This window comes from Chenopodium album, chromosome 17 (genome assembly GCF_948465745.1).
Source record: "Chenopodium album chromosome 17, dcCheAlbu1.1, whole genome shotgun sequence".
NCBI lineage: Eukaryota > Viridiplantae > Streptophyta > Magnoliopsida > Caryophyllales > Amaranthaceae > Chenopodium > Chenopodium album.
In genome coordinates, this window is record NC_137850.1 from 13,793,389 (window position 1) to 13,865,477 (window position 72,089).

Sequence of the window (72,089 nt, forward strand, 5' to 3'; positions counted from 1 at the left end):
AGTAGTTTGACGACGCGATTATTACCTTGTCAAATTGGCGCCGTTGCCGGGGAACGGCTTCCATTACCATTGTGTTATCTTATTGAGACTAGTCCATTGTGTATATTTATCTTTCTATTTGTTGGTTTTTATTTATGTTTCTTTATTTGAAAAAAAAATGGCTTGTATTTCTATTCCTCAATTTGATAATGAACCGTTTTGGGTGTATTTTAATAGACTTGAGGATTTCTTGGATGGTGTTAAGGGTTTTACCAAGGGTGATTATTGTGAAATCATTAATTTGGGATTAAATGAGCATTTTAGAGGAGTGGTTGATAATATGTTAAATGGTGATCTTGAAACTATGTCTTCGGATGAAGCTTGGGATTTCTATTCATGGTTAGCTAGGGATAATTATGATTGGGAGAGGGCCAATCATGAGACTTATGTTCGGGATTCTCATGCTTTTAATGTTGATGCTAATTGTCATGATTTGTCTAATATGAATTCCCATGATGTGCTTGATGCTCCCCATAGTGACCATGTAATGCATGATTTCAACTCCCCTCCCTCTATAGCTCAATGTAATGAGGTACATTCTAATGATGATGAAGTGCATGTTCTTTCTCATATTGCATCCGATTTTTGCATGAATTCTAAAGGTGTGTCCCATAGTTCCCTAGATGATTCCAATGAGCAAGCTTTTGACTCGTCTATCCATGATGATTTGGACTCATTTAAGATTATGGCCCAAATATTTCTTGCATTCCAAACGAAAGCCCATAACCTTTTGAGTGAGTTCATTGATAATGCTTCATTAGAAAGAGATGAGTTTGAGAGGAATTTGCCCCCATTCACTCTTGGATTTGAGATGGTAGGACTTGAGAAATGTATGGGAGATTTTGTTCAAGATGATGAAGAGGAGGTTGAGGTTGAATCATTTGGAGTTTTTGAGCTTGAGGGAGATGTAGATCGTGAGGGTTCTTCATTTGAGGATTCCATGATTGATTTCCATGCCCTCATTAGTGATGTGAGACCTTGTGGTGAGGGAATAGCTACCCCTTTTCCCCTTTCTCATACACCTTTCTCCCAAAGGTTAAACCATATCCCCTACTATCCTATGTTCCTCCCTTCTTTTCTCAAAGAACCGCTTAGGAATCCTCTTCCTATCCATGCTTCCGAAGCCCCCAACTCTTTTATTGTTGATGAGGAAAAGAGTTATAATGCCAACCAAAAAGATTTTTGTGAGGATAGTTTGCCTCCCTATCTTTCTTTTTCTTCTTATTTTATTGATTTTTCTTTTGATTCTTTTACTTTTTCTTTTCCCCCTTCTCTCAAACATAAAGTCTCCTTGTACTTTATGTTTTCTTGTCATATAAGCATCGCGTATGTTCTATTTCTTGATATGTTTGCCGGTGCATATGACAAGCTTTTGCGTTCTTTGTCGGGTTATTTACTAGATTGGTCATGCTTGGACGTTAAGCAAGCCTTTGCGGGAAGTAACCCGTGTTTTATTGCTTTCATTTTCTTTTGTTTTTAGATTAGATTTTCTCTCATGGACGTGTTTGTGTTCCTTGCTAGGTACACAACTTGATATACTCTTGCGCATTGGTGATGATCAAGAATCAAGGAAATGTGCCTCAACTTACCTATCATGTGGAATTCAAGCCTTATTTGTAGAGATTGTGGCTCATATGAGGTTATTTCGGGTTTTTTTTTTTGTGTGATTTAGCATTTATCCCATATCCGGTAATATCCTTCTTTTCCCTCTCTCTCTCTTACTTATTGTGACTTGAAGATCATGTGTTGGTAATGTTGGATTAATTTTTCCTTGTTTTCCCCTCCTTGGTTTCATCGTTTATGATTTGAGAGCTTGGTTTCATTCAAGCTTGGGGGAGGGTATTCTATCATGTTTGGTGGGATGTTGATTCATATATGTCATGCACTTGAGTATATGCATTTCCATGTTTTTCATGCTTTTGGAAAATCCAAAAATATTTTTGTTTACTTCAAGGCAAGTTTAGCAAAATGTGTTTTGTTTGTACTTATTTTGGACATTATATCTTTTGGATTTGTTTACTCTTGAATGCCTCTCTTCCTAAGTGGTTAATGTGTGCACGGTTTGAGAGCGTCATTGGTTGACTCTAGGATATTACATGCTAAGGTAGCCGGGTTAAGAACTTTTAGGAATCCATGAAGCCCTAGTTCACGTGGTACGTGGTAAGATGGTGTTGCTCTCTATAGTGGATTTGGCACCCTTAGTTGGTATTTGCTTAGTTATAATCTCGTGTGAGGTACATTGTTCTAGCCTTCATCAGTTTGTTGTGTGGCACATTTGGATCCTTAGCTATGCATGTCTATAGCTCCCAAGATCGTGACCGAAGCACTCTAGGGGAGGAAAAGGGCACTTCTTTCTCTTTTTTTTTCTTTATCTTCTTTTTGTTTTGTTACAAATTTGATTTTCTATTTTACATAAACCTACATGCTAACCAATTTGAGCCTTATGTTTCCCGCTCTTGTTTAAACCACATTACAAACCTAATGGCCTATGTTTACCAACCTTTTAGTTAGTGAAGCATTGGCATGTGAGGTTTAAGTTTTGAGTTGTTGATTATAAACAAGAAGCACTTTGAGATTTGGTTAGAGTTGAGCTCGTAAAGAAATATGCAAATTTATGAAAATCAAGTGAAGTTTCAAGAAAAAGCCGTCCAAAATTAAAAAAGGCAAGGGCAATGAATAAAGTTAAAAAAAAAGATTTGAAAAAAAAAAACCAAAACAACAAAAATATTTTAGATGGATTCATTTTCTTCCTTAGTTTAAGCATTGAGGATAATGCTTTGAACAAGTTTGGGGGGAATATTGTGTGTTTGTGTTGAATAAGCTTGGGGGAATGGCATTAGTGGTATTTTTGCTTGATATTTAGAGACTTCTTGAGTTGTTTTTGAGTGTCGGCCGCACTTTTTGCTTCACTTAGGAATTATCACCAAATTTAAAATTTTTACCCCGCCTTAACCCTTAGCCTTACGTTACAACCAATAAAAAGACCCTTAGACTCTAGTGGGTTAGGTCAAAAGAACGGTGGAGGGAGATAGACTTCAAACCTATGGAAAGAGTATGCATAGTTGAGACGTCGGGATTACCTTCTCAAAGTTTTTCATTTCTTTATCTTTTTCCGGTTCCTTCGTGGAATCTTGAGAAGCTAGCTTAAGGGTTGATTTGAAGCTAGTGGAGAGAACGTGGCCCGATTGGTTGGGGCTAGGGTGGATTGAGTCCTAAGTAGTTCTCTATGCTTAGCATGTCTTATGTTTCAATCAACCATTGACATCTTGGAACGTGCATACATTTGTCTATTTAGAAAGGTTTGCATTCACTAGTACTTGTCCCTATCTCTTGTCCATATACGAACTTGTGTTTTGCTCTTTCTTTTCATGTTTCTTTTTCTTTTCCTTTTGTTGCCTTGCCTTGGTTTTGTCAAGAGTTGTGGGTTAAGCTCTTAGGAAACCCTCATGAGACCTCACTCGTCCTAATAGGCGACTTTGGGGTTTTAAGGGCTTGTTGTAGCTAAAAACAACCATGATTCCTACGTTAGTGAGTTAGTGTACATTCTTTCTCCTTGTTTCTATTTTGTTTCTTTTGCTTCCAATAATTTCGTCTTGTTCTCTTTTGCTCTAGCTTTGCTCGATGACGAGCAAAGGATTAGCTTGGGGGAATTTGATGAGTGACATTTTATGTCACTCCTAGGATAGTGTTTATGCCTTGTTTTAGCTTGTCTTAGGGTCATCTGCAGTTGTTTTGTTCAAATAATGCGTGCATACATGTCTCGATGTATTTTTAATGAAATCGCGTATATTGTTGAATGCTTGCCTTCATTGCGTGTTTGCACCGTTCCCTATACCTTATTGCTTCCCTTGATGTTTGTGCTTAGGTATTTGAAGTCTTGGATTGCAAAGAAGAAGCCAAGGAAGCATGAGAGAAGAATCGAAGAAAGCAAGGTGCAAGGGCGCGAATAATGTGCGGGCGCGCAGCCCTGTGAGAACCCGCGCAAAATTGGCGAAATTGCATAATCGAGGCAGAAAGTTTTGCGCGGCCTGTGCGCGACATGTGCGCGGGCGCACACCCACACCGTGCGGGCGCGCAGCTACGGTGCACGGGCACGCATCCAGCAGCACAGGCGCGCACACCCAAGCACAAGCCGCGCAACCCACAAATGCGCGAGCGCGCAGCTACATTACGCTGGCGCACAGGCCGCTGAGAGGGAGCGCAGGCCGCTGCGAGGGCGCACGCCCGGGCGCACAACTACCATGCGCGGGCGCACAAATCCTTGCGCGGGCGCACAGCGGGTCCTATTCAGCGTTTTTGCGCGATTCTTTATATATTGCGGGGCTTGTTTTGTACGGGAGAACTTCATTCTTTTAGATTTTTTTCCCTTGTTTTAGGAGAGATTCTCTCTCTAGGTTTAGCTTAGGATTAGGGTAGTTTAGAGAGAGAAAGTGAGGGTTTCACCATTGTTGAACTTGGATTTTGAAGAAGAAGATTGATCATCTTGTTTGTAGACTTTCATCTTCAATCAATGAGAATCTCTAACTCTCTCTCCTCTATTTTTATTGCTTTATTTTGATTATTATTTTTGTTGTTGGTATTGCTTGTTAATCATGTTGATTCTTGATTATTTGTTGATTAATCTTGTTGTTATCATGATTAGTGAGTAATTTCTCCATTAAGGGGATGGTTGTGGTGTAGTTGGATCTTGAGCATGTTCTAGGTTAGAATTGATTTATTTGTGATTAAATTCTTTATATGCTTGATATTCTTCAATCTTCTTGCAAGTGCACATTGTTGGTTGATTAAAGGTGAATCTTTGCTAACAAGGAACGGAAGTTGACTTAGCTAAGGTTCATTATTATCGATTGTTATTTAATAGTACCTCCTAGTATATGGTTCTAATGTGGAAGCATAGAGGCTATGTTAGGAGAAGCCAATTGACCCCGGAAGGCGGCTAGATTGGATCCTTTATTTCGATATTTGAGCATGTTTAGTTCATAATTAATTCAATTTCTATGCCTTTGTTTATGTTCAAGTGAATGCTATTCCTAAACCATTTCCCTTAATGTTTTATTTCTTGTTTTAGCATATTTAGACTTTAGTTTATTTATCTCCTATTCCGGACTAGCTTAATTGTCGATAACATTTGGTGGTGTTTATCCGTTCTCTGTGGTTCGACCCCTATGCTTGCCTTATACTCGTATTTGGTTTGTTTAGGTTGTATAAATTGTATTTGATCTAGGGATAGACAATTGACGACGCGTTTATTCCCTTGTCATAGGATCAACTCTAATTCAAGGTTCCCCAAACAGTCAAGAATTCAAATCCTAATACACCCTCAAAAGTGTAAAGTCCTAGGCTTTTAAAAGGCCATGGGCATAAAGGAGAAGGATCCCTACGATGGGCACACCCTCCTTACACTTTCCAAGAGGAAGGCTATTTGTATGTTATAGATGACACTATAAAGGTCTCATCAAGATTAATTTCATGTTGCCTAAAACTCCCTAAAATCCTTTGAACCTCATGTTATTGTTCCATGACTGCCCTATTATCAACAAACTTATAATTGTTAAATTTACTAACAAGGAATTTCTTGCTAGATGCATCCTCGCCCATATACTTAGATTCTAAGTCTTCCCAAAGCATTTTAGTGGAATCATGAAACAAATAAATATCAAACAACTCATTTGATGCACCGTTCAAGATGTGCCCACGACAAATGTATTCATCATTCTCCCACTTGTTGTGTTTCTTAGTGACTTCCAATGCCTCGTTTTCCTCCTCCGTTGGCTTCGGGGATGTGAGTACATACACCACTCCAAGTGAGGTCGTCAGAAAATGCATCTTTTTCTGCCATCTTCGAAAATCAACTCCTTCAAACTTGTCCAACTTTTGAAAGTTTGATGTCAATTCTTTCACCGTTGCCATCTTTGTAGGATTATTACTTTGGATTGTTGGGGAAATTGGATACCGGGTCACACAAATTGCAACGAACTTGGAAAAATTAACACTTTGAGGCCTGAACAAAATCAATTCCCCAAAGTAATAACGAGTCCACTCCTCAATTGCTCTATCTAGCCGCATGCATGTGTTGATGCAATAACCGGTGCGCAGACACTCTAGATAGGATTAGGCGGATTAGTTCTCAATTTTATTTAGATCCATTCACTATATAATTAAATTAATAATCAAAAATAGATTCCCTATTAAAATAAAAACCATTCTTGCTTTCCGAACTACCATAAGGTTAGTAATACTAAATCTAAAAGACAAAAGCTCTATTAAGAGAAAACTTATCAAGATGGCTGCCTGCGACCTTCACTACTCCACTCATAGAACCTTTTTTACTCAATTAACTTGCTTCCTACCGATACTGATGGCCTTAGCTTAGAAAAACGAATTAGAAAGCGGATTGACCTACTAACAACTCACTTGCACGAGGAAGAAGAAGGAGGTTCGCACACAGCGGGACTTCTTGTACTTCATATTCCTTTCTAGAAAGAGTTTTCGATAATAAAATACGTTATATGGACATTGATGGGAAAGAGAACGGTAGGTCGTTGGGCTACCACCCCACCCAATCAAACAAAATTTGTAACTTAACTAACCCCTATTTAGCGTAGTGGTAAGTCAAGGTCGAACCCAAGGGAATGGATATCAAATGCACGATGCCTAAATCAAGCTATTTCGGAGTCAAGAAGGGGTTGAGGTAGAACTTAGGCTAAACTAGGTAATGCAAAACTTATATGAAATCAATTTAAGACACTAGGGCAATGGATCCACATGCAATCATAATGGAAACGGTAATTTGGGAGGTTAAACCGACTAAGTCAAGCGATATGAAGGAAAATCATCATGTATCCAAAAGAGCATACTAAGATGGTACACCTAGAGGTCTAACTAGCGTCAACTACGCTAAACACTACCTAGGGGACGTCACAAAGCACCTCAATCGTGAAATTTCAAGTTTACTAATCAATGGTCCGTATCATAGCAAGCTTACAATGCAATCTAGTGTGAATAACAAGGGTGATCAAGCCTAATCAAGCACACACATGCACAAAATCAATCAACCAATTTAATCACATCATCAACTCAATCAATGTCCCCCAAATTAACCTCAATTCATCATCAATACATGCTTCACCACTACCTTAGCAAATAAACTACTCACAATCCATAAAGAACAACAAAATCAAAGCTAAACTAATCATCATTCCCAAATTCATCAATTGAAATCAAATTGAAACCAACAAAATCAATCAACTATCAATTAATCAAATCAAACAACAATACTAATGAAATCAAACTTTGAATTGCATTAAAGAGTAAAGAATCCTTACAAACTTGATAGAAATCAAATCAAATGAAGCAATCTTCAATCATCAATCATCAAACCCACACTTTCTCTCTCTAAAAATGCTAAGAACTAATGTTTTCTTTCTCTAAAATCTAATCTAATCTAATTCTCCCTTTGAAGATCCAAACTTCTCTCTATAAAAGGAATGAAATAACTAACAATCCCAAGAGGAAGTTGGGAAAGACGTCCAAAAATAGACCCACGTTGGTGCGGGCGCTCGAAGGAGTGTACCCAGGAATGTGCGCCCGCACACACCTGATGTGCGGCCGCACACGACAGATGTGCGGCCGCACACTCCTCAAGTGCGCCCGCACATAGCTGCAGCTTCCTCCTTTCTTCTTTGCCCTTGCTCACGAGGTGCACGCATCCTAGATGATGATGATGGAGGACAAGGTAGGCAGCAACTTCCTTGAATTTCTTGAAGAAAATGAGCCATGAGGAAGGCATAAACAAGACTTTGAAGCATGCTCCTTGAACCTCTCATTGACTTGAAACTTCTTGCACAAGCTTTAGGCATGAAAATCAATGGAAAACTATAGAAAGGAAGCCCGGGAATCCTTGGACAATCAATCACAACCTACAATCAAAGGATAAAAAGCAAGTAAAAGGGAAAAATAGCAAGTAAACAAGAAAAAGCACGAAATAGAGAAACTAACTACAAAAAGCACGAAATGAAGAAAACAAGAATAAAACTAAGGGAAACTAAAGAAAAGAAAGATAAAAAGAAATAAAAATCATCCAGAAAAAGAACCAAATGAGTGCCAAAAATGTCACTCATCAGACATACTCACTTTAGCCCTATCACTAACAGGGAGACTACTTCCCTAAAACCGTCTTATCGTTCCTTTGCTACGCTCACTCAATTACCTGTGGCGAGCAATCTAGATATCCTTAATTTAAAATAACTATCCTAATATTTCGAATTTGATTAAACACACCTGTAATCCCCCGTATTTTTAAATATTTTATAAATGAAAATTTATTTTATTTATAATATTTATTTGTTATTTTTCATAATTTAATTTCAAAAGTTTCAAATTATTAATCTGGGTCGAAAATTATTTGAACAAATTATTTTATGCACCTTTATTCTACAATTTATGTCCAATCATACAAGCCTAACCCATTTGTTTACTTAATCGACCCATTATTTTTATGAGGCCCAATCTTTCTTTTTACCCTACAATAATTCTCTCCTATAAATATCCCATGAATCTCCAAAAATTTCCCACACAAAAAGGTTAGTCTTATTTTCATCCTCCTTTGTTTCATTATTTTGCTTAATGTTAATTTAATTGTTTTGGGTTTTGATTTTAGTATAAAGATTATATTTTTAGTATCAAATTATATTTTAATGGTATAAAGATTATAAATTTCAGATTATATTTATGTTATAAATTTCATATTTTATGAATTATAAACCTAGGGTTTCAATTTATTGAAAATCATGATTTTAGGGTTTTTATGAACAATTGATTTAGGGCTTTTATATTAATGATGTTTTGAAATTTTGGTGATTATAACTACTAATTAGTTTTACTTAATTCCAGATTATTTTGAACACATAGATTCGTGTTTTAATTTTTAGATTTCCGTTCGTTAATATTAATCCCGTTTTAATCCCGACCAGGTTCTAAAATCATCCGATTTTGACAAAAAAGTAGTGTTTTCCATGTGGAAACCACGTTTTAAGAAAGACTCACTACCTTTGGTAGTGAGAACCACCCTCTCGAGGCCAAATTCAGCCTCTAAATATGATTTTCGGGCAGTTTTTGATTTTAACGAAGTTTTTACATACTTAAAATATTATCCTTGAGTTTGATTAATAAAATTAATTATGTTTAAAGTTAATTAAGCATAAATATATGTTTTTATTGAAGTTTCAAGTGTTGGAAATAGTTTCTAAGTACTACTTTTGATGTTTTATAAAGAGGGTTTAATCACCCATTAAAAAGAGAGATTTTAGGGGTTTTTATATAATTTTCAGATTTTTATTAGACTTTGAACTTGCTGTAATTTCATGTATAAGAGTGTATTTTAAGGTTTTTATGAAGAAAAATTTAAAGAACTATATATAAGCCTTTAATTTTAACAAAAGGGAAGGTTTTAAAGTGTTGTTTGATTTGGATTTTGAAGGTTTTAAAGTAAGTTAGTATTGCTGTAAATTTAATTGATTGGGTATTGATTGAGATGTTATTATTTGGCTTAGGAGAGGAGTTTATTGAAGGTGATTTCTAGTTAGTAAAGTGGCATACCAATTCGTTTGCTCAAGGTACGTACAAGTTACAAAACCTTGCTTTTAGGTGCATGTTTAAGGACGGATCGAGAACTTAGTATCATGTCTAGGGATGACTGGGTTAAATTGTTTGGTTATACATTGTGAATTTCCTTTGACGTGCACTATTCCTTATTGTAATTATTGGTTATGTTCTAATTATGCAAGGTGCGCTTAGAGGCAAAGGTATGTGATTGGTGAAATGACTTAATTATTACTCATTCATGATTTAATGAAATAGGATGAGTAAAGGAATGGTTCATGTCTTATAAGACAAGGTTAAGAGTTTGGGGTGCCTTATGCACTCAAGGTGTTTATACACCGAGGTAGTAAAGGAATAAATAATAAATGTTGCTTGCCACTAATAAATCAAGAATTGAAATTGAAAAGTTGCTTTACTTGATTGAATTGATATTGGATTGATTGTATTGTTATGCATATGAGTCATCACCAAGTCTAAACCTGTAAATCACGTAAAGTGCAAGATGGATGAGCAATAAAACTCTGGATTGGTGCACTTCTGGAGTAATGACAATCAGGGGTTGGGGTACATGGGGTATTAGCCGTGTACTTTTCTCGAGGCCGTCTGATCTACGAGTCTCTTATTTCAAATATTTTTCAAAACTAGGAGTTAGGTGAGATCTCATACTAACTACGGTCACGGAGTCGCGCCCGTGGTCGTTGGATGTTTATTGATGTTTCCGAAAGGAGGCATGGGGTTTTTCTTTTATTGATGTTCCAAATGGAGCATGGGTTGGACAACCTTGTCTATTGCGTAATCCAATGAATAAAAATAATGATTTACCTATTATTAATTAATGGAGTCTTAGTAATATAAATAGTTGAGTCGTGTGTTGAGTCTATAATTTAATGATGCATGATGATTGATTATTAGTAGCATGTTATGAAATTCTTAATTTATTTTGCAGCTTGTATGTACTCAGCTTTGCTGATTGCGTGCTTTGTGTGTCTTTCTTTGGTCATGGCCTTCGCCTTTCAATGACCCTGTGACGATCCAATTTTTACACTTGTAATATTGGGGAGCAGAATTACCACAGGTTCTTACACATGCATCATTCATCAGGGTTGTGGGATCTTGAGTAGAGAGTTGGTTGTTTCATTTTATTTCTTTTGCAAGTTTGAATTTATTTTAATTCGATTTTATTCGACACTATTTCTTTTGGGTTTGAATTTATTTGAACACTGAATTTAATCACTTACTACTTTTATTGGGTTTTGAATAAGGGCCTTAATGGTTCCAAGTTGTATGACTTAATTTGGTTTCATTCGTTGGTTTTGAAACTTATTTATAACTGATTTAGTTTTTCCGCTGCTATTTTCTGATAAAGCCTTAACGTTTGAACACGTGGCGGTAGCACGCCAGTAATTCTCTTGAATATTGTTCAGGGTCCTCAGAGGTTTAAAGAGAGAATTATTGGGGTGTTACAACACCGGGCATCACGAAATTACTAGAAGATACAACGAAGACAACCACAATAGTGTGTAGTACATTTGTGGTCAAATGTAAACAAAACTTTGATTATGATGATGATAATTTGGGTGTTTGCAATTGGTTTTCAAGAAGAAAACATATCATTGACTTTTTCCTTGAATCTACCTTTTTATCATATGTTATAAAACATATTTATATGAAGCAAAATCAAAGCCAAACATCATGAAGGAAACTGATGATAACTGTCAAATTAACCCAGACTTCACACGCACCTTGCCAGGCTGACGACCACTCGACCGGGCAGAGTTGAACGTTAGAAATCCAAAATTTCTTGCATCCGGTCGGGCGATGGTGGCCCTGTCGAGCGACGAAGCCATGAATTCCATATTCAGTCTCGCACCCTGTAGGGCGAAGACACTTAGAGCCTGTTCTCATTGACTGAAATGAGCTAAACTGAACTGAACTTATTAGAGCTGAACTAAACTGAACTAAAGTGAAATGAATATTTTATGAGAGAAGGAAATTAGGAGCTGAACTGAACTGAACTTATTAGAGTTGAACTGAACTGAACTGAAAATAATCTGATGAGAACAGGGCCTTAGATCAGGGTGAAAATTCTGCACTTTCCTTCTCTGTTCTCGCGCCCGGTAGGGCGGTGGCTAGCTACCTGGCCAGACGGCAAAGCAGTGTCCCAGAACCAGCCTCACGCCAGATCGGGCGAGCACCACCCAAACTAGGCGGCAAACCGGGCGGTAGAGGGTTGCATTGTTTGCTTCCTCTTTACAGAGTTTTCTTTCCTCTTAACCCAGGTTCTTTTCTCTAAACCGAGTTAATTGCTTCTAATTCATGTTTAATTAAAACACAACACCTTAACCTAAGTATTTTAATTAAACAACATATATAATGGCTACCATTCTCTAAATTATTCAACATGGACCAAGTCCAATCTTCAACCCACTTGTAAAGTCCATCCGAATGACTTATTATTTATTAGAATTTGTTATATGCACTCGAAACAGGGATTAAGGAATCAAAAGTGAATAAATACAATAATTTAGGGACTATATTTGTACTTAACTCAAAAAACGAACGAAGTACTACCTCCGTTACATATTATTTGCAACGATTAGACATTTTTCCTCTCTATTTTATGTCAAATCGTTGCAAATAATATGTAACGGAAGTAGTATTAATTTACGATACCAATTAAGTGAAACCCACGTGTACGTAGATCTTTTACAAACTTGATAAAAATAAAAAAAATGGGGTACCCTTTAAGCATTAATTCATCACACTAGGGGTTGGGTCCTAACTCCTAACCCTTTTATTTGTCGCATGAACCCAAGTAGGCCCCCTTTTTATTGCACTTTTTATCACTTTATGTCAGATATTCTTCCCCACCCATTTTTATTTTACATTTCTTTTTTTCTATTTGTTTTTTCTTTATTGGTCCACCTTTTTTTTATTATTTAATTCTTTTCCTTTTTCATTTATTTTAATATTATTATTAACTTGAGCTGCTCTCTGACGTCTGACCCACAACAACAGATAGAGAGGAGATATATAGCCTCTCGAGTCGTCTTTTTGGTATTTTTCGTTTTATTTAATTTTTTTTAAAAAATTTTATTTTTTGGAGATATTTTCAATCGAACAGATTTGTTGGTGCTTTAATGTTTCTTCCCAGATTCCTGGTAATTTCTTTCATTTTTTGATTTTTTGATAATTTGATGTTTTTTTTTATTTATTTATTTTTTTTTATAATTTTTTTTAAATTTGATTCTCTTGATAATGTTCTGAATTTTGCAAATTTCAGTGCTTGATTTTATTTTTTTCATTTTTATTTACAAATGATTTTATTGTTTGTTGTTCTTAATTTGTGGAAGTTTATTTTTATGTAGTAGTAAATTTTTTGTTTGATTTATGATGTTAATTAATCCGATCATTTCCTAAGTTAGAGATTAAATTGAGCTATTAATTGGAATATGTTGTACGATAAAGTTGTTTTTATTCAATTTTAGGAATTTGATATATGTTTGAGGAGGTTTTTCTAAGTTATAAAGCTGAGAAAGTATATTAGTTCATACTTTTTATGGCAAAATTAAGACAATTTTATTGCTCTAATTCAGAAGATGCTTAAATAGTGTTTTTTTTTATTAAAATTTGTTTTCTGTTGCTGTTTGTTGCTTGGATTTACTTTCTGACTACTTGTTGCCGGACTTTACTTTCGGAGTATGTGTTGTTGGGTACTTATTGCCGGACTTTACTTTCGGAGTACCTATTGTTGGGTACTTGTTGCCCAATTTTACTTTGTTAGTCTGTTACTGGTTGCTGGGCTGTATTTTCCATGTACCTGTTATTGGGTACTTGTAACCCGGCTTTACTTTCCGAGCACCTGTTGTTGGGTACTTGTTGCCGGACTTTACTTTCTTGAGTACCTGTTAGTCTGTTACTTGTTGCTGGGCTTACTTTCCATGTACCTGTTATTGGGTACTTGCAACCCGGCTTTACTTTCTGAGCACCTGTTGTTGGGTACTTGTTACTTTCCGATTACCTGTTGTTGGGTACTTGTTGCCTAACTTTAGTTTCCTGAGTACCTGTGCTGGGTACTTGTTGCCGGGCTTACTTTCCATGTACCTGTTATTGGGTACTTGTAATCTGGCTTTACATTCCGAGTATCAGTTGCTGGGTACTTGTTGCCTAGCTTTAATTTCCGAGTACCTGTTGTTGGGTATGTGTTGCCCATCTTTCTTTTATGAGTTTCCTGTTGCTGAATTTCTTACATAATTTCTGATTATCTGAGTACATGTTGCTGGATTCAAATTATAATTTCTGGAACTTGATGAATTTCTGTTGCTGATTTTTTAAAAATAATTTTCTGATTTCCTCAATATCTGTTGTTGGTTTGTTTTTATTTGGGTGGGGATTCTTGTTGTGGAGCCAAGTTGTTATTTTGGATGTAACAAAATTTAGGAAATTTTGCAAAATAACACCACAAAAAAAGCTGAAAAATTGATTATAACACCACAAAATAACACCGAAATTTGATTTCACCACCACTTAACGGATTCTTGGATGGAATCCATTAGTGGGACCCCTAATAGACACGTGTTAATAAGTTATTGGTTAAAAAAATTAACTAATTTAAAAAAAAAAACTAATAATAAAAACCCTAACAGGCTAACCCCAGCCGAGCCCCACCACCGACACCGTAACCCCCGCCGCTGGCATGTCCTGCCCCCACCTTGACCGCCGAAATCAGCCCAACCACCACCTCCTAAACCGGCGACTCCCCCGACCTTCCTCCTCCTCCCCGAAAACCATCCCAGCCCATTCAAACCACCTAACCCATTCTCCCCCTCCCCGAAAACAACCCTTGCCCTTCACCGAGAAGTTTCTCGAAGGCCGATTTCGGCCGTTTCGGCCGTTTTAAGGGCGGAGGGTAAGGCCGAAATCGACCTTCGAACCCCAAAGTGGTAGAATTCGTGGTGGTTTGTACGTTGGGGTGGTTTCCAGGGAGAGGGAATGGGGTTTCGGCGACAGCTCTGGTAGGGAAGAGGAGTTCGGCGACAGTTCTGGGCAAAGAAAAGGAGGGCAGCGACGGTGGTGATGTTGCTGTGGTTGGGCTTGCGGTAGTGAGGTTGGCCGGCAGTGGCGCGTAGGAAACCTGGTGGTGGGAGTGGTGGCTGGATTGGGTTTTAGGTTTTTTTTTTTCTTTTTCTTTTTTATTTATTTAATTTAAACCAATTGAGATGTGACACGTGTCTGTTTGGGGTCCCACTAACGGATTCCATCCAAGAATTCGTTAAGTGGTGGTGAAAGCAAATTTCGATGGTTTTTTGTGGTGTTACAATTGAAGTGTTTTTTTTTTTTTTTTTTTTTTTTTTCCAGCTTTTTTGTGGTGTTATTTTGCAAAATTTCCCAAAATTTATGTCAATTTTTGTTTTGTTTTTTTTTTTGAACAGGTGTTTAGTTTGTTCCTTTTGACCTTTTATAGTTTATATGGAACTTTGATGCATTGAAATACAATTTTGATTGCTGATGAATTTGTTCATTCTTTTTTTTTTTTTTGTGTGATTTTGTTAGGTTATAAACAAGTTTTCACTATCACAATTTCTCTGAGAGAATAAATCATAGCTCACAAATTTGGCTGAGAACTGGATTGATCAATTGAACTTCAGAGGAGATACCATGGGATACATATGTGATTATTGTGGGGAGCAAAGATCAATGGTGTATTGCCGGTCTGATGCTGCTTTTTTGTGCTTGTCCTGTGATCGGAATGTTCATTCTGCAAATGCCCTATCAAAGCGCCATTCTCGGACCCTTGTTTGTGAAAGATGTAATGTTCAACCTGCTTATATTAGATGTATTGATGAAGGAGCTTCTCTTTGCCAGAATTGTTTTATGGTTGGACATGATGGGTCTACAACCTCTTCATTACATAAACAACAAAGTATAAGTTATTATTCTGGTTGCCCATCAGCAGCAGAGCTCTCCAAAATATGGTCATTTATCTTGGATCCTCTCCCTTCATCAGATAATTCTACATGTCCAGAGGGAATAGGTTTATTGAGTATTTCTGAAAGTGGTGCAAAGAACAACGTGGATCCTGTGGGTGAAGACGATGGTCAAGATGCAATGGATGTCGTGGCTGGGAATGATCTGCAGAATATTAACAAATCTAGTGTTTGGTATGGACCTGCATCTATTACCGAATTTGTTTCACGTGAATGTCCTGACCAACATGGATGTGCAGGATCTTCTAAGGTAACCACAACTCCTGATTTTTTTATTAGAAATTTGGACTGGAAAAACATGCAGCAACAGCTTTATCTGATCCAAAATTTTCCAATAATCTTGTCAACAATAATGTAATGATGCCGATGAATCAAAATAAGATATTTTAGAATTCGGGTATCAAAGTCTTCTAGGAGAGTGATCTATTCAAACAAAACAGCACATTATACGCTGCTAGTATTATAATGAATTCATTGGCATTGGTATAGCACCATGCCCCCAGCAAGACCTGTCTATTAAGAAACTAATAGTATCTGATATTTAGGAAAATCTATACCATTATTGCTTGAACTTATCTTGATTGTTAAAATTCCCATTCTTTTCCCCTCAGAATGAACACATGTTTCACTAGTTACCGCTTTGAGAATCAAGATTAGAGTCATGAAGCTAATAATCACTCTTAAATTTCTGAAAGTGAGCTTTGCTAAATGCATAATAGATGCATGAAATATCACATTGGCACTTTGAAAATCTAAATAATGAAATAATCCAACTGTCATTGTCATTTGTAAAGCTTTTTTTGTTGATTACAATTCAAATTTCTGTCTCAACGTAGGGAGGTTAGTGTCCTTCAATTAAACTTCCCCTCCCCCCTTCATTTTTTTATTTTATTTTATATGGTAAGAGTCCTAAGGAGTTTTTTTGGATCAGATCTTACTAGTTGCATTTCAATCACTTTGTTGTTTTAAATTTTCAGGGTTGTTTAGTGTCTGGATTGCATGTGACTTTTTTTTTTCCTCTCAAACTTGTGTGCAGTTGTTTAACCCTACTAATAGAGTTCCAAGGTTTTGTGAAGACGATCCACTTGCAGACCTGGACATGGATGAGGTTGACTTAAATTTTGAAAACTATGATGAGCTCTTTGGTGTTACTCTTACTCACTCTGAACAACTTCTTGAGAATGGTGGAATTAACAGCTTGTTTCGAAGACAAGGCATGTCTACAACTGATTCTGAGGGCCAGGGTGGATTCAGTGTTGAGGTTTGCTTCATTTTGGACCTTTCAAATTTTTTATATTAGTATCTGTGTTGCAAATAGGATTGATGATTTTAGTTTTATTCCATTTCGTCTAGCCAGTTTACTCACTGAGCTATTGCGATTCTACTATTCTAGTCTGTTAGTGGGACTTTTCATTTCACCTCAAGTACTCGCGTCAGATTCCTACACCTCTGCCACTCCATTTTAGACCGAAATTATGGAATTTCTTGTTCAATACTTCAATTGCCGAGTTTGACTCATGTACATGTACATGTGTCCGACATGGGTATGCGAGTCTGAGTGAGAACAATACACAAGTATGAACTATGAAAATAATAAACTTCTGCCCAATTGGCTTGCTGCCTTGCTAATTCAATTTCAAATATCAGACCTATACATACATTTACTTTACATGTGAAGCCTGAGTGACACAACAATACATAAAAATGAACTATGAAAAGAATAAACTTCTGCTCAATTGGCTGGCTGCCTTGCTAATTCAATTTCAAATATCAGACCTATATATACGTCTACTTTACATGTAAACTAGTTATCAATCTAGACAAATGCTTTGTGCCTCCATTATGTTACCAGTCCTTTTTAGCCAAAATCACGTCAGTTTTTTTTTTTTTTTTTTTTTTTTTTTTAAAAAAAAAAAAAAATCAATTTAATAAAATATGTGCTAACCTCATAGAACATCATTACAAAAAGGAAACCTCATAGAGGGGGCATGCAATGGAAGCAAGATAATCACTTTATTCCATACTTCTATTAGCACATCCTATTATGCTGCTCAAGCTACAAAATCTGAACAAATTGCTATACTTTTTAACCTTCATAGGAAGTCTCTTCCCTTATAGGCTTATAACTTTCAAAAATGGCATTCTTAGCATGCAAATGGTTCAAAGTAAATGTTGAAGAAGTGCACTGAATCCTTTGACCTGCTATAAATTATTCCATAAATTAACAGTCACCTTCCAATGTATGAAAAGTGGTTTCTCATGTAATTACATCATAAGAAGAATACACCCACGTCAAAAAAAAAAAAAAAAAAGTCAATAAATTAGCAGTTGAATCAGTTTGTATAAAATGCAAGTCTGGAAATAAAACCATTTTTTAAAGGACTTATTTTCCTTCATTCTCACTCTCATGTTCCCATCTCCTGCTCCTTCGTTCGGTCTTCCTAGCTCAGTAGCTCCTATCTCCTAGTTACTCCTTACAACTGAATTAAAACCAAACTACTACTGAATTGAGGTATCCTTTGATCAATTAATTAATAATTGATGATAATGGTGATGATTGTGATTTATGGCCTATTATCTCCTGTTTTCGTAGCAACTAGTGTCCCATGTCCCTGTTCCCATACCACATATTGAGTCAAATCATGTACTATGTAAAATTGGTCAATAATTATTTTGATAAATTTTATTTTGTCAGAATTGTCACTTATTATTCCTTTTTATGTAAATTACTTTATGCAATGCATGTTCTTGACTAGGTATCTGCTCTTAATAATGATGATGGTTATGATATTTTGATACAACTCAGGGAGCATCTGCTGGAAACACAGGTCAAGTGCAGCCCGCATGCAGCAATGCAGCTTCTGCTGACTCAATGATGAGTGTCAAAACTGAACCAAACCCTGGTATTGCTGCAAAGCAAGCCCATTCCAATCTATCTTTTTCTGGCATTACTGGAGAAAGCAGTGGTGGGGATTATCAAGACTGTGGGGCTTCTTCAATGCTTCTACTTGGAGAGCCACCCTGGTGCCCTCCTTGTCCAGATAGTTCAATCCAGTCCACCAGTCGAACCGAAGCTGTTATGCGATACAAGGAGAAAAAGAAGGCCCGAAAGTAAGTATCTGGTGAAAGCTGTTTTTCGAATATTTTATTTCTAAAATTCCATTGTGTTCTAATGTTGTAGTTCAGATGATAGTAATTCCTTTGGACTGCCTGCTCATTGATTTTCTGGTTTATATGCCCTGTTTATCTGTTGCCATATGTTATGTTAGATAAAGAAAAAGGTCTTTATTCTTAAATCAAAAGGGTTTAGAAATGGACCAGGTGTCTTATTTCAAAGAAAAAGTAAATAGAAGAGCTCTATTAGATAGAGACAATGTAGAATGAACCCTGGAAGACTATGATAAAATATACTCTTTCTGTTCTTTTTAGTTCTGCTCAGTTTCCATTTTGGTCTGTTCTTCTTTGTTCAACTCACTTTGCATTATTCTATTTTTGGCATACTCCTTTTACCATCTTACTTCTTGAATCCCGCAATAATTACATATTTCCACACACTCACTTACTTTATTCACCTTTTTCTTACCTTTTTTCAATCTCTCTTACTTTATCCTATTTTATCTTACATTTACACCCACTCACATTCTTCAATATTTTCTTAACTTGCATATCCATAGTAACTGAGTAGAACATAAAAGGATAGAGGGAGTATATTAGTTGAAATCTCTACCCCAAGAGTAAACTAAGATACCTAGTCCCAAAGGATCATATCATTTCTTTCTTGCATAACAAACTCATGATCGAAAATCAAGCTTAATCCCACAATTTTTTTGTCTCCCCTTGCCTTAAGTTCTCCATTATGAAAGACACTTGATAGTTGACACAGACCTCAACTGATGGTTTCCTTGTCACTGAGCCTGCAGTTTATTGCTGTTGTTGAGTTCACTAAAAGCAGTTACCTGGGACCTTTTGATTTATATATTAACAGTTACAATTGTCCCTGTTTTTCCTCAAGCTTTTGCCATTGTATTTCTCTTCCATATTTAGAAGGTTTAGACGTGAGATAAATCTGGCAATGTCAAGTCCCTAAAGTTACTCGATTTTTAACAGTTATATAATAAAACTTTCATGCAAAGAGGAAAGAGCTTAGTGTGGGGTCAGATTTAGCAATTGATGAGTATTTTGATAATTTCTTTTCTGGTGCATATCATCAAAATCTCCATCTGTCTACTACAGAAGAATGATAGTCTAGTCAGTCGTATCTATGGTTCATGAACTTTCTACTTTTGTCATGGTTTCCTCTAGATTGAATTCTCCATCAGTCCACTACTACAAGTGAAAAATATTACAATAGTCTAGTGAGTCATATAATGTACATAACTCTTAGGTGTCAACATCGAGTTAAAATAAAGGCAATTTTCTTATGTCTAGACCATTCTTTTTGGATATTCAAATGCTGCCGCCACTGCTTCATCTGTTATACACTGCTCTGTAACTTCATCAGCCATTAGCATCCGTTATTAAGGATGTTTGTGCAATTATACTATTGAACTGAATACTTCATTACGATAGAATTGCAACAATCGTTTCTCATTGTCTGGTACTTTGACCAATTATATCTAATTATATCAGTAAAATCTATGATATGTTGACAATTTAAAACTTCACATGAGACAAATTTAATAAGAGCTCACATGATTGTACATTTGTACATTTTCTCATACATTGGTGTAAATTCTTGATCTAAGTTTATGAATTTTGACCTTTAAAAAGTGATGTTGAATTTATTCTGGAATGGAAGAAGTTTAAGATAACTCACACAGGTATATTAGTATATATGTTGTATTGATCATATCCATTCTTTCCAAATTATGGTTATATGGTTTTGTAAGGTGTATTTTCAATTATAAATGGTTTTGTAAGGTGTATTTTCAATTATTTAATGATAAAGTGGTGAATTTCTTATTGGTCAATTCATATTGCTATGGCTGCAAATTGCATGCAATAGCATGATGTCGCTTCTACAACTTTAAATCCTACAACTGTTACCATGATCCTGATTGCAATCTTATCATTGGAATTCACTAAAACATCCTTCATAAACCAAATCTTGTCATTAAAGCAAGAGAGAAGCAGACTTGTAATGCTTTATATTGGTTACTGGTAACATATCATTAGGTTAGTTTTTTTGTAAAGAAGTGAAGTCTGGAATCTTGCTGAATCTTGTTAATTTTGTAGAGAAAATGAGGATCAGGGATTTGGGAAAAGGGTTATGAAGGTTACTTTGTTACAGTGAAAGGAAATTGGTTTATTTTGTACAGCACTTGGAAATTTCTATCAAATCTATTATTAAAGAAACTTTTATTGGAAGGAAGAAGATTCTCTACAATGGTACTTCAAATTGATTCGTTCATATGTAGGCAGTTTTCCCTATAGCTGAGAGAATTGTTCATTTCCAATGGAGTCAAAGTTTCTTTGCCTTAAGATCCATGACATTCAGCTGCATGCAATAAGTTTTATTTATATCTCAGCATTTGAGCAAATTGTTGACTAGGAGCACCTGCATTATAAAGGTCTTGATAAGAAAGGGATTAAATTCTCATCTTTCTCATCTTTGTAGGTAAGCCATCTGCAAAAGAGAGAGGTGAACGAGAGAGAGAGAAAGAGAGAGAGAGAGAGAGAAAAGATGAGAAATAATAGGGGTTTATGCTAGAAGTTGGAGGAGGGCTGAGGAAGTATAATAAGTAGAGGGGAAGAAGTCAAAATAGAGGAGATTGAATGAAAACAAGTACAGAGAAACATTTAATAGCCAATTTAACATCAATCAATATTTATGATGTGGCGTAGGATGCCTTGAAAATATAATAGGTGGTATATGCTATTTATAACCCACAATGATTTCCAACTTGTGCACCAGCGAAGTAAAGATCGGGGTATCATAACACAGTCTATTTGAATCTTGTGGCGTACGACAATCTTAGTAACATATTCCCAAATGCCTATGTTGACTTTCCTAAAACATCCCTAAAATATCCTACAATAATAAGATATAAAAATCGCGTTAGTATCTTCCAATTTTCAAACTCTTGATTATGACCCTTTTCATCCTTGTTCTTGTTTTCAATAAACCTGTACTGACACAATACGCATGTCCTTTCGTCAACCTTTATTTCTTCCATAAAATGTACTTTCAACATTATATCTCATACTTTGTTTCACACATGGCCCCCTTGCTCCCTCTTTTCAACTCTCCTTGAAATCGGCTAATTGTAACTATAAATAACTTAAATAAATTTAGGTATTATAATTTTGTTAAAAGCTAAAAAATAGAAATTTCACTATTATAAGATGAAGTGACTTGGCTTCTAGCTATCTGCACTGTAATAGTTTTAAAGTATGGCTTGGGCACCCAGCAACCTGTACTTGCTTAGTGGCCAAAACACCACAAACTAGTGACTTGGATGCAAAGCGCACCATTAGTGAGTTTTCCGGCCACCATTCTCGCCGCCAAGCTGGTGAGTTTTTTCGATTGTAAAGGTTTCGGGGGTCATTTTGACTCTTAAGGGTCTAAATTGAGCTTGAAACAAGCAAGGGTCCAAATTGAGCTTGAAACAAGCAAAAAAATAGCGTAAATGACTCAATTCGGCTTAAAAAACAATGACACGCAAATCGAGATATTTCATTACACGCCAATCAAATCATGTACGCTATGTTTTTGCTTGTTTTGAGCTCAATTTAGGCCCTTAAGAATCAAAATGACCCCCGAAACCTTTATGAGACATTTTTCAACACACAAATCGAAAAATAAAAATTTAATTGGCTCCGGTGAGAATGGTGGTCGGAAAACTCACTAAAGGTGTGCTTTGTACCCAAGTTATTAGTTTGTGGTGTTTTGGCCACTAAGCAAAGTACAGGGTGCTGGGTGCACCCAAGTCATTTTTCAGAGTGTTGAGACCAATTTTGCCTTTTTTTTATTCAGCTACAATTTATTTTCATTGAAATTTGAAATTTTTTCTCTTATCTTGATATAAAATTGCTTCTTTTTGGAAAGGATTGAAGCTAATAGTATATTTATTACCCAGAGGAATTTGATTTGTTAGTGATTATGAGTTTCCCTTGTTCTGAATATTATTTAATATTCTACCCCCAAAAAAAATTGCCAAAAGAAATACATAGGAACAGTAATTTATCTTGACCAAAATTAAATTTTCTTATCATTGTTTTCTTAATATTCTACAATTCATGAACCAAATAAAAGCACTTGTAGTGTATGATGTTATGGCTTACTTGATTACCATATGTAGCTAAAATTATAATGAAAGTCCTGGATATAAAAATGACCCACACAAGCTTTAGAAAGTGGTGGTGGGATTGAAAAATGTTTGAGTGTAGGTGGAAGGGAGGGGGAAGAGTTTGTGATGGAGAGTAGTGTATGCCTTGATGTGGTGTTCATAGTACATCAGGCGAGTGGGGTGCACGGCCGCGGGGGTTGGGGGGGTATAATTGGTTGCTTCAAGGGGCATTGGGTTTTATCACTATTGTTGAGCTTCAGACCTTTGATTGTTGGCTACATTGTTGGTTACTGCCAATGGAATGAGTGATACCTATTTAAGCCCATAAAGGAGTTTTTAGATTCAATTGTTGATGCAAAATAGTAAACTGTAAATTATCTTTCTACCGTTAGCTACCTCCTAATTGCGCCGATTTTGAGCTGTTTCTTACACTGCTTGGTGGCTTTAAGTTGTGGATGGCTCTTGCAAAGTGAAGGGATTCTATATTTGGGGCGATCATAAGTTGTAAATGGTTACTAGTAAGTAGAGAGTCACTGGTAGTGAGTGGAGACTGGTAAGTGGGGAATTAAATCCTCACGAAAATAGGTATCATAGTGGATTAGTGGGAGTTCAGAGGGGTTATGGAAAGAATTGGACTCATGGAACTTCTAACGTCCTAATGTAGTAGAATTATTTAGATGTTTTTTCACTTTATTTTGTAGACACAAGTTGTAATCTAGGTGATTTATTAGTGAAAGAGGTGAAATGAATTTTGTGGGGAATATATCGCAATGGGGAAGTTTATGAAAAGAGTTACAGAGAACATCTGCCCCCTTTTAATGACAAATTTTGGAGTTGGATTGAGTGGAAAGGGGAATGGAGAAAGGGAGTATATAAAGGTTGACTAACCTTGAGTTTGAAGGGTTTGTTTAATCCTTGTCAGTGCTGAGTTGAAGGGTTGATTGCATGGAGGTTGTTAGATGAGCAGAGTATTAATTCCTGCAACCTGAGAGCCTCATAAGAGCTGAGTTGTTGGTTGAGTTTGGTTGCATGTGAGCCTTTGGATCCTGGGACTCACACGGGTCAGGTTTTGGTTTGGGGCAAGGAGTGTAAAAGTCAACAATTAATTTGTTTTGATTAGTGAAGAAGGGTTGCACTTGATTCAATTTGATTGACTATTTTAACTACTTTAGCTCTTGCTATACCAACTTTAAGTCTCAGTCATTGAATATTTATTAATTGGTATAATGTGATATCCATCAGCTGGAAGTTGCTTCCATGAAGTAACACTTTCTTGTATATATACACTCCCTTCATCTGCAATTAGTCTTCACATTTTCCAAGCTCTAATAATTATCAATGTAATAAGATGATTTTACTATATATACTCTTAGTAAGGGCGTATATAGTATAGATTAGTTGACAACTTATTTCTGGCATCTTAAATATGATAAATGACTATCAATTTTAGTATAAAGGAGTATTAAAATTCTGTCCAATGATTTCTGAGTTACGTTGTGCTATCACTGCTTTTATAATAAGAAAATGAAAAAAGTAAAGATCTAATAATGTTGTTTCTTTATTGACCAATTAGATTTGAGAAAAGAGTGAGATATGCATCCCGCAAAGCCAGAGCTGATGTGAGGAAGCGTGTAAAGGGCCGGTTTGTCAAAGCTGGTGATGCTTATGATTATGATCCTCTGAATACCAGGAGCTACTGAAGACTAAATTCTCATCTTTGTAAGGAAGGAAGTTTTGGATTATGCTATTGTTAGATATGGTCTAATATATCTTCTTGTTTCTTTTCTGTGATGACATTATGTGGCTGTATTGACATGCGGTTGTATTACAGGAGCATGTAAGCAACGAAATATTTGGTGTACAATGTGGTCCACAGAAGCTTTAGGGTTTTGGCCCGTTATTTGATTGTACATCTGGAACATATCAGATGATTATGAAATTGCCATCAACATGAAGGTTGGCTGTTTGCCTTAGCTTCAGATGGTTAGCACTCAGAGTAACTCTGTGGCTGACAATATGCTCCTGTCATTTTGAATAGTCTGTCCAGATTCTCCTGCTCGTGAATTCTGGCAACTGATACATGCCAGGCATAGATGTATTATTGTCTACAAGGATATGGCACCTTCATATGGCTTCTTATTCTCTCAGTATGTCTCCCGTAGCTTCCTGTGGAGTCTTATTACCATTGTATGTATAACCAAAGTCCTATAAGTTATAAAGGGAACTGGCGAGAGTTCCTTTATTTATTTTTGCAGGGGGGTGGTGGGTGTTTGGGGAATGTGCTTTGTAGATTTTATGTACATTGCTTGTGTTTTGCGGAATCAACCGTAGAGTTGTAAGTGTAAATTGTAATCTATCGTCAGAGAATCATAGGCTATATTTGGTTTTGCAATAACATCGTCTGGTATTTCAGGTGTCCATTTTTTAGGACTATTGGACAATTATTGTGGTACAAATACATGAACAAAACCAACATGACAGATGCAAGTAAAGCAATAAGTTAGAAATACTGCCCAGAAAATAATGATCAGTATAAAATGCAGTTGGTAAAAACCAAGAATTGATCAAGTTAAAGCTAGATATTGGGCTTGTTTGGTAAATGACTTTTTATTGGTTTTTTTATTGGCTTTTGGCTTTTTCGTTTGGTTAAACATCTAAAATTTGTGTTTGGTAAATGGCTTTTAAGCCAAAATGAAAAAGCTACTTGGAGTAGCTTTTGGCTACCTAAGTTACTAATAACATCCAACAGCCAATTTACCAAACATGTTTGTAGACTAATAAAAAGTCAAACAGCCAACAAAAAAGCCAATACAAACAGCCAGTCAAACCAGCCGACAGCCAACAGCCAGCAGCCAATTGCCAAACAAGGCCATTGTTTCCGGCATAAAAAAATCACCAAATTTTTGCTTTACAAGCAAATCAAGATAATTAAACTTACCCTAAGGGATGTTTGAGAATATCTGCTTTGGTAATTATATTAGTACTTGCATAATTATAAATTTTATGAGGAAATAGTATAAAAGTACCTTAAATGTTTTCCCTTATTTTGCTATATACAGTTTCATCTGACTTGCAGCCCTTAAAAGTGATTATCATCAGACCCAATATTATTTACAATTAAAGATTTGCATTGATACACATAAATGGGCCATCAAATCGAAACAAATGGTGCTTTGTCTGATTAATATTATTTTAAAGGAATCTCAACTCATCATTCCATTGATTATTACCACCATGGTAAAACACAAAATAGAATTCCATCAATTCAGTAATTAAATAGAAGTCGTACACTGCAGATATAGACAAACATTCATGCAGTTGGAAACCGATCTCGATCTTTAGCATTGGACAAACTGTGGGATGCCAGACAGACTTCAAGTACATCAATTTAACTTTTTCAATATTACAGACCTATGGCTAATGGCCAATAACAGATCTTTATATCCATTGTCAGAGTACTAATGAAGTCCAAAACTACACATATTACAAGAAAATCTCACCCTCCACAATTAATGGAGATGTAATATAGCCTACAACAAATATGACGACAGCAAGGAAGACAGCAACAAAAAGCAGCACGAAGCATATGCAGATCTACTGTCTTCTAAATATCACACACATCCAAAGAAATGTTCCAGGGATGTTGAATTAAACACATTTGATGCCAGTCGTTCTGGTCTGCTGGGAGAAATATGAAGCTGATATTTGATGAACCTCTGCAACCAGTAAATTGACATCATTAATCACAAAAAACAAAGTGAAGTATATAAAAACAAAATGTAAAATAAGTGATTACCGCTAATTGTGTAGTAATTTCAGAATTTGAGTCAATATGCCAATCAGGCTCTAGTTGCCGCACAAATGATGTACGCCCAATCTCTGTACTACAAAACAAAACCTGCAAATGGAGGATGTTCATAATGAGTAATAAAACATGCATAATTTTATTTAATTTATTTACAAAAATAAAGGAAACTCCACCAAAAAAAGCACCCTAAGGCAGGCTTTCTGATATAAACACCCCTAATTGCAAAATTATAAAAAAGCACTCCCCGTATTAACACTGACAAGCAGCTCAACCCATTTCCATTAGTATTTTCAGAAATTGACAGTATTTAGCCTCATTTATAAACCACACCTGAAATGCTACTGCTGCACAAATCCAAATATGATAAGACCAAAGTAATTAAAAAGAAATATTTCTTTATTGAAAAGAAAAATTAGGGGTAAATTTAATTAAGGATGATTTAAACTTGAAAGATACTCCCTCCGCTCCCTATTGCTATTTACATATTCTGTTTACATTTGGAAACTTTCTATTTTAAAACATTAATTTGGACACATTTACCCTTGCTTAGGTTTTTATTTCCCATTTTGTCCCAAAATTTCCATTTGATATTGTACCTTCTACAATTTTATATTGAACTAGGGTGGCTAACGCACGCGCCATAGCTAGCCTTGTTCGGGAACTTTTTCAGTTGTTGGTTACCTTAACAAGGAAAAATATGTAAACACATTTAAAGAGGCAATTAACATTAATAAAGCCAAATAAAACAGCAATTAACTATAATGAAGGCAAAATAACAAGATGTACCATATTAATGAGGATAAACATGTAAATGAACATTTTGAAGGGTATAATTGGCAGCACACTATACATAAGAGTAATCTCATGCTTTTATAAGGTAGGGATAGGGATAACTACGCTGATTTCAATGCTCATTATTACTTTCTCTCCTCTCTCTTCTTTAACCTTGTCTTCGTTCTCTTCTCTACTCGCTAAGTAATTCCCACCGCCACTTCTGTCAGATTGAATCTCCCCCACCGCCACTTCCTCTATCAGCGTCAAATTTGGCCATTGACAACCCCTCCTTCCTCTGCGCCCGCTTCCTCACCTCCCAAATCCACCAAAAGCCCTCAAATCTACCACCACTGGTAAATTCTAAGAACCACCTACCCAAAACCTACCTCAAAAATCACTGATCCATATATATATCTAATACTCCCTTTGTCAGCAAATGACACAACTTTTAAGAAGGGTGAAAAAGTAAAGAGAAAATCGGATTTTAAAAAAAAAAATAGAGATTGATATTTGTTATGTAAGGATGGAGAACGTAATCTGAGATGGAGGGAGAAAAAAAACAAATTTGTACAAGAATCCGGAATATATTAGTCTTACGAGCAAACATTAACAAATTGGAGTAGTTGCCTAGACCAATCAGACCTCAATACCGGAAATGAGCTAAAGTGGAGCATTTATAGTCTTGTCAACGTGGAAGAAGCCCATGCAAAGAACTATGCAAAACTCAACCATAAAGGCCACCATGCAATCTAGCTAATTGTTCCAATCTCTCAACTTGCCACTTACACTTGCCAAATGGCCCATGGTAGATTATTAAGCTTGTAATGCTGCCACTATAGTGAGTTCAAACCTAATTTTCTATGCATCTAATCTATTTACAAAGTGGGTTAAGGAGATGATCCACAGGTTCCATTCATCTCACTCTGGAAAGTAGGGAATGGTCACACTGAAATATCGGTATATATGGTTATTCAAAGAGAACCAAAGCGTTTTTTAGTGCAGATTGCGGCTTCAAAATTGCAATGTGCACGTGTGGTTTGAAATTTTGACCATAATGCGGTTTGAGGTTTAGTTATGGAATCCAAAATTTTTGAAACCAAATTGCATCGAAAACCACAACTTAATGTGTTTGTGGTTCAAACTGCAAACTGTTTTACAATGTTGTTTTTATAAAAATATATTTAAGGGTTCGTTTCACATCATTTTGGTTTTTTGTTTTTCCAAATCATATGACATGTCATATAATGAATCAAAAATTAGTTTCCTTTTATGGTTTTTTTTTTCTCTAGAAAAAAGAAAACTGAAAACAAAATACGATTGCTAAACAAGCCTTAAGTTTTTATTTTATTTTTTTTGGTAGGCAAGGAGAAGGGGCCCTACCAGATCTGATCCTCTCAAAGGTCAACCTAGCCACGTACGCGGGCAAGGCCCCTTGGGAGTGGAAGTGGGGAGGAGCCAGAGGGGGAAGGTAAGGAAATCTCCACCCACAAGTTGCCCCTAGTGGGGATTCATCCCAAAAACTCATGGTTGTAAGATAACAATCCTTTCCTCGATTTTGTGGTGCTTGATGATTTTATCAAAAGAGCCTAAATTGGAGTTATGTTTGCAAAATATATACTGCTTCCAATTTTTACTATTTGCAATTTTGGGGTATTATTTGTGAGGTATAAAGTATTCAAAAGTTGCAAATAATAAAAATCGGAGGTAGTATTAGAGTAATTAGACTAAATAAGTGGATAAATAAAAATTTGAACCACCCACTATAAAGCATATATGAGAGAGAGAGAGAGAGAGAGAGAGAGAAGCACAGAATTCTCAAAGTTCAGAATCTTCATAGAGTGAATGTAAGCGAACGAACAAGAAAGGGAAAAAAGGATTACTGAAAAAGACGATGAAGGGAGAGAATGATAGAAAAAAGATTAAAGAGGGAGTAAAAGAACAGAAGGGGGAGAATAAAGTACTAGCCTGAAAATGCTTAACCAGTGACAACCACTAGAGCAACTAGTGCTGGCCACTACCAGGGATGGCTCGCTAGCAATCTATCAAGTGGACAAGTTGTCGGCCACCGCTACTTCCCAATTTGTAATTTAGCATTTTCTTTAAATTGGGGAATTCAATTTATGGTTGAAATAGAAGAAATTTCATGGATCCATTGTGGTCTTAAATTATATAGTAATAACAAAGGCATCTTGCTGATTACCAAATAAAAAAAATAAAATAAAAAAAAAGGCATCTTGCTCGATTATTGTAATTTAGAAGCCAGGGAATATTTAATTTGAAATAATTTTGATTTTTCAAAAATTCAAAGCATGTGTGCCCAAAGACACCGCAGAATGTCAAAGGTTCTGCACCTTGCGCGCCTTGGATAAAGTGATGAGAAGGCATGCACTTTCTGGAATGTGCTGTGCCAGAGAAGGCGTGGACTTCCTGGAATGTGCTGTGCCTGAGAAGGTGGATGCTCTATTGTCTGTGTGAGCCTAGGGTGCACTTTTTCAAACTAAGTTATGTACTACTTATAATTGTTAGGGCATCATGCATGTCTTATTGCAATCAAGAGTTAATCTAGATTCTGCATTAGCACACATCTAAATTACAAAAAAGCATGTCCCAGGCTCACAGCAAATCAATATCAGAACACTGAGTGTGTAAGAAAGCTTAAATATAGGTGTGAAAACATCATTCATCATTAACCTCGCGTTTTAGAATATATAATATTGACCATTTACAAAACCCAAAAAAAAGCACCATAGCCACAGCAGATGTATAAGAAGACAGTCACCAAATAAGACTAGCCTAATTATCCAAGACTTTGGATCACCTCATGTCGCTCAACTAACAACTAAGTCATCCATGATCCTATTAGCAATCAAACTCATTAGACGACTGACAAACAATGGTTCAATGGTTAACTAGAAGACAAAGTCATCAATCCAATTCTTGTCTCTTGGGGATTAAGAAGGAAAGGGGCGAGATAATCTGAGAGTTTATTTTTATGCACATGAAGAATAATTATAGGAGCTAATTAGGCTTCTTCTAAACATGCAAGACTCATGATAGACCTTGAGGAAATTGATCTTAACATTCTTTGGTGTCAGATTGAGCAAGTTCTAAATGAACTAGAAGTTCAAAAGGCTACCGATTATTATTTCACACACAAAAAATAAATCATCATTCCAACTTGTTACAAGCACTGGCAGTTGAAAATCATCTAAATAAAATATAATGGTTACTGAAGTGTACCCATCTTCACCAGCTAGGTAAAATTTGCAGATAGATGATAGATCACCCCTCACTAAAGAGCAATAAATACACCACAAACCACTGCCAAATAGATTGATAGAAGACGTAATAAAGCTTTTGTGACTTTTGTGAGACTAAAATATACCTTATCTTTGACTAAACCTCCGGATGTAAAGATCCCTGCTTCCTCCAGAGCCATAAGAACCCTTTTCTGCAAAATAAAGGGAAAAATTAATGAGTGAAACAGGAAAGCACCAATTCTCTAGTACAGATTCAAAAGAATACCAAAACATGAAATATCTAAGATAATAGATGCAATAAATTCCACTAATGACATGATGAAATAATCCATTCACATTTATCAACAAGGATCATATATTAATAATAGAAGCAGTTGTATGCAAACAGATTTAGAAGACTAAAAGTAGTTTCACTTTCTGTAACCAAAATACAAAGGTGATTGCTAAATCAAACATCTCTAGATGTAGTTCAGCATAGAAAAATCCAGCAAAACTTAAAGAAAGCAACAATAAACAATCACATGTGAAACATTGGACGAAAATAGCCTGTCAAATCATGATTGGAACAGGGCAGTAACAGGTTGAATACTGTCTTTTATGAAAAATTAGAATTGGGAAAACACTAAACAAATAGCATAGAAGATTTGTCAATAGAATCATGAAAATTTTTAATTTCACAAATACGGAGTACATACATACATGAGAATTCTCTCCATCACTTGGATGATAAAAGTTATAGGAGCTAAATGGATTGAACATGTAAGGCACCTTTCTCCATTCTTGTTATTTCCCAAAAAATTCTTAGTATTTATCTTTATAGGTGTATTGTCAAATAAGAAATCTAGAATTAAAATAGCTATTGCTAAACCTAGAAAACGTTGATCCTTATCTTTATTATATAAGCCAAGGGGTGAGGTAGTGGTGTCCACATGATATACCTAATATCCCCTTAGCTTTCACTAACTCTTTTAAAATAGTTACTTTCAGAAATTTAAAGCACACATCACATGCATATTGATCTAGTTTCAAGATGAGGCAGAGACAGTCACAGTATGCAATTAAGAATAAATACACCTATTAAGATCCTCTATCTACGCATATTGATATGTCCAAAAGTAGTTGATCCTCTATCTATACATTAAAGTAACAAGTTCCCTCTTGAGAGGAGGGGTGTGGAAGGGGGAGGGAGAATCAATCAATCAATCAATAATGGCCATGATTTTAGCATAGACTTCAGAATTCAATTAAGAACAAATAAAATGATGATCCTCACTCAATATCACAAGCAAATAACATGTTAAAAGAAAATCAAGTCAAGGAGAAAAGATCTAAAGCATCATGACACAATGGGATTTCCACAAGTGGTGTACATACTTCGCTTTCATCATCAAGAACTCTTTCCATGAGATACAGGTCACAAAATTTAGTAATCTCCAACAACACTTCCAAAACAGAGGACTTAACTGTCGCTTTCAACTGCATAATACAGGGGGGGGGGGGAGTTAGAATGTACTCAACCAATTTTACTTGTTCATCCAAAGACCAGAAAAATTAAAATAATATAATTACCTGAAGCTCTTCAGGACTAGTTTCTTCAAGGACTACACCAAGCAAACGACAGGTCACCTACACAGATTAAGGCAAGGACTACTATCATACAACGAATAAGAGGATTATGCTGTTATGCATAATTCAAAACTAAAGCCCAAGGAAGTTCAAATGTCACATGCACGTGAGAGGAAAGAATGCGTGTAGGGATCCCGAACAATTTTATTTTTTATCATAAACCATTGACAGCATACAGAGATCAATTTTGTTAGCTAACTTATTAAACACCTCCCACAATATAATATTACCCGTGTATAGCCAATGCAACCCATTTCCAATCTAAATAACTTCTTTTTTTCTCACTTTTCTTACCATTAATCCTTAAATGGGGTGTAGCATAGAGTTGGGAGTGCTTTGTAGACAAAATTACTCTTCATCGTCATTAAGGGTATTACTCCCTCCGTTTTTTTATAGGATAGAGATGAGATTACATGGAGTTTTAGGTGGTTAAATAGAATAAGACGTTAGTGGGGGCAGATAAGGTTATTATTATATTGAGAAGTTAAGTGGAGTGAGGGGGAGTGGGGACCATTGGAGGAGTGAGAAATGATAAAGTAAGAAAGAGTGGGGACATTAGTGGACAGATATATAATTAAATTGTAAGATATTTCCAAAACTGGAACTCTAGAATATATATATATATATATATAAAATAAAAATAAATAAAAAATAAATAAAAATAAATAAAAAAAACGGACGAAAATAGTAACTCTAGCTTATAAAAAAAAAGGAGGGAGTATTTTCAGTTTTGGATTTTCAAGTTGGTAGCAATATACATATACGCATTCTCATTGGTAGCATATTTTTTTTCAAAAATCTCTTAAATAGCATTGAAATTATAATCTTTCTCCAATCTAGCTTCATTTTAATAATTCTAACAAAATTAACACCCTCACCACAACACCACCAAACCCCACACACACTACCACCGCCACCTTCACCACAATCCCTACCACTGAAATCACCCAGCCACCACTTTACCACCCCTCCCCCTCCCCCTCCCCCTAAACACCCAGTCACCCCTCCCCCTCCCGCCTCTCCTCCCTCCCCTAAAATATGTTGCCACCCTTCCCCTTCATCCCGAATCACCGAGCCACACTTACCCCACCCCTGAAACAACATGGCGCTCTGCGCTCCTCCCCATTCCCCGAACAACCCAGTCGTATCTCCCCCTCCCCGCAAAACCCTGAACCAACCCTAAAGTATCCCTCCCGAAAGAGGTGCAAGGAGAGAGGGAAGGGAAAAGGGATTCAGGGAAAGGGGAAGAGGTTGCTGACGATTTCAAGGGCAGAGGGAAGGGCAGTTGAGGGTTTTGTGAGGAAGGGGGGTTTCAAGGGTGGGGGTGGTGCACTGAGGGTTTGAGGGAAGGAAGGGGCTGCTGGGTGCTTGAGGGGAGGGGTGGCAAGGGGTGGCTGGATGTTTTTTATGGTGGGGTTGGGGAGGAGAGTGGTGAAGGTGGGTGATGGTGGTAATGGTACGGTGGTGTGATGGTGAAGGTGTATTAATACAATCATAGACTCATGGTTAATCCAGTTTAGGTTGATTATGAGAGTATAGGTATTCCTTGTAAACTCAAGAGTACATGGTAAAAATTCTTGCTATAAAAAGACTAAGATTTTGAATTCCCTAATAATATGACCCAGATAATGATAATAATGACATTACATAGATTTTAATTAGAAAATTAATTTCAGTGGTCTATTCGTGGTTCATCATGGTCGTGGCTACGGTCACAGTAACCAAGGTGTCGCAAAGGTCAATCTAATAGGCATAACCAGAATCGGCAGATTGAAATTTTTGTAAAATTGTTTTAATTATAACACTAATTCCATTGCCTATAATTTGCAACAAAGGGGTATTATTTATGACACAAAATACTCCTTTGTTGCAAATAATAAGAAACAGAAATAGGTCAAAACTTTTTTTTTTCTTTTTTTTAATGATTTTCTAAACAAAATAATCATGACTTAAATAAGAATTTAAGTTTCTTATTGGTGACAAGGTCCAACATTACAACTTTAATAAATAAATCATAATTGCTCAACACAAACATAACAATGCAACAAAACCATGCATTCTTCTCAAATGAGGCTGTAAGAGACTAACACTTTGTTTGGGTTGAAGGGAAAGGAAAGGAAGGGAATTGGAGGGATGAATTATCTACAAGGTCCAACATTACAGCTTTAATAAATAAATCGTAATTGCTCACAAAAACATAACAATGAAACAAAACCATGCATTCTTCTCAAATGAGGTTGTAAGATACTAGCACTTTGTTTGGATAGAAAGAAATGGAAGGAAAAGAAGAAAAGAGAAAGGGAGGGGAACAAATTCTCTTGTTCGGGTAAAGGATTGGAGGAAGGAAGGGGAAGGAGAGGGAGGGATCCATTTCCCCTCTCTTTTTAATAAGCATAATCCCTCCAAAATTGGAGAGATTTTGAGGGAAAATGAAACTCACCTCCCCCTCCTTTTCTTTTCCCTTCCCTTCCTCCTTTTCCCCTCCCCTTCCTTTCCTTCCTTCTTTGCTATCCAAACAAAGCGTAACACTTAGTTTGGATTAAAGGGGATTGAAGGGAAAGGAAAGGAAGGGAATGTGAGAAATGAAATATCTTTCATTTGGATATCAAATTAGAGAGGAAGGGAATTAAAGGGATTAAATTGTAAGATATTAATCTTTCTTCCATCCCCTCCCCATCCCTTCCCACCCCTTCTTTTCATTCCCAATTATCTACCCAAACACACTGTAAGAGTAATGAAAGAAAAAAAAAAAGTACACCAAAGTAAATTTTCCGTTTAATCAGTAATATAATAACAAGCATTCTTTCATTTGAGGGAAAGGAAAGGAAGGGAATTTAACGGATGAAATATCTTTCATTTGGATATCGAATTAGAGAGGAAGGGAATTAGAGGGATTAAATTGTAAGATATTAATCTTTCTTCCATCCCCTCCCCATCCCTTCCCACCCCTTCTTTTCATTCCCAATTATCTACCCAAACACACTATAAGAGTTAATGAAAGAAATAAAAAGTACACCAAAGTAAATTTTCCGTTTAATCAGTAATATAATAACAAGCATTCTTCTAAACTGAGGCTCTAAGAGAATGCTTAGGCAACACTCATGGACATTATATGTGAATATCTTTACTCCGACAATTCAATATAAACATAAACATATAAAACCTGGAATATCTAAGAGGAAAAAGTATCTACCTTCCTCCCTTCACACAACTTCTGCCTGACAATTTGCGTCAATGTTGGCTGGAAAGCAAGAGGAAGACATTATTCAGTAAAGTTTCAAAGAAAATGGTTCCACGGCGACAATCTGGACAATCATACCTTTACAGGCTGAAAGAAATCATCAACAACATGTTGCGCCCTCAAATCCTCTGATGATGCCGAAGCACCAGAAGGGTCTAAGGTAACCGTCTGCGAATTGGCACCGGAAGAAGTAGTAGCTCTAGTAGGCTGCCTCTTCGGTTGCCTTGGTTGTGGGGCACTTGGAAATACTTTCCACGTAAAAACAATAGCAATAGCAAGTCCAGCAAGAGCACCAACAGAAAATAAATCCTAATTCCATACACAACACACAAAAATTAAGATTTCTAGAATTAAAAGGGTTTTCAAATCTGATAAAATTGCAATTCAACTCAACATGTGCAATTCAAAGGTTTTTAAGTTTCAAAGTTTAATCAATCACCAAAACCTAAACGGAAAAAATCAACAATTCAACCAAAAAACAACCAAATTACAATTCAACGTATTCAATTCAAAGGTTTTAAGCTTGAAAGACTAATCAATCAATCACCAAAACCTAAACGTATAAGCTTGAAAGATTAATCAATTGAAAGCAAAATTCAACAATTCAACCAAAAAGCAATCAAAATTAAAGCTAAGAAAAGCCAGAAATCATGAAAAACAAATACAAATTCTTATCAGATCCAAAAATCAATAAAAATTGGTACCAATTTCTGGGAAGCGATGGTGAATAAATTGGACATTTTAAAGGTAAGATAAGCACTGATGCGCTTAACAAGCTGAAGAAGGTCGTCCTTGGAATTATCAGCCATAACCGAGGTAGAATGAGGAGAGAGAAAAAAGGTTGAAATGAGTGCAAAGAAGAGAGAGAATCTCTAATCTTCCATTAGAGAAGAAATTGAAATTGAAAATGGTGAGGCAATTTTCGATGCGATGAGCAGATTAAGAAAGAAAAAGAGTTATAAAGAACTCAGCTTTTTCACCGTCGGCCGATCAATCGACAAGGACGACAATAGAAGTGTGTTCGATTGAAAAGGAAAATTTTGTGATTTTTTTTTTGGAAATTTGGTCTAAAGTGGTTAGTTCACGTTAAAAAAAAAAAAAAAAAAAAATACTCCCTAATGGTGATGGATAGATCAAGTGGTTAGAGCTCTCCTTCCGATTCTAAGAGATCTTGGGATCGATTCTCATCACTCGCCCTTGTGGCTCTCTAAACACTAAAAAAAAAAAACTACTCCCTTCATTTTATAATGTTAGTCTCACATAAAATAAGAAAAGAAATATATTTGGAATCTAACATTAAAATATAACATAATTCATAACTAATTTACCATATTTAAATTTTTTTATTTTTTATTAGGAAAACACAAGTTATAATTGCATAATTTAATGTAAAGATTTCCTTAGTTAGAGTCATGTCATCAATTCACAAACAATTAATTCCAAAAAAATCAAGTTATAAATGAAATATATTCAATATGGGTATATCTTTTTTAAACGCTCAAAATGGTATATGGGACTAACATTATGAAATGGGGGGAGTAATATTTATTAAAAATAATTTTAGTTTAGTATTTTTACTTCAATAAAAATAATTACAATTTAGTAAAAATCAGTAACTTTAAACAAGAAATATAATAGAGAATTAGTAAAAATAATTTCAGTTCAACAAAATTAGTTTTAGTTTAGTAAAAATAATTTTAGCTCAATAAAATGAAGTGAACGGAGCCTAAATACACTTTTTTGTCTAAAATTACCCAAAAATATATTGTTTCCCAAATTACCCAAATATAATAGAGACTTGGGTCACGTGACTAGCAAGTGACTTTTAATGAACCCCCTTCCCCCTTTTTTTTCCTTTAAAATTTTTTGGAGTTCCCTCCATTCCCTCTCTTCTCTCTCCTCTCTCCTCTCTCTAATCACTCTTCTCCTCTATTATCTTAAAGCTCCATTGTTAGTCCTTTAGCTCTGAATATTATTACCAAATGTTGAATAATAACACCAACCGTCGATAATCCCTAATTTTTAACTTTAATTAGGTGGTTTTTCACATTGTTATTCTTTCCTAATTGCATAAATTAGGGTTTGCTAATTGATTGACATTGTGCAAATTTTAGGTTAAATGTCGCAGTCTCCAGCAAACACTAAGTGCGGTTGTGGCGTCCCAATTGCAAGGTTGAAATCCTTGACTCATGCGAACCTGATCGAAGATTTGAAGCTTGTAAGTTTTACAACTCAGATACAAACCAAAGGGGGTTGCTAATTCTTTCGTTAGCTTGATGAGGATATGACAAATTGGCAACGAGATGCACTAAACCTAATTCTATCTAACAAAAAACTTCTAAAAGGGGAAGTAAGTGTTCTGCAAACAAGGTTGTGTTGTGCAGAGAATGAGAAGAAGAGGTTGAAGGAAGAAGTTGACAAATTGAAGTTGAAGTTTAAGAAGAGAAGGAATGAATCTGGTTACAACATAGGAGCGACTATGTTAGTTTCTGTAGACACCCAAATGTGTCTCCCCAAAACCAAACCCAGTGATGAATACCTTTCACGTCATTTGATTATCGAACGAGGTGAAAGTGTGGAAAGTCTAGTGATGAGGATGTTTTTATTAAAATATTTCTCTTCCTGTTTTCAAAAATATTTCTTTTCTTACTCTATTTATATGAAAATAGCCAGTCCATGATAAGGGTCCAATAATAGTGTAGTTGGATTGGGCTTGAAAATAGTTTTCCAATGATATATTATAAGCCCAACTCCGATGAATTATGAGGAAGTTATGGATTAAATTAAATTAGGCCCAATGATTTTAAATGTGGCCCAATGATCTAGAGGAGGGCCTATTAATTATTATTCTTAAAGTAATTATGATTGATTTTAGTCTTCTAGGAATATCTAGAAGGTTTTTTTTTAATTCTAATAAGATTAGAATTGATAATTATATTTTTTTAGAAAAAGATGTTTTATTTTGAATAAAATATATTACATCTGATTTTAAATCTGCTTGGACACAGAATTACTTGTAACCGGTTTTAAAGGTGATTCCGCGTGTAAAAGCACGTTAACTATTAAACCAGCGCGAGACGACAGTGTCGTCGCCAAGCGCTGACTTTCGCCGCCTGAGTTGACCTTCATCGCCTGGCGACGAGCTTGTCGTCTTGCGTTGATTCCTGTCGTTTGCGATAGGAGGTATTTTATTCCGAATATGACTTTCTTTGATTCTGTGCTATTTTTTCTTATAAATAGTGGTCGTATCTCCCTGTTTTTAAAATCATCAAATCATCAATCACCAATCATCTATTCTCTTCTCTCTAAAGCTATAAGCTTTCTCTCTCTATTCTCTTTCTAAACCTTCCCTCTTACAAAATTCCTCATACACAAGTTCTAGATACACCTAGCCAAGTTCGAAGTTGCCTTCGCCCTAGACGTGAAAGGTTGATAATTTCTGAGGGTTTGGTTCCAAATCCCTATTTTAATTATTTGATTTATTATTTTCCTTGAAGTTACTAACGTGTGTATTTTGTTATTAGAAAGAGATACGAGGCATCCAAGTAAGTAATTTAATTATTATTATTATTTTGTCCTAGAAAAGCATGTTTTGGTTCCTAGTATCATGTTAGGATGTTTAATTGCTTCCCAGTATCATGTTTAGAGTAATAACTAAGATTTCTAATATCATGTATGCTTCTATGGGATGCTTCCTATTTCTTTCCTAATATCATGTTAGTGTCATGCTAGGAATAAAGCTTTGATCTTTATTGTTTAGTGACATGCTAGGGTTTGTTATTAATCTTGTTAGTATCATGCCTAGGATCTTGCTAATATTATTATGCTTTGAGATTAAGAATATTATTATTATGATGATGATTTTTATTATGTTGCTTGATATTATATTTATTTATTGTTATTGCTTGATCACGCCTTTTATGAATGTTTAAAGAAAATTTGTACTTGTAATCACGCTTAATAAGATAATTAATAATCTTGTTTAGGCTAATATGATTATAATTCAAGTGATCACCAAAAATAGATTTGTTTGTGAATAAATTCAACTTAAACAGGTTTAGGGTTAATCTATTGATTGTATGTTAGTCAGAAAGCGCACATGAATATGAGAAGAATAAAGTAGAGGCTTATTATTAGGGCAGGTTCAATCTCTTTTAGGTTGGATTTGTACCTTCATCCCCAAACTTCCAGTCATGGTTCCAGACCTATTGGAGTTAACGATCTCCTGGATCGTTAAGGGGTGTAACCTTCACCCTGTGAACGGTTTACATGTTCCTAAAACTTGTTGGCGACTCTTTTACTCTAGCTTCCTTCCCTTTGAACGCTACCATGATTAAGTGTATGATCACAGTGGGGCTCAAGTGTGGGATGCTTGAAATATTCCCTACAGTTTTTTGGCGACTCCACTGGGAAGGATTTCTATTTTAATTCCTAAAATTTATTTTGGCAATGATTTAGAATGAGTTGATGAGACTTGAAAAGTTCTAAGTATTTCATGTGCGTAATTTTGATTAACATTGTGGCATATGCATAAAAAGGTCCGCATTGGAAAGACCATCCGAAATGCGTCAAAAACATAGGATATTCACACGTAGGAATCTAGGGAAATATCTTTCACAACTAAAGTCGAAGTAATGCTACGAAAAAACTGGAAAATTCAAGAAAGAATAGAAAGCTGCCGAGGCATGTAGGAATTAGAGCTGAGAAAATAGCGTTAGCGCCAAAAGATGGCGTTGTCTCCTGGCGACAGTAATTGTCGTCTGGCGACAGTGCCAGCGTCTGGCGACGACGCTATTTTCTCGCGCCGAATTCTTCCAATACCGAGCCAGAAATCTACCTTCTTGTTTCGACTAGTTTTCTAGTACTGTTTGTTCGGTTTTACTTCTTGATTGAGTTTTTCCCTTTTTTCTGAAACCTATATGTGTTCTACATATGGCCATAACCCTCTGGGAATTCACGCTCCATCTACCCAATCGAACGCTCCTGGCAACAAAGGGTACATCCGAGTTTGTTGAATTCACCAAACCATGGAAGCGAGTTTAACTTGCGGGGTCCCATCCACACGCGCCAACCCTTCCAAAGGTAAGGCTTCCGCGCGGTGCATCCGGACTCATAACCATGGACCCTTTTTGACTAACCCATATCCTGAACTTTAGAGAACTAGAGCCATGGTTAGGTTGCAAACTCATTGCATCATGTTGTGACTACTTGACTACTTGTGCATTATTTGCTTGTGCATAACCTACATGTGATTAAACTAACCGTTTGGTTTGACTTGTAATTATGAATATGCTTAAATAAACTAACCAAAGACTAAAGGACTTTGCTTAATTAATTGATTAATTAATTTGAACCAATAAATAATTAATTGAGTCATAGTTTGTTTGAGTCAACCTGGATTTTTATTCCTGTATACTGCACAAACGTCAACTTGTTTTGATCATATCCGGAGTTCTAGGAAGAGTTGTGAGTCGTACAACCTATGGATCTGTAGCCCCGGGTTTTATCTTTCATTTGGCGTTGATTTCGTCCAATTCGAAGTGACAGATCAAAAGGTATGAATAAAATACTACAACCTATCCAGTTTAGTGCACATATGTGAGGTCTTAACTTAGGCTTTGTTTGAGTCTAGTCACATAGTCTAGTCCCATGGTCATGACACAGTCTTGAACATATCACTTACACTCACAAGTATTCCCACACTTTGTACATACTCTTTTCACACCATGACCATGTCTTAGGTTCATGCATGAGTCGTCCTTTCCGTCATTTGAGTTGGGGGTCAGTCCTATTCCAGAAATTTCTATTGCTTTCCACATTCTTTCACATCACTTCTCCATACATTAAATATCTTACACTTTCCTTCTTTCACACTTTCTACATTCATACACCACTTTCATCTTACATGCTTCCTTCATACATCATTCACCTTACAACACTCTTTTCCCATCCATGCATGTTGAGTAGAGTTTGAGTCATGTGATTGACAAACAAAAAAGGGTAATGATGAAACAAATGCACAAAGAAAGCTTCTCACCAAGGTTTCATGCTTTCTTATTCTTTTTTTTCAAACCCTTCCCCAATAAGTCTAGCATAGACACCCTTTATCCTCCTTAGATTTATTTCTTAGAGTTTGATTTTTACCCTTCACTTTTTAAATAAAATGAGCATTTCTTTTCCTTGCATATGATCATAAGATCATTGCATTGCATTAAAAAAAATGCCGAACTAAGCACAAGGTATACTAATGATTTGAGGCACCCCTTGTAGCTATATCATATCACTTTGATCCTTCAAATATATAATCCTTTTTTTATAAACTATTTTAAGCCTCGTCTAACGGTAGACCTTTCTTTTTTTCAACCCACATTTACCTAACCTTGGGATGGGATGGTGTGCAACTTTTGCAATTTCAAAAGCTTGAGTGATTTCAAAAGATTAAAATAGCAAAAGGCAAAAAAATAGCAATAAAAGTGTACAAAAGGGCAAGTGTTCCAATGTCATTGATATGAACATGTTTTTGATAAGAACACGTTTCGGATTGCGTCTCTTATCGAGTGCTCGGTACCGTGCCTGAGAAACATGAATACCAAGTGAGTGATAGACCGCATGATTGGGATTGCCCATACTTATCGAAATAAAAAAAAATGCAAAAGCAAAATATAAACAAAAGAGAGTTCAAAAGTGAAACATCTCAAGCATATAAATACTAAGATTCAAAAGCAAGGTTGCACACCTTGGGGGCTTATCTAGGGTCTTGAGCCTTTATCCCCTTCTTCTTCAACCTTTAGCCTAACCACGTTACAACCCTTCAAATACCTCTTTGAGGTATACACACACTTGTGCGAGGTTCGGCTAGAGCTACGTTCGGCCTGATTCCTAACGGATACGTAGGTAACCTTACATTGGGGTGCGGCCATAATAAAAATGCATTCATATTCATATTCACACACTTACACCATGATCTTATCAAGGAATTTCCAATGCTCATCCCTATCCATTTAGAGCTAGACTTGGGGGCTTGATCCCTACATTATTAGCTTACCTAGCCTAAGAGTCACCATCATTTGACTCTTCTCAAAATATTTTTCCATACACTTAGCCTTTGCAGCCTAGCTTTAGTGTCACTTTCACACACATCACATATATATAGACAAATAATCCTTCCCTTAGGATCCTTTTGTCATGAAATCTCAACACGACGTTGAAGCATGCCTCGTCATCTTAGAGTCCTTCATCACTCATATCAAAATCACCCATCATTGCATCACAAAGTATGAAGTGCTTAGCCTCCGTGCCTAAGTTACCTAAATACTTGCATCATTGAGTCAACAATTCAAATAGCCTAGGATGAATTAATCCTTTCACTATGAGATACAACGTGGACGCATACATTTGACTAAACTCGTTCAACATGCATCATCAAACACTTCACTTCTTCCCTTTTGTGTCTTTCTTTTTCAGGAGAAAGTCGGTACCCTCCACAAAAATGACGGAAATTTTTATTTTTCTGCGTTTACGAGTCGAATGCACACACGAGTCATGTACACATTGAGTCATGTCGTGTTATCACATTGAGTTAAGTCTACGCACACGAGTCGATTTGAGTACATCGAGTTACGCATCGAGTCAGGCAATAGCATTAAGTCTCACAAAGTCAACCTTAAAGACATGAGAAAAAGTCCTATAGTCCAAAATATAAATGTAGGTACAAAATATTTGAAGCAAAAGGACGCAAATAACTTGGAAAATCAACTAGAGCCAAATGGACATATTGATTGATTGGGTTCCTTGGTACGCCAGTTAGCCCCTATAAGCAATTTGACATGATTGGTAGTCGGCTCGATTAAAATCGCAGTAAGTGATCGACTTGACAAATGATCGTCTCACTTAGCTTAAAGCGCCTAAGTATTGGCTCATCGCAAGCACCGAAATAATGGTTCATAAAGAAGCACATCACCAAAATGACAATATTTCCAAAAGTGAATTGACAAGCATCATTCTTCAATGACAAATTTTTCAAGATTGGATTGTCCCCTTTGGCAATGTTTCCAAGCGTGGATTGTCGTACTCCTTCTCTATTTGGCAAGTTTTTCCCAAGTTCGGATTGTCATACATTCATCAAATCTTCGACAATTTTTCCAAGATTGGATTGTCATCTCAAACTGGCAATGTTTCCAAGCATGGATTGTCGTGCTCCTTCTCTATGTGACAAGTTTTTCCAAGTTCGGATTGTCATACATTCATCAAATCCTTGGCAATATTTCCGAGATTAGATTGTCATGCATCAAGTTCCCTATAGCAAAGTTTCCCAAAGGATTGTCGTAGGTCTCTATCCATCTTAACGTTTGGCAAAGGTTCCCCAACGTGGATTGTCATTCATTTCAGTAGTGGCAAATTTTCCAAAAGGGATTGTCGATCAACTCTTTTTTGCAAATGTTCCAAGACACGGATTGTCAATTGTGGCAATATTTTCCCAAAAGGATTGTCGCATAATAATGGCAAATTTCCAAGGTGGATTGCTTTCAAGAATTATATTCCAAGATGTGGATTGTCGATCGTAGCAAGGTTCTTATGATAGATTGTTACGAAGCATTGACAACTTTTTCCAAATTTGGATTTTGGCAAAATTTCCGAGATACGGATTGTCGCTTCATCGTGGCAACATTTCCTAGGATGGATTGTTACATGGCATTGACAACTTTCCCTAAAATCGGATTGTCGTACATCATTCAAGAGTTGTGTTGGCAACTATTCCTAAAGAAGAGAGGATTGACATCACCCCCACAACATCAACAGCAGCGAAGTTCAAGCGAGCTTTGAGGATCAACAAGCGTTGGTCTTCGGTAATTTTCTTCGGAATATGATCACAATAACTGAGGATGATTTCAGGCGGAGTTATCTTCGACGGCGTTCCCTAGGATGTAGAAGGTTGTCGGACAACTGAGTATGGCTTCAAGCGGAGTTATCTTCGACGGCATTCCCTAGGATGAGGAAGGTTGTCAGAAAATAGGAGGTGACTTCAAGCGAGGTTATCTTCGATCGTGTTCCCAGGATGTGGAAGATGGTCATAAAATAACGGCAAGATGGCGTTCCCTAGCTTGAGGAAGGTCGTCAAACGAAATAGGTTACTCTAGAGACGTGTGCTTGACGGTGCAAGATACGCGTTTCTTAACTCTTTTATCTGTTTTAACTAACGCTAGTTTGCAGGTATCGGCGTTACAAGAATGATTTAGGATCGCAGAACATTCTGAATCATTCTCGGTCCCTACCGCTACTTTGACTTTCGTTTTCGAAACTTGCGTTTCTCCAAACTCAGTCAAAGTGGGGGCTTCTGTAGACACCCAAATGTGTCTCCCCAAAATCAAACACAGTGATGAATACCTTTCACGTCATTTGATTATTGAACGAGGTGAAAGTGTGGAAAGTCTAGTGATGAGGATGTTTTTATTAAAATATTTCTCTTCCTGTTTTCAAAAATATTTCTTTTCTTACTCTATTTATATGAAAATAGTCAGTCCATGATAAGGGTCCAATAATAGTGTAGTTGGATTGGGCTTGAAAATAGTTTTCCAATGATATATTATAAGCCCAATTCCGATGAATTATGAGGAAGTTATGGATTAAATTAAATTAGGCCCAATGATTTTAAATGTGGCCCAATGATCTAGAGGAGGGCCTATTAATTATTATTCTTAAAGTAATTATGATTGATTTTAGTCTTCTAGGAATATCTAGAAGGTTTTTTTTTTAATTCTAATAAGATTAGAATTGATAATTATATTTTTTTAGAAAAAGATGTTTTATTTTGAATAAAATATATTACATCTGATTTTAAATCTGCTTGGACACAGAATTACTTGTAACCGGTTTTAAAGGTGATTCCGCGTGTAAAAGCACGTTGACTATTAAACCAGCGCGAGACGACAGTGTCGTCGCCAAGCGCTGACTTTCGCCGCCTGAGTTGACCTTCGTCGCCTGGCGACGAGCTTGTCGTCTTGCGTTGATTCCTGTCGTTTGCGATAGGAGGTATTTTATTCCGAATATGACTTTCTTTGATTCTGTGCTATTTTTTCTTATAAATAGTGGTCGTATCTCCCTGTTTTTAAAATCATCAAATCATCAATCACCAATCATCTATTCTCTTCTCTCTAAAGCTATAAGCTTTCTCTCTCTATTCTCTTTCTAAACCTTCCCTCTTACAAAATTCCTCATACACAAGTTCTAGATACACCTAGCCAAGTTCGAAGTTGCCTTCGCCCTAGACGTGAAAGGTTGATAATTTCTGAGGGTTTGGTTCTAAATCCCTATTTCAATTATTTGATTTATTATTTTCCTTGAAGTTACTAACGTGTGTATTTTGTTATTAGAAAGAGATACGAGGCATCCAAGTAAGTAATTTAATTATTATTATTATTTTGTCCTAGAAAAGCATGTTTTGGTTCCTAGTATCATGTTAGGATGTTTAATTGCTTCCCAGTATCATGTTTAGAGTAATAACTAAGATTTCTAATATCATGTATGCTTCTATGGGATGCTTCCTATTTCTTTCCTAATATCATGTTAGTGTCATGCTAGGAATAAAGCTTTGATCTTTATTGTTTAGTGACATGCTAGGGTTTGTTATTAATCTTGTTAGTATCATGCCTAGGATCTTGCTAATATTATTATGCTTTGAGATTAAGAATATTATTATTATGATGATGATTGTTATTATGTTGCTTGATATTATATTTATTTATTGTTATTGCTTGATCACGCCTTTTATGAATGTTTAAAGAAAATTTGTACTTGTAATCACGCTTAATAAGATAATTAATAATCTTGTTTAGGCTAATATGATTATAATTCAAGTGATCACCAAAAATAGGTTTGTTTGTGAATAAATTCAACTTAAACAGGTTTAGGGTTAATCTATTGATTGTATGTTAGTCAGAAAGCGCACATGAATATGAGAAGAATAAAGTAGAGGCTTATTATTAGGGCAGGTTCAATCTCTTTTAGGTTGGATTTGTACCTTCATCCCCAAGCTTCCAGTCATGGTTCCAGACCTATTGGAGTTAACGATCTCCTAGATCGTTAAGGGGTGTAACCTTCACCCTGTGAACGGTTTACATGTTCCTAAAACTTGTTGGTGACTCTTTTACTCTAGCTTCCTTCCCTTTGGACGCTACCATGCTTAAGTGTATGATCACAGTGGGGCTCAAGTATGGGATGCTTGAAATATTTCCTACAGTTTGTATGGTGATGTATACGCTGCTTAGTTTGATCATGGTAAAATTAGTGGCCTAATCTAGTTTAAGTGGCCAATAGTTTGTACTAAGGTTGTTTTAGCACTTAAAAATAGTCATCTAATCTATTTTAACTTGTAGTACTTTGTACTTGTTGGATGTATTAACAAAGTAATGAAACGGTTTATGTAATACCCCGTATTTTTATACATATTTTTAATTTAAATAAGTATTTCTTGAAGTATTTAAATAAGTGAAATGAATTATTTATGATGTTTTATTAATTTAAAGAATTTTATTAAAGGTCCATTTTATTTATTTAATAATTTTGAAATACTTTATTTTATAATTTGAAAATAGTGGGGCCTATAATTTTATAATAAAGTTAATTTTTAAATGTCAATGGTATTTAAAGGAAAGTCAAATAGTAGTTGGAATAGGAAAAGGATCATTAAAGGTAGGAAAGGAATTTTAAGTAGGAGGGTTGTTGAGAAAGGGTATCAATACCCGTCATTGAGCAAAATCAAACTTTGTCTAAGATGGAAAATACCCCAAGGTAATTCTCTCTCTCTCCTCTTATTTTCTCTTTATCTCTCTATCTCTTATTTTCCCCTTCCCCTTTTTTTTACACCTACGCACACCACCACAGGTGGCTTCCTGCCACCACCACCACAACCAGCCACCGCCATCCGCCGGCACAGTGCGATAGCAGCAACAGCCGCGGGGAAGTGGCACCGACCACTCTCCCCTCTTCTTCTCCCTTTTTCGTGCACGCATATAAAATTAAAAAAAATAAAAAATAAAAAACTTCTCTTTTATTTTTAATCCTAATCTACCCTTTGATTAGTTATTGTTTTTGGGGTTTTGTGATGATTTTATGATGTTTGATAATAAGTATTAAGTATATAAATTTTCAGATTTGGTTATAATTTTCAGATTTGGTTATATTACAAATCCTAGATCTCTAAGTTTTTAAATATTGTTGGAAATTGATTATGGGTGATTTAAATTATTGAAATAAGTGTTTTAAAACATATTTACAGCAAGTTTTGATGATTTAATAAAGCTGAAAATTTTGTATATAAGCCATAATTAAGTTTCTTGAAAGGATTTTTGACTACCTATTAATTGGGGATTTAAGTAAGGGTTTTTAATTAAATTTCAGCTTATTTTAAATGATTTATGAGTGATTTAAGAAGTGTATATATTGTTGGAAATTTGTGTGGAATAGGTATTAATGCCTCTTTGTAATTTTGGATTGTAGGAGATTTTCAAGTGAGTGATTTTGTGTAGTCGTGGTGAATTTGAGATTGTATTCAAGGTACGTTCGTGTACTTAGCAATTATTTGAATATGTAGAAGCATGCTAGGCTTTGATTTATTAATTTCGAGTAGTATCATGATAGGTATTGATTGGAATTGTGTATTGATGTAATATTGGTGATTGAATGGTGAAGTAAGGATTATTTGTGGTGATTTGATGATTGGAATTTATTTTATTGGCATGTTGAATATGAACCACACTTTTATTATTGGCATGATTGAGAGCATGTTTAATTAAACTAAATGTTTAATTTGGTTTGGAATATTGAAAGAGAATTTTATTATGGTTCATATAATTTTTTTATTGATGCTATGACCATGAGGAAAGAGCTATTAAAGTGTCTAAGGACACGAGGATTAAATTACAATTTGGTGCCTAAATTCCCTTAAGGTGTTTAGTGTTTCCAACACAGAAAGATAGGATTTGTGGCGCATTATGCGTTTAAGGTGTCTTTGACACCGAGGTAGATTAAAAAGGGTTCAACATTAAAGATTATGTGGTCACTAATCATTCAAGAATTAAATTGGTATACTTAGTTGCTTGAATGGTATTGATTATTGTTATTGCTATGGTTTGTGAGCCATCACCAAGTTAAGTGACATGTAAATAATGTAAAGTGAAAGAGATTGCGCATCAAGGCTCTTGGAACGTATATACCTTGAGTATGAACATATGGGGGGGAGTTGTGCGACTTTATATTTGACCGTAACTTCTATTGGGAGTACAGGACGCTATATATTCCTTTTCATTAATGCGCAGGAATTCTGCCACTTACGAGTGGTTCTTTTATACTGGCACGGTTAGCTCCCGTGTTAGTACCCCTTTATTGGGCAGGTTAGGAAGAAACCCGTTCGATGTGTACTCTAGCTAAATTAATAATTTAGTTATTTATTGAATGTTCATGTTGTATGTTGTATGTGTGTAAACAGGTGCAACAAGGTAAGTTGTGTGATTGATAGGTTGAAAGCATGTTAGTGTGTTTCATTACGCTTATGTACTTAGCTTTGTTGATTGTGTGTTTGCATGTTTGCTTGGCCTTGTCTTTACCTCGACCTTACGACGACCCATTTCTAATGGCGAGTAATGGGAACAAGTAGAGAGAAGCTTTTCAGGTGATGGAGCATATTCATAATGAGCATGAGTGAAGAGCGAATCATGCTTAGTTCTCATAGGAATATAATGTGTCTTATTGCTTTATTATTATTTATTTATCGTGCTTGCAAACTAACACAAAGTTTTTGGTATTTTCACGGTCTTAATAAGGGCCTACAATGGTTCTAAGTTGTAGGTTGACTTTGTTTGATTTTGTATGACTTTGGTTTTACTTTAATTCTGTTGGTTTTGACTTTAAAGTTGACTTGTTTTGAAAGGTTTTAGAAATAGTCTTCCGTTGTGTGTCTTTGATAATTGTCTTAGCCGTTTTCACGGTGGCGGTAATATCTTAGATATTCCGATTTCGTATTTTAAAAAGGGTAAAACAGGTATTTTAAAGGAAAGAAATTTCTAGGGTATTACAAAGTGGTATATGGGAGCTTTAGTTGAGATTTTTATTACCACTAAAGCTAAAAACGTGTTTTAAAGTGTTTTGTTTTAAACTTGGCCAAGTGTTTATTTAATTAAGTAATTTTAAAAGGGGAGTTATTTTATTTTATTTTGATTTTAAGAGGACCAAAAAAAAAATTATATATATTTTTATAGGGTTCGAATTTTTTTTTATTTATTTAAAGAAGTCCGAAAAAAATATAAAAAAAAAAATTGGGACATCCAAAATTTTTTTTTTAGGGTGTCAGAATTTTTTTTTTTTTTTTATGTTGGCCGAGTGTAATGGCCTTTTTCGGAGCTTATTTTCGAAAATTAAATTTAAAGAAGAGTCAAAAATATTTTTAGTTTGTTCATTTTGCAAGAAAGTAAGGATTGAGGTAAGTATTATGTGTTAAAAGCATGTTGGTGAGTTTGGGTAGGAAAGAATTTGGGCATATAAATTAGAAATAATTATGTTCTTGTATGCATATAATATTTAGGTTGTGATGTTTAATCATGTGAATTGATTGAAAGCATGTGATTATATGATTAGAAATAGGTTAGATTGTTTGATTGATTGAACATTAAACCTAATTCATGCAAGAATTGTACTATTTTTATTTTCTTTGGGAGGGGAATTCTTTTCTAAGCCTTTTCCTTTACAGGATGTCGATCTTTCCTAGCAAATATTCCCAAATTGGCACTCTAGTTAAGAAAAACAATGAACATCCATTTGATTATGTCAAGAAAATCCGATTCTACTGTTCTCACCTGAGTGATGTCCTAGGAAACAAGCTTTATGACCTTCCTGATCGAGTTTCTGCTATGATTATTCACTGTCTTCCCAAAGAACCCCCATATCTTGTTGTCAAAACAAAGTTTTCTGATTTCTATCTACCGGGGGACGTTCCAAATTACTCTAAATACAGAGATTATTATGGTCAGTGGTATCCAGATCGTAGATACTTGATTTCTTACCTCGTTAAAGTTGAGAAATATCATTGTGAGCATTTACACATTCCATATCCAAACTACTACTATGATGATCCAGCGGGGAATAATCCCCCTTCCTCTAGGAAGTTCTTCTCCTACTCAGGGTGATTAAGCAGGGACAGTTGGAGAGCAAGAAGAAGGAGAGATGATGGATGAGAGTAACCATACTGTTGATAGTTCCATTATGGAGATTTATGATCCAAATCCACCTCCACCTCCAACCCCAATCATAATCAATATTTCATCTGACGGTGAGGAAGATGAAGAGTTCGTTCAAGTTGAGGAAGAACCAGAGTCACCTGAACCAATGGAGGACGCAGATGACCCTGAATTCGATTCTAGAAGCTACAAACAATCTACAGATCAGATAAGAGGGACAATGTTCGAAAGGACTAGATTTTTGTAGTTTCATTTCTTTTAGGATTCTTAGACTTGTTTCCTCATTTTTTTATTTCAGTTTCAGTAAAATAATAAGTGGCATGTCCACAGTGAGTCGGTAAACTTATGTAGTTACATAAGTTATTAGAACTCATTTTATTTCAGTATTCCATACATTTTCTTACTCATCAATAAAATTTCATTTAATTCTTTATCAATTAATTCTTTTCGTTGACAATTAATTCATTTCATTCCCAAATCATTCATTTCGAGTCGCTATTCCAATGAACCAATTCTCACTCAAAACAATCCAATAACTCATTTCTAGGCTTTGGGAGTCCATGGGAATTGTTTTTATTTATTAATGTGATGCTTTATTAAATGTATGGTTGGTTAATAATTAATAATTGGTTGTCAAACCTGCAAATTTAGGGAATTCTAGCTTTTGCTATCCCAATTTGTTAGCTTCAAAATTTAATGTGTATGTTTCAACGGTATTAATTAGTTAGATGAGTGTCTACCTTGAGAGCTAACCAAGACCATAATTAATAAAGACCCTTGTTTTTAATTCAGGCGAAGAAAAATGGTAGGAGGGAGTGGTAACAACAATGATGGAGGAGAGTTGAGTGAAGTTGTGAGACAATTAGCAGTTGTTGCCCAACAATTGGCAAGGAACTCAACCAACAATGGGGATGCTCAGGGAGAGCTGTTGAAGAAGGTGGCACAAAGCAAGCCACCAACCTATCAGGGAGAGCCTGACCCAACCATACTAAAAAACTGGTTAAGAAAGTTCAAGAAACTGTTTGGGGCAGTTGGGTGCCCAAAAAATTCTAAAGTTATCTGTGCTACTTATTGCCTAAGGGGTGAAGCTGACCTTTGGTGGCAACAAAATGAAGCTACCATTAGGGCGTTACCTATATTCAACTGGACTGTGTTTCAAGAGAAGGTTAGGGACAAGTTTTACCCTAACTTCTTACAGAAACAAAAGGCTGAGAAATTTTCTAACCTCGCAATGGGAGAAATATCAGTCACTGAGTACTACACCAAGTTCATTAAGCTGTCACGATTTGCCAAGGAGTCTGTATCTACAGAAAAGTCTAAGGCTAGAAAGTTTGAGAGTGGACTGACTACTGATTTGCAGCTAAAGCTATGTGGGCAAGTGTTTGAGACCTTGGACGAAGTGTAACTTTTTCTTTCATTTCAAAGGCCATTGTTTCAAAATTATCGAACTGTTTAAAAACAGTAGATGTGATAGATTTGCCCATAGTTATTCCTATGGGTGGGGTAGTAAATTGTACAAAGACCTTTAAGGATGTGCCTTTAGAGATTCAAGGGAAAGTTTTTCTATCTAAACTTATCGAGTTTGAATTGAGTGATTTCGATGTCATCTTGGGAATGGATTGGTTGAGCAAGTAGAGTGCAGAAATTAGTTGTCAATCACATAAAGTAAAAATGAGTACAACTGAAAATGAATCGGTGACGTATTGGATGCATGGTGAGACCAAGTGCCCAAGGATTATATCTGTGTTAAAATTGGCAAAGTACATTTAAGGGCATCTAGTGTATTTTTGTAGTTTGAGGAACATGGAACATGAGAAGACAGCTAAGCTTGAGGATATAGAAGTAGTGAATGAATTTCTGGATGTGTTTCTAGAAGAGATTCCTGGAATGCCACCTAAAAGGGCAATTTATTTCACAATAGAGCTAGTTCCAAGAGCGACAACAATTTCCAAGGCACCATATCGAATGGCACCAGTAGAAATGAGTGAATTGAAGGAGCAATTGCAGGATTTGCTAGAGAAAGAGTACATCAGACCCAGTGCATCGCCTTGGGGAGCACCTGTGTTATTTTTTAAGAAGAAGGATGGAAGTATGAGGCTATGAATTGATTATAGGGAGTTAAATAAGGTCACCATACAGAATAAGTACCCATTACCAAGAATCGATGACCTATTTGACTAGTTAAGGGGCGCAACTGTGTTCTCTAAAATTGATTTGAGATCTAGCTTCCATCAGTTGAGAATTACAGATGAAGATATTCCCAAGACTGCATTTAGAACAAGGTATGGACATTATGAGTTCACAGTAATGACTTTTGGTTTAACGAATGCTCCATCAATCTTTATGGACTTAATGAACAGGGTGTTTCATCCATTTATGGAAAAATTTGTGGGTTCATAGATGATATACTGGTGTATTCAAAGAGTAAAGAAAAACATGTAGAACATCTGAGGGTAATTCTGCAAACATTAAGGGAAAACAAGCTTTATGCAAAGTTCTCTAAGTGTGAGTTTTGGTTAGAAAAAGTAGCATTTCTAGGTCATTTTGTGTCTAGAGATAGAGTGGAAGTAGATCCAGCAAAGATCGAGGCAGTAAAAGGTTGGCTTTTTACACCAAAAATAGTGTTTGACGTTAGGAGTTTCTTAGGTTTAGCAGGGTATTATAGGCGTTTTGTGAAGGATTTCTCGAAGATTGCTAAACCTATGACCACTCTAATGAAGAAGGACAAAATATTCGAGTGGGATGACAAGTGTGAAGAAGCATTCTAACTCTTGAAACAGAAGTTAATCACAGCACCAGTACGTGCTTACACTGCCAGACGATAGTGGAATCTATGATGTATATGGTAACGTATCCAAGAATGGCCAGGGATGTGTATTTATGCAAAATGGGAAGGTGATTGCGTATGCATCAAGACAGTTAAAAACTCATGAAGTAAATTACCCTACTTATGACTTAGAATTAGTTGCAATCATTTTTGCACAATTTGGCGGCGTTACTTGTATGGAGTGAAATGTAGGATTTACACAGACTATAAGAGTTTAAAATACATTTTCACTCAAAGGGATTTAAACTCACAGTAAAAAGAGATGGTTGGAATATATGACGGATTATGACTTAGACATACAATATCATGAAGGGAAAGCAAACATAGTTGCGGATGCTCTAAGTCGTAAAACCAGTCACAGACTGAATACTTTAATAGTGGCTGATGAGTTCTATAGAGAAATGAGGAAAATGAATCTTGAAGTTGTCATAATGGGGAGTGCTAGCAGGCATACTTGCAAACCTAAGTATTCAACCAACAAAATTTGATGAGATAAGGGAAAAACAAGCAGGAGATGTAAAGTTGGATAGGATTTGCAAGAAGATAAAGCAAGGAAAAACTACATATTTCAACATTTATGAAGATGGAAGCTTAAGGTACAAAGGTCATTGGTGTGTACCATAGAAATGTGAGGAGGTTAAAAGAATATTAATGGAGGAAGGACACAATACACCATGCTCAATACACCCAGGAGGGGACAAGCTATACAAGGACTTGAAAAAGGTGTATTGGTGGCCTAGAATGAAGAATGAGGTTGCAAAATTTGTAGCAAAGTGTTTGACTTGTCAAAAGGTGAAGATAGAACATAAAATACCACAAGGAACTGTACAGTCATTGGATTATATTTCAATGGACTTTGTGACTTGCCTCCCAAAGTCAAAGAGTGGAAATGACACCATTTGGGTAGTGGTAAATATACTTACAAAATTTGTAGTGTTCAAACCAATGAAGGAGACTTGAAAGATGGAGCAACTTGCAAAAGCGTACATCAATAATGTTGTGAGATTATATGGAGTTTCAAAAGATATTGTGTCTGATAGAGATTTTAGGTTTCTTTTAAAATTTTAGAAAAGTATGTAGGAAAACTTTGGTACAACGCTAAAGATGAGTACAACATTTCACCCTGCCACAGATGGTCAAACTGAAAGAACTATATAAACCTTGGAAGACATGTTAAGGGCTTGTGTTATAGATTTCCAAGAAGGATGGACGATAGCTTGGACTTAATTGAATTTTCTTATAATAATAGTTACCATGCAAGCATTGGCATGGCTCCATTTGAGGCATTATATGGAAGAAAATGTCACAGTCCGATCTGTTGGAATGACATAAGTGAAACAATGATCTTAGGGCCTCAAATGATTAAAGATACAGTTAAACAAATGAGGGAGATTCAAGCAGCACATGATCGTCAAAAGAGTTACGCGGATTTAAAGCGTAGGGAGGAAGAATTTGAGGTTGGTGACAAAGTGTTATTGAAAGTGTCACTAATGAAAGGAGTAATGAGGTTTGGAAAGAAAAAAAAACTTAGCCAAAATATATTGGTCCATATGAAATACTGCAAAGGATAGGCAAAGTAGCTGATAGATTGGCCTTACTTATGGAGCTAAGTAAAGTACATGATGTATTTCATGTATCTCAGTTAAGAAGGTATATCCCTGACAAGTCACATGTGCTACAACCCAAAACCATTGAGTTAGATCAAAGCTTAACCTATGAGGAAAGACCTTTCAAGATTCTTGATAGTCTAGTGCGTAGTACATGCAATAAGGATGTTAAGATTGTTAAAGTGTTATGGTCTAACCAAGAGTATGAAGAAGCAAATTGGGAAGCCGAGGATGACATGAAAAAGAAATATCCCGAGGTGTTTGAGGTATGTTGAGTTACGGAGATGTAACTTGTATTCTTTAAGGGGGGAAGATTGCATAGAATTTCGTGCTTTTTCCCTATATATTCAGTTATTTTTGTGCTTTTTGCACAATTTTAACGATTATTTTGAGTAATTTAATTTCAAAGAGACACTAAAGTAAAAGTATGATTAAAAAGTGAGGAAAAAGTTTGAATTTCGTTTCCCAAGTTTTGGGATTAAACTTCTTTTAAGGGGGGTAGACTGTAATACCCCCTATTTTTATACATATTTTTAATTTAAAATAAGTGTTTCTTGAAGTATTTTAATAAGTGAAATGAATTATTTATGAGGTTTTATTAATTTAAAGAATTTTATAAAAGGTCCAATTTATTTATTTAACAATTTTGAAATACTATATCTTATAATTTGAAAATAAAAGGGCTTATAATTTTATAATTTAATTTTTAAAAGTCAATAGTATTGGAAGGAAATTCAAATAGTAGTTAGAATAGGAAAGGGATCATTAAAGGTAGAATTGAATTTTAAGTAGGAGGGTTGTTAAGAAAGGGTATAAATACCTATCATATGAGCAAAATAAAACTTTGCCTACCCAAAGGTAATTCTCTCTTTCTCCTCTTATTTTCTCTTTCTCTCTCTCTCACTCTCTCTCTCTCTCTCTCTTATTTTCCCCTTTCCCTTTTTTTTTACACCACCGCACACCACCAATGGTGGCCGGCTGCCACCACCACCACAGCCGGCCACCGCCAGCACAGTGTGGCAGCAGCAGCAGCCGCGAGGAGGTGGCGCCGACCACTCTCCCCTCTTCTTCTCCCTTTTTCGTGCACACATATAAAAAAAAAAAATTCTCTTTTGTTTTTAATCCTAATCTAGCCTTTGATTAATTATTGTTTTTGGGGTTTTGTGATGATTTATGATGTTTGATAATAAGTATGAAGTATATAAATTTTTAGATTTGGTTTTAATTTAAAAAGCCCCAAATTACAAACCCTAGATCTCTAAGTTTTTGTATATTGATGGAAATTGATTATGGGTGATTTAAATTATTGAAATAGGTGTTTTAAAACATATTTACAGCAATTTGATGATTTAATAAAGCTGGAAATTTTGTATATAAGTCATAATTAAGTTTCTTGAAAGGATTTTTGACTACACATTAATTGGGGATTTAAGTAAGGGTTTTAAATTAAATTTCAGCTTATTTTAAATGATTTATGAGTGATTTAAGAAGTGTATATATTGTTGGAAATTTGTGTGAAATAGGTATTAATGCCTCTTTGTAATTTTGAATTGTAGGAGATTTTCAAGTGAGTGATTTTGTGTAGTCGTGGCGATTTTGAGATCGTATTCAAGGTACGTTCGCGTACTTAGCAATTATTTGAATATGTAGAAGCATGCTAGACTTTGATTTGTTAATTCCAAGTAATATCATGATAGGTATTGATTGGGATTGTGGATTGATGTAATATTGGTGATTGAATGGTGAAGTATGGATTATTTATGGTGATTTGATGATTGGAATTAATTTTATTGGCATGTTGAATATGAACCACACTTTTATTATTGGCATGATTGAGAGCATGTTTAATTAAACTAAATGTTTAATTTGGTTTGTGTACTGAATATTTCAAGCATCAACTTTGAGCCCCACTATGATCATGCACTTAAGCATGGTGGCGTCCAAGGGGAAGAAAGCTAGAGTAAAAGAGTCGCCAACAAGTTTTAGGAACTTGTAAACCGTTCACGAGGTGAAGGTTACATCCCTTCGCGATCACAGAGATCGCTAACTCCATAGCGGTCCTGAACCATGACTGGATATTCAGGGATGAAGGTATAAATCCAACCTAAGAGAGATTGAACTTGCCCTAAATAGGCCTCTACTTTGTTCTTTACATATTCATGTGCGCTTTCCAATTAACATACAATCAATACATTAATCCTAAACCTGTTTAATCTATGTTGGTTGATTATTAATGCACAAATAAATCTATTATTGGCGATCACTTAAATTAAAATCATATTAGCTTAATTCAAATTATTAATTATCTTATTAAGCGTGATTTTAAGTACAAATTCCCTTTATTCCTGCAAGAGAGGGCGTGATTAAGCAATAACAACGATATCAAGCAACATAGTAATATTAATACCACAAATCATCATCATCATAACAATCTCATCAAAGCATAATAATATTAGCAAGATCCTAGGCATAATACACTAGTACAAAATTGAGTTTATGTAACACGTGTTGGTAACACTTATTGAAGTGCAAAATTAATAGATATATAAGTAACACTTTCGTAACATTTTTTTAGAATGTAACACTTTTAAAATTAGTAACATTTAGAGCTGTCAAAAACCGACCCGAACTGGTGAATCCGATTGAACTATTCCGAAAAGGAACCGAACCGCTAAGAACTTGTTATTTTAAAACCGTAAACCGACCCGAATTTTTAAAACCTGAAACTAACTGATCCGAATGTTTGAGAACCGTTAATGAACCGTACCCGCTATCAAGCCGAACTGATACAACCCGAAACCGAGAACAACCCGAACCGAGTACTTTTGAACCCGATAGCAACCCGACCCATTGTAAATTGAAACCGTTTAAACCCGACAAAAACCCGATAAACCCAAATCGTTTACAACCTGTAACTGGTTAGGATTGAACCGTTTATAACCCATAATAAGTTATGATCGAACTGTTTACAACCCGTAATCGGTTAGTAGTGAACCGTTTATAATCCGTAAGTTCGTAACCCGTTATGACCGTAGAATTTTTTTTTTTTTTTTCTTTTTTTTGGGTATATTTTATCAATAGTAAAACAAAAGGGTTCAATTTGAATTATAAAGTATTTATATTGAAAAGGTTTGGAAATGTCATTGAAACTCTTATGCTACAATATTATCGTCCTCTAACGAGTAATGGCTTATGGAACACTATATTGTATTAAAAAAATTATAAATCTAAATCAAAAGCTAACTCTAGATTTGGTATTATTATTTGATCCTTAAAATCATTAAAGTTAAACAACTAATTAATACTCCGTATGATCTATTGGAATAACTAATTAAAGAATATTGAGGATATACTAGACGATATACGTTAACGAAACCCGTTTAAAACTGACAAAACTAGTTGTCAAACCGGCTAAGTTCAACTCGCACCGATTACAACCCGACCCGATTAGGACCCGACATGTGTTGACCCAAAACCCACTTTAAATTGACAAACCTCGTTTTTAACCGACTGAATTTAACTTGAACCGATTATGACCCGAACCAATTATAACCCGACCCGATTAGAATTCGACCCGAAAAGAAACAGCAATAAAAATAAACCAAACTGAACCGACCCGGAATTATTTAAAACCGACCCGAATTGACCCGTTAATAATTCCAACCCGTTAAAAACCGACCTGTTACAAACCGATAACCGATAAACCGAACCCAAAACTAAATCGAAAACCCGATTGACACCCCTAGTAACATTACAAAGTAACACTTTTCACATAAGTAACATTATAGAGTAACACTTTTAAAATACGTAACATTTTATAGTAACACCTAAGAAGTGTTACTTTATTTTTATAACATCCCTAACTTATAAATAAAGCCCCATCATGGCATTACTCTCTTTTCCTATACTGCACTCTAATAAGGACAACTATGTAAATTGACCTCGTTGTCTTTGGCCTTCACTAGTGAACTAGTCAACTAGTGACTACTGACTACTGACTAGTGAGTACTACAACTTTTTTTTTTTTTTTTTTTACAAGAAAAGTACTACTGTAATACTGTGCAACTCTACAAGTAATAAAATTCCTCAAAAAAAAAAAAAAAAAAAAAAAAAAAGAGAAAAAGAAAAACTCTACAAGTAATAAAATAAAAACTTTAAAAGTATATATCGCTGGATTCTCACTCCTACTCAGAAATGATGAACCCTAAATTGCCTTCAATTGATTGCTCGAATCTCCCAAATTGATTGCTCGAATCTCTTGTTACTCGATTACTCATTTCTGCTCGATTCTCTTTTGCTTGAAGTGCTTCCAATTGATACGAATGAATTGCTGGATCGCCCAAATCGAAAGTTTCAGGTATCAATTTAATTATTTTATGTTGAGTTTTTGATAAAATTGGTGAAATTGTGTGATAATTTGTTGATTTCTTTCGATTTGAATGTCACTTTCAGTTTTGCCATATCAATTTTGTTATTACTGCTCGAATTTTCTCTTTTCACTCGAATTTGCTGCATGTTAGATATTGCTATTGTGATGTTTTTGTTAAATTCTTAATTGTATGAACTGATTTATGTTTATTGCCCTGATTTATTTGGAAATGCAGAATTGATTATGTTGTAGAACTTCGACTTAAATAGTCATTCGTGGCAGGGATTCCATGATTATTATTACGTTATTTTTGCCCTCTAATCCACAGTTTATAATTAACTTTGATATTTTATTATTGATATTTTTGAATTGATTTGCTATTAGTTGATGTCAGATAATAGAAGAAATAGGGTCAGATTGAGGTACTTTGATGATACTTATAACTGCAGTTATGAAATTCTGATAACCTTATTTCAGTGATTGTTTTTGGGTTTTCTCCTAGATTTATAATTAATTTCGATGTATAATTATTTTTGTTTTTGAAAAATTTCTAGTTTTCAGTGATCTATGGATTTTAAGATCAGAGTTCTACAAGCCTATTGCTGTTGCAAGGGAGGCTATTAAAGGGTGGGTGTTGCAGCTATCCTATTCCTTTGAGAAGTTCAATAAGGTATGGCTCAATGTATCCCTTCGAATTATTTATTCGTTTTAGAGGATGAACAATACGCAAAGAAAGTTAGAGCTAAGAATACTTTAGAGAAATATAGTACTAAAACGTGGCTCACATTGAGAGGTTTACCAAGAAGATTGGATGGGCTAGAATCATACATAGCTTTGGATTTAAATTAAATTAATGAATGAGTATGTCTATGAATGTTTATGTGCTATATTGGAGGTGAAGGAAACAGTGATTTGGTTTTCACTAGAATTGCTTAGAAATGTCAATAAGTTTTTGAAGGAATGAGCTCTCTATTCCATGAGTTTGTCATTTAGAGTCCAAGCCAACCTCTTATTTAAAATATAATTTCAGAAGCCTTTGTATAGGGCTAGTCTAGAAATATGTGAAAAACCATATATATTTATGAAAAAGTATAGATAAGTAAAATTATATAATTTACTTTGTATTTGTATTAGTTTTCTTTCGTTGATTATTGTAAGTATAACGAGAAAAAACTATAATATATTTTATATGACATGCATTGGATTTGCTTTTCTTTCTATTATCCTGGCCTTTGATTTTTCCACCTTTGATAGTGGAAATTATCATGATTAATAACTTCCTGACATGCATTGGATTTGTTTTTCTTAGCTTGCTATTATCCATTCCTTTTATTTAATAGACATGCATTGGATACTGAAGATATGCATGCTGATATTGAACATTTGATATATGATGTTCATAGAGATGTGGCATAAAGGTATGAAGGGGTTGGAGATGAGCCCAATGTTGAGGCTAAGAAGTTTTATAAGTTAGTTGAAGATGGAAAACAAGAGCTATATCCTGGGTGCAAAAAAATCTCTAAGCTATTCGAGGTTTGATATTATAGTGGCAGTTGAATACCCATAAGCTGTTGAATATTCAGAGGGTCACTCTTAATTTCATAAGGACCTAAATTACATTTAGTTAACTGTTACGATACCCTTTTTACTAAAAATATGTTAGAAATTAATCTAGACTTTGTTTATGCGCAATAAGGAGCTCAGGTGCTCTTTCGATGCTCAGGTATTTGAATTTGCAGTCAGTTAGGTGCTCTTTTGCTCTTTCTCTGCTCAGGCATTTGAATTTGCAGTCAGTCAGGTGCTCTTTATCTCTATCTGTTCTAAGGTATTTGAATTTGCAGTCAGTCAGGTGCTCTTTCGTTGTTCCCGACTCTCTCTCTCATTATTTATTTTTTGCTTAAATTCATGGAAAAAAAATTAATGCCTTGGAGTCTTATGGTTGTTGGCCTGTATTTCCTAATTTTGAACCCTACGAATACCAAACTTAATGCCTGCAATACCCTTTCTACTAAGGTTATGTAAGAAATTAATCTAGACTTTGTTTTATGTGAAGTCAGATGCTCAGGTACTCAAATCTGCAGGCAGGTGGCCTGGGATCATTATTGTCTGCCTAACAAAGGTATTAAGCTCTTAAACTCATATCCTAATCAGTGAAGTGGCTAGTAGAGGTCCTATGACATACATAATTCTACAGAACAAAGGTCTATGCATTTGGCAGATTGTGAGGGTGATGATATAGCCTAGAAGAATTTGGCAGATACATTAGCTAAAAAACTTGTTCTGCTATAGATTGTGATGATGATACAGCATTATAGCCTGATATTGCTCTGATTCAAAGCCTATTTTTTCGAGTCTATGTCATTTTATCATGTTACTAGGCATCCGTTTAATAAGTACCCATTTCATGAAAAGCACTAAACAAAATTGAATTCATTATTGTGATGCATATAAGGTTTTAAACTTTGGTCACTTGATTGATTTCCCTACAATATTTTATGTTTGAATTTATTCAGCTATTTTTAACATTGAACTCACTGAAGAACTCAATATATGTCAAATTCACAATATATTTTGATTGCCTTATGTTTATACACCCCCATATCTTTTTATTGGCTCTTTATACAAGTCCCTAGCACATTTTCAGATAAGTTTTACTTGAGATGTATTGGTAAAGTTAATACATTCTCTTTTAGAAAGCACTAAGTGTTATTGTTCTGCTTGTTTGATAATGATGCTTTTCACACATATATAGGACGAGCAAACGAATCAAGATGAAGAATTAGAGTAGCAAGTAAGGATGCCACAACAAACATGGTCGCATATATGTAGCTATCGCTGTCTACTGCCTCTGTTATTGCTGTCTGCTGCTGTTATGTGACTGTTTCCTGCTGGTGTTATGTTTCTGTTGTCTGCTGCTGTTTCTGATGCGCGCTGCATTCACTGATGTCTGCTGATATTGCTGTCTGCTTCTACTGTTAGTTGCTGGTTTGGCTTGCTGATGCGCGGGCTACTTTCACTTCTGTCTGCTGCAATCTTTTGTTACTGCTAGCTGCTGTTACTGCTATTTGTTATTACTAATGACTTATATTCCTTTTTTGTTTTGGAATTTGGAAGTCTTATCTAGAGACCGAAGTTCATGACTTTTTTTTTGTTTTGTTTATTGGATGTTTTTTTTTATAAGATACTTATGAAATTTTATCAATTCAAATTATTGGTATTTATTGGGATTGTTTTTTTTTTTTTTTTTTTTTTTTTTTTTTTTTTTTTTTTTTTTTTTGTAGTAGTAATATATTAGGTTTTGGTTAATATTCTATAATAACAACAACAACAACAACTGCTGCTATTATTATTATTATTATTATGATTATGTTACCTAATAATTAATAAGGTGTTATATTAGTTTTTATAAAGTGATACATAATATCGAGTAAAGTGTTACTATGTGTCAAAAGATGAGTGACAAATGTTACCTAAAAATTAATAAGGTGTTACATTAGTTTACAGAAGTGATACATAATTCCGGTTAAAGTGTTATTATATGATTGATAAATGTTACTAAAGATAAGTAAGTATTACATAAGATATAAATAGTAACACTTTAAAAATGATACTAATAATATAAAAAAGTTTTACATAAGAGGGTTTACTGTAACACTTTTAAAAGTATTACCATACATTATTCAAAGTGTTACATAAGACCTTAGGTAACATGGGTGGATGTATCACCCACTAAAGTGTTACCTATTGTCTACAACAACACTTTTATCACTTTATGTAACAGTTTTTGGGTGTTACTTAAAGTTTATGTACTAGTGATACTAACATGATTAATAACAAATCCTAGTACGTCACTAAAAAAATAAAAATCAAAGCTTCATCCTAACATGATACTAGAAAGTAGGGGTGTCAATTCGGGTAAACGGTTCAGTTTTGGGTTGGGTTTATCGGTTTCGGGTTATAATGGGTCGGGTTTTAACGGTTTAAAATAAACAACGGGTCGGTTCGGATTGGTTTTGAAAATTATTGGGTCGGTTCAGTTTGGTTATATTTATTGCGGTTTCTATTCGGATCGGGTCTTAATTAGATCGGGTAGTAATCGGTTCGAGTCATAATCAATTTGGGTTGAACTAGGTCGGTTTGAAAACAGGTTTTGCCAGTTTATAGCGGGTTTCGATTCAAAATAGATCGAGTCTTAATCGGATCGGGTTGTTATCGATTCGGGTCATAATCAGTTTGGGTTGATCTGGGTCGGTTTGAAAACGGGTTTCAGTTTGAAAACAGATCGGGTGAAATTGGTTTGGGTCATTATCGGTTCAGTTCATAATCGGTCTGGGTTGAAATATGTCGATTTGGAAACAGTTTTGGTTCAAAACTAATTAGGTAAATCAGGCCGTGTCAATATCAGTTTAGGTCATGATCGGTTCGGGTTTATAGCGGGTTTCAGTTCAAAATAGCTGGGCTAAAACCGGGCAGGGTCATTATTGGTTCTAGTCATAATCGATTTTGGGTTAAATTGAAATTGGGTCATAAATAAATATCGGCTTAAAATCTGTTCTTATCATTATCTAGTTTGGTTAATTAGATAATTTGCAAGAACGGGTTAGGTTGTAATTGGTCTAATCATAAACACGTTAGGGTAATTGGGCAGCAAGTTAGAAGGGGTTTGGTCAAAAACTCACAATTAATAGGGGTTACAAAGCAAATTGGGTTGATTGAATAGTGCCGTAGTAAATTAAACAAATAAGTTCACTAATGCTATAATCGAGTCAAGTTATAAAGTATTGGGTTTATTAAGTCATTCATGAATTCAAATCGGATCGAAATCAACTAGAGACTTAAACAAGTTTGAATGGATATATAGATATCAAATTAGAACAAGTCGAGTCATAAACACATTGGGTTAACTATTATGACTATATATATGAGTCATTAATAAAATGGATTGATATAATAATGAGCAAAAGTGATTCATTTGAACCAACTCAATTTATAATCGAGTTGTGTCACACGCTGTCATACAATATGTATCATATCGAGTCAAAATCAAGAAATGACTATACATGTTAAGTTGTTCAGTTAATGAATTTGAATCAGTAAGGTGATAATTAGTCGGATCATAAATACGCCGTAAAGTTAAAGGCTAAGTTATAGTAATAGATAATAGGCCAGTTGTATTTATATGTTGTTTTAATTAGCGATTTACTAATTATAGTAAGTTAGTTTCTTAAGAAAATATAATAAGCTAGTACATTTGAACTAACTCAAGTCATAATCGAGTTGTGTCACACTGCCATACAATATGTATCATATCGGGTCAAAATCGAGAAGTGACTATACATGTTAAGTTGATCAATTAATGAATTTGAATCAGTAAGGTTATAATTGGTTGAATCATAAATACGCTTTAGTAATTATTTAGTCATAATCTCCTTATATTCTATTTTTTTTTTAAGAAAAATATCCTTATTAGTTACTTTTTTTTTTAATTATTTCTTATTATTTACGAACTCCTTATTAGTTACTTTTATAGTTTCCTTATTAAATAAATTAAAATATGACTTTAAATTAGTTTTTATAGAAATACGGAGTATTAAATATAGATTAATAATTAGATAACACAAATAAATTAATAAATAAATTTGTTGATAAATTAGTAATTTTAATGAAAAGAAAAAAAAGTGAGTATAGGATGGAGTACGTAGTAAATTTTTGGATGGAGGGAAAATTCCCTCCTAAAATGATCATACTTTAGTATAGGATGACCCAATAAAGCCCACCATATATAAGGTCTTGTTAACCTAATCGATCCATCCCCTCAAACCGCCTCCATCACTCCCAGTATTCCACCCCTCTCTCTTTCTGTAAAAGAAAAAAATTGGCCTTCTTCTCCACTCATTTCTCTGTAAAAAAAATTAAGGTATATTTCATCAGCTCTCAACTAATTTCGCCCATATCACGATTCACGTCTCTTCTCCTCCACATAATCAAGGTATATTTCGATCTTTTTTTAAGGCTTTAAAGTATAATAAAATATCAATTTTTTTCCCTATCTAAACGTTTAAATAATATTAGTGTGAAAATCGATGTCATTGGAATTAAATATGAAGTATATGACCAGATCTAGTTGTTTTGGGTTGTTTAATCCTCGATTTACATGACTTATGTCTATTCTAGTTGTTTAATCCTCGTTTACTAGCTTACTGCTATCTTTGTAATTTGACTTTATTAATTATGAAATTGACTTTGTTGTGTAGTGGTTGTTGGTTATTTTGACATTCAATTTACTTAGTTTAATACTTTATACTTTTTGTTGGTTGAAGTGTAATGCATAGTAGTGATTTGAATGGAAGTGAAAACTAGAGAGGTCTCGTCCCCTGCTGCAATTCTGCTAGTAGTAGCTATTTGCCTTTTTGTTTTGTTAGTTGCCATTTTCGACATTTATGTAAGGTGGATTTCTTTTTGGGTTTTATGGGTGGGTGGTATAGTCTGCTGCCTCCTTTTCTACATTGGAAACTCTAGTTGTATTTGGTTTTTATTTAAGTTAATATAACTTCCCTTTTCAATTAAAAAAAAGAAGTGTAGTGCGTAGATTAGGAGTAGTAGTATATAGATGGGCTTATAGTTAATCAATTCCCTAATCTAAGATTGGGTCTTTTGGGCATATCAAAATGCAAAGACACTTTTGAGTAACAATTTGTCTTGCTATCTTTGCATCCTATTCTATTTGTATTGGTTGCTAACTTGCTTGATTTCTTAAACTAAGATTATTGTTCTTTTATATTGAATTCTTTTAGATTAGAATGTGAGTTTGTGACAAAGCTATTACACAGAATTGCTCCTTATTTAATGTTACTAATTATTATTCTGTCTAATTGTTTTATAGTAATGGATGGTGGATTTGAGGAGTCTAATGATGAGAGGGACACATATCTTGAAACAATGGAATCTCAAAATCAAACAGTTCAGAACCAACCAGTGACGCCCCCAATCTTACGAGTTGCACAAGGTAGTAGATGCATTTCTAAAGGTGGACGAAGATCAGACGTCTGGAGACATTTTACTCTTTCTCAGGTACATGATGATAATACACCAACTGACAGTACTACTAAAAAAAAACCCACCACCTATGCTATTTGTAATTATTGTGGAGTGGTTATCAAAGCTAACTCAGTCATGGGTACTTCAACATGTAGACATCATTATGATATATGTAAGCTTAAACCTAAAGATGGTTCTGCTTCTGATAATTCTGTCTCTTCTTTTGATCAAAAAATTTGGTTAATTAAGTTGGCTAAAGCTATTATTTGTCATGTATATCCTTTACGAATTGTCGAGCATGAATTTTTTAGAGAAGCGATTACCTACTTGAATAGAAATGTGAAACATGTGAGTAGGAACACTATTCTTAGATATTGTATTCGTGAGCATGATAAATACAAAGCTATGTTGTTTGATACTTTGAGTAAAATTGGTGGCAAGGTCAGTTTTACTTGTGATTTGTGGACTGCTTGCACTAATCGCGGTTACCTTACTTTGACGGCTCATTATGTTGACAATGATTGGAATCTGAAGTCTAAAGTTTTAAATTTTAGATATTGCCATCCTCCGCATTCTGGTATTGAAGTAGAAAAGTTTGTTTTTAATCTGATTAAAGAATGGAACTTGCAAGATAAAGCTTTCTCTATGACTGTTGATAATGCTCGTTCTATGGATTTGATGGTGGATTATCTTAGAAAAGATGTCATGAATTGTTCCCCACTTCCTTGTGACGGCAAATTTTTTCATGTACGTTGTAGTGCTCATGTCTTGAATTTGATTGTTAGGAAAGGTTTAGAATTTGTTGATGAAAGTGTTGTTAAGTTGCGTGAAGTGGTCAAGTATATAGATGGATCTGATTCTAGGTTGTCTCAGTTTGAGCAAGCCGTTGTTGATGCTGAATGTGTGTTTAATGGAAAATTAAGTCTTAATGTTGTTACTCGATGGAATGCCACCTATACGATGCTCCAAAAAGCTTACAAGCTAAACCTGCACTGAAATCTTATATCAACAGATTTTTGGGTGTTGATTATAAACTTTCTGATGATGAGTGGGATACTCTTCAAGATGTGTGCGACTTTTTGCATCCATTTTATAATATTACCACTTTATTTTCTGGTTCTCAATATCCCACAGCAAACTTGTATTTTGAGAATGTTCTTGTCATTGAGTATTCTATCACTCAAGCGCATAAACAACCTAAGCTTGCTGACATGGCATCAATGATGCTGGACAAATTTGAGAATTATTGGGAGGATTATTCTTTGATACTTTCAATTGCTGCTGTTCTTGATCCTCGTTTCAAGATTCAACGTGTAAGGCAAATGTTCAACCTGCTATATGTTGGTGAGGAATGTGACAGAAAGGTAAAGAGGGTTCAAGATGCTCTAGGTGAATTGTGTTCTTTCTATTATGCTCAAACACCTCTTTCTAGCACAAAGCAAAAGTCTAGCAGACCCTATAATGAATTTGATGATGGTAAAGCTGATGATGGTCGGTCTTTTAAACTATCAACTATATATCAGGTGAATATTTAAGTTTTAGTTTACAATTTAATGATTTTTCAAGTTTGATTATTTGTTAAGTGAATACTTTTACTATTATTTATCATTAATTTTGCGTGTTTGATATGTTTATAAATTATTAAACTTGTTATTTTTTTGCTTCTTTTTAATCATTATGTTAGTTATGTGGTGCTATTGATGATGATGATGGTTCTGTTTTAAATCCAACGGATGATCTTGATGCTTACTTGGCTACACCTCGGAAAAAATTGGTTGTGGGAGAAAAGTTTGATGTTCTCCAGTATTGGAAATCTGAAGTTGAGAGGTATCCCACATTAGCTCGAGTTGCTAGGGATGTTTTGGCTATTCCTATAACATCTGTTGCCTCTGAATCATCATTTAGCATGGGTGGTCATATTTTGACTAAGTATAGGGGTGCTCTTCTTCCTAAAAACGTTGAGATGTTAGTTACCACCCAGAACTGGTGTCTCGGTTATGATACTGAAATTGATGAAGATGTTCTTTTAATCGGTAAGGAAGAAGTAACTGAAAGTTGTACATCATCTATTTGAGGTAGTCTTTTAGACAATTTTTCTCTCTTTTTTTTTCAAGATTTTTTATTCATATTTACTTGCTGCTTTTTCATTTCTTTTTGTTATTATGTTCTTGCTTTTAGTTCTTATTAATATTTAACTGCTGTTTTTTCATATTTATAGGACTTTGTTTACAATTACAGGGGGCACAATCAAATGTTCGCTGCTGCTACTTCAACATGCCATTATGGTCATATTTTGTATCTATTAAAAAGCCGTATATTTTAGGCTTAGGCTATGTTTACCTTTTGTTGTTGAGCTCTTAAGTACTATAGAGCATTTTGAATGGTGACTAACTAATTACTAAATAGTAAATAACTAAAAAACTAATTGATCTTTGGTTTCTATCTACCCCTACTGGTGGCTTTTGTAATTAATATTGAGCTATTTTCTCTATGGTTGCAATTTAAGCTTAATTTATGCATTATAAAAGATGCTTTTGGTTGTATATGTACTTGTATGAAATAATCTGATTTTCTCCTAGTTATGGTATAAGTAATTTTTTGGTATTAATGTATTATCCATATCATTATTGCTTTATCCTGTGCGATTTTAATTTTGAAAAATTGTTGTAGTCTGTAAATACTTAGCTTGTTTCTATTTTATTAAACTTGTTATTGTTAATATATTTTACCAAAAATGTTTTAGTTGATACTTTTTACAGTGCATTATTAGATAATAACCCAAGTATACTATCTTTGATTTTTTTTATTTTTTAATAAAGACAAAAAATATAAGGTGTGGGAAGAGTAACATTATTACATTCAATACATTAAGCATGTCTATATATAATTAGACATTAGTAAGGGGTATCAAGTTTGTGTAAACGGTTTAGTTTCGAGTTGGGTTTAGATTAGATATGATATGGCCTTGTGATGTTGTGAGTGGTTAAGAATTTTGATGTAATGGGCTATTGGATGAAGTTGTTTGGTAATTCAAGTTGCGGGTTGTAAAAGGTTTGGACAAAACGATTTACATGTTGTAAACACTTCAGTCATAATGAGTTACGGATTATCAACGATTCAGTCATAACAGGTTGTAAACGATTCGGTCATAACGGGTTGTAGATTATAACGGTTCGGTTATTATGGGTTTCGGGTTGTAAACAGTTCGGTCACAACGGGTTTCGGGTTGTAAACAGTTCGGTCACAACGGGTTTCGGGTTGTAAACAGTTCGGTCACAACGGGTAACGGGTTATAAGCGGTTCGGTCATAACGGATTTTAGCCGGGTTTAGCCAGTTTCGGTTTAAATTTGGTTGGGTTACTATCGGGTTCGGTCGTAATCGGTTTAGGTTGCTCTCAGTTTCGAGTTATAACGGTTCGATTTGATAACAGGTTTGGTTATTAACGGTTTGCAAATATTCTGTTCAGTTCAGTTATGGGTTTGAAACAATCGGATCGGACCGGTTTTCGATTTTCAAAAAGCGGATTTTCAACAGTTCAGTTCCCTTTCGGATCGGTTCGAAACAGTCGGATTTAACAGTTCGGGTCAGAAACTGACAGCTCTACTAGAAAGCAATAAAGACATCGTAACATGATACTAGGAATTAATGAAATAATCTAAGCATGATTTCTGTATCAAAAGAATAGTTAAATAATCAAATTACTTACTTTGATCCCTCGTACCTCTTTCTATCAAAACAAGACACGTTAGTAACTTTAAGGAAAATATTAAACAGTAAACCTAATCAAAGAATCTAAATAGAGATTTGGGACTAAATCCTCAGAATTATATATCAACCTTTCACGTTGAGGTCTAAGACAACTTTGAACTTGATTAGGTGCTTCTAAGTCTGTGAAGGACGCATGGTTTATGTTTATGAAAAGGTGTAGAAAAGGCTTAGAAAATCAAGAAAGAGAGAAATAATAAGCTTTAGCTTAGAGAGAGAAGAGATGAGAATTGTGGGTGAATTGAGAACGGGGAAAATCGTCCCTATTTATAGAGAAAAACGACCAAAAAAGATCGGAGTAAAACTGGTTCCATTGCAGCGCGATAGGTTTAACGCAACGCGATGGCTCTATCGCAATCTATCGCGGCACGATAGACACTGTACGATAAAATTTGTACGGAATCCAACTTCTAATCAAATTAGGTTAGCCGGAGTCCGTACTTATCTTTTATTAAATCAGATTTAATTCTTTTAAAATACTTGTTTTATCCGATGTAGAATTCTTTATCTTTTCAAAATAAATAATAATTATAATTATCAAACCTAATCCCTTTAGAATTCAAACTAACCTTCTAGATAACTCTAGAAGATTGAGATAATTCCTAATGACTTTAGGAATACAATTATAATTAATGGACCCTCCACATGATCATTAGATCCGTACATAAAACCCGATTTAGGCCTAGTTTAGTATTTTGGCCATAACTTCCTCGTTATATCTCGAATTTGGGCTTATAATATATCGTTGAAAAACTCTTTTCAAGCCCCATCCAACTACATAATTATTGGACCATATAATGCACCAAATTAAAATGGATTCGACGTTTTTCATAAACAGGATACGAAATGAATGATTTCGAAATAAGAAATGAATTATTTTTATTAAAACATTTTAGAAAAAAGGAGAATTCACGAGACTCTTCAACATTTCACCTCGCACGATATTCAATGACGTCAAAAGTACTCTTCACTGGGTTAGGTTTTTGGGAAGACACGATCAGGTGTCTATAGTTCGGAATATTGAAAGAGAATTTTATTATGGTTCATATAATTTTTTTTTTATTGATGCTCTAAGCATGACGAAAGAGCTATTTAAGTGTCTAAGGAGACGAGGATTAAATTACATTTTGGTACCTAAGTGCACTTAAGGTGTTTCCAACACCGAGGGATAGGATTTGTGGCGCATTATGCGTTTAAGGTGTCTTTGACACCGAGGTAGATAAAAAAGGGTTCAACATTAAAGATTATGTGGTCATTAATCATTCAAGAATTAAATTGGTATACTTGGTTGCTTGAATGATATTGATTATTGTTATTGCTATGGTTTGTGAGTCATCACCAAGTTAAATGACATGTAAATAACGTAAAGTGAAAGAGATTATGTACCAAAACTCTTGGAACGTATATACCTTGAGTATGAACATATGGGGGGAGTTATGCGACTTTATATTTGACCATACTTCTATTGGGAGTACAGGATGCTGTATATTCCTTTTTATCAATACGCAGGAATTCCGCCACTTACGAGTGGTTCAATTTTTACTAGTATGATTAGCTTCCGTGTTAGTACCCCTTTATTGGGGCAAGTTAGGAAGATACCCATTCGATGCGTAATCAAGCTAAACAAATAA

At 35.1% G+C, this 72,089-nt stretch overlaps 2 protein-coding genes and 1 long non-coding RNA gene across 5 annotated transcripts; 2 read left to right on the plus strand and 1 right to left on the minus strand.

Moving 5' to 3' along the window:
* The first annotated feature begins 12,435 nt into the window (after positions 1 to 12,435).
* Positions 12,436 to 25,333, plus strand: LOC145589511 (zinc finger protein CONSTANS-LIKE 10-like). 2 transcript variants are annotated; one of them, XM_081646108.1, is made up of 6 exons: positions 12,436 to 12,800; positions 15,193 to 15,876; positions 16,663 to 16,887; positions 18,433 to 18,737; positions 24,489 to 24,634; positions 24,747 to 25,333. In XM_081646108.1, exons 2-5 carry the CDS (start codon positions 15,298 to 15,300, stop codon positions 24,613 to 24,615), a joined length of 1,236 nt encoding a protein of 411 aa, XP_081502234.1. In that variant the 5' UTR covers positions 12,436 to 12,800; positions 15,193 to 15,297; the 3' UTR covers positions 24,616 to 24,634; positions 24,747 to 25,333. The 2 variants fall into 2 exon arrangements, with proteins under 2 accessions (XP_081502234.1, XP_081502235.1); XM_081646109.1 differs by having other exon boundaries at positions 12,436 to 12,696.
* A 961-nt stretch (positions 25,334 to 26,294) lies between these two features.
* LOC145587624 (peroxisome biogenesis protein 22-like) lies at positions 26,295 to 36,668 on the minus strand. Its single transcript, XM_081644353.1, has 8 exons — positions 36,329 to 36,668; positions 35,703 to 35,933; positions 35,577 to 35,624; positions 32,327 to 32,383; positions 32,132 to 32,233; positions 30,883 to 30,948; positions 26,712 to 26,813; positions 26,295 to 26,631 (listed from the first exon to the last, which is right to left on the minus strand). The coding sequence occupies exons 1-8, from the start codon at positions 36,431 to 36,433 to the stop codon at positions 26,527 to 26,529; spliced, it is 816 nt and encodes a 271-aa protein (XP_081500479.1). The 5' UTR covers positions 36,434 to 36,668; the 3' UTR covers positions 26,295 to 26,526.
* A 22,746-nt stretch (positions 36,669 to 59,414) lies between these two features.
* On the plus strand, positions 59,415 to 62,871 carry LOC145587626 (uncharacterized). 2 transcript variants are annotated; one of them, XR_014101330.1, is made up of 4 exons: positions 59,415 to 59,642; positions 60,216 to 60,324; positions 61,058 to 61,773; positions 62,407 to 62,871. It is a non-coding gene; the product is annotated as an uncharacterized LOC145587626 (long non-coding RNA). The 2 variants fall into 2 exon arrangements; XR_014101329.1 differs by having other exon boundaries at positions 61,708 to 61,773.
* Positions 62,872 to 72,089: the final 9,218 nt, after the last annotated feature.

Bases quoted from the DNA above. Each gene is read 5' to 3' on its own strand.
- LOC145589511 (XM_081646108.1), top strand. From the start codon at position 15,298: ATGGGATACATATGTGATTATTGTGGGGAGCAAAGATCAATGGTGTAT. The intron at 16,888-18,432 runs GTTTGCTTCATT...GATACAACTCAG, and splicing joins AGGGTGGATTCAGTGTTGAG to GGAGCATCTGCTGGAAACAC. The intron at 18,738-24,488 runs GTAAGTATCTGG...TTGACCAATTAG, and splicing joins GAGAAAAAGAAGGCCCGAAA to ATTTGAGAAAAGAGTGAGAT.
- LOC145587624 (XM_081644353.1), bottom strand. From the start codon at position 36,433: ATGGCTGATAATTCCAAGGACGACCTTCTTCAGCTTGTTAAGCGCATC. The intron at 32,234-32,326 runs GTAATTATATTA...TGTATTATGCAG, and splicing joins CTAGTCCTGAAGAGCTTCAG to TTGAAAGCGACAGTTAAGTC. The intron at 30,949-32,131 runs GTATGTACACCA...TTTATTTTGCAG, and splicing joins TTCTTGATGATGAAAGCGAA to AAAAGGGTTCTTATGGCTCT.